The sequence below is a fragment of the Fulmarus glacialis genome, unplaced genomic scaffold (genome assembly GCF_000690835.1).
Source record: "Fulmarus glacialis isolate BGI_N327 unplaced genomic scaffold, ASM69083v1 scaffold6779, whole genome shotgun sequence".
Lineage (NCBI taxonomy): Eukaryota > Metazoa > Chordata > Aves > Procellariiformes > Procellariidae > Fulmarus > Fulmarus glacialis.
In genome coordinates, this window is record NW_009235142.1 from 22,778 (window position 1) to 85,836 (window position 63,059).

Here is a 63,059-nt window from a genome sequence, read left to right on the forward strand (position 1 = left end):
ATAAGGAAACTGGATCCACACCTGTTCTTTTTAAAACCAAAGTAGTCCTTTCAAGGTGTTTGATGCTTGTTCACTGGTGTCCCAAAAGTAAGTTATTAAAAGGATTTTGAGAGCTTGATTCTTCATACTGCTGTCGCAAAAATCATGCGGGTAGCCCGTGTGAAGTTGCAGGAGTTCTGATAAGTAGGAAATAAAACTGGGAAGGGTGTTTGGCCCATATATTCTATTGAAACTTTAATCATATTAAAGGCTTACCACAAATAAATGTACTATACTGACTGAAACAGTCATCACCATCCTTGTGTTTTCCCAGTATTACTGCAACACTTAGATAATGCATTTTGAAACTGAAATGAGATCCATTTATTAATTTAAAGCTGTATCTTTGGAGGAGCTGGGAGGAATGGTGAAGTTGGAGAGGACTTAAGTAATTGCATTTTGGTATGAAGAGCTTTACTTTAGTACTTAAAAGGGGAAGAGCCACAAAAAAAGCTTCCTTAAACCTCTGAATGTTTATTGTGCCATATCAAACTGAATAAAGATATTTTTCATTGATGTAACTATTTGTTTTACTTAAAGGTCCAAGGAGGATGCTCAGTTTTATTCTTCTCACAAACATGCTGTAGCAAGGTCTACTCATTACCAAATGGGACTGAGCACTCTTAAGGATCAGAAATAGCTTCCACAAAACAGCAACTAGTGTATCAGAGCATTGGGTTCCTGTAGAGGGCAGCCCTACACCAGAAGATACCTAGATTTTGGAAGATAGCTGTCATGGTTTAACCCCAGCCAGCAACTAAACACCACGCAGCTGCTCACTCACACCCCCCCTCCGGTAGGATGAGGGAGAGAATCGGGAAGGCACAAGTAGGAAAACTCGCGGGTTGAGATAAAAACAGTTTAATAATTGAAATAAAACAAAGTAGAACAGTAATAATAACAATGATAACAACAACAATAATAGAATATACAAAGCAGGCGATGCACAAGGCAACTGCTCACCACCCGCTGACCAATGCCCCACCCATCCCGAGCCGCAAGAGCCCCCCCTTCCTGGACCACGCTTCCTAATTATATACTGAGCATGATGTCACATAGTATGGAATACCCCATTGGCCAGCTGGGTCAGATCTGCACCTGGCAGATCATGGGAAGCAGAAAAGGCCCTGGTGCAAGCAGCACCACTTGGCAACAACCAGAATATCAATGGGCCATCAACGTTCCTCTCATACCAAACCCAAAACACAGCACACCCCCCAGCTACTGGGAAAAAAGTTAACTCTGTCCCAGCCGGAACCAGGACAGTAGCGTACTGCTATTACTTCTTTTCTGTATATACTCCGTAGAAGCAGTTACTTATGTTTTCTTGATTGGACAATGGCCCAGCTTCAGGAGAAATATAAACTCCTGAGAGTCTCATGATTATGGCCTTTTGCTAGCTTAGACCTGAACGCGAAAAAGTCTAGCATGTAGGTTTCCTCCTACTCCATAGTTGCATTACCATACTACTGTGCAAAGTGTTGCTGCATCCTTCTTCCATACTCAAAGTCATGGTATGGTCTCATGACTGCACAACAGATTTTCAGCTCTGATTTCTGGTTTCATGCTGATAGAGCAGTACTTTGAACTCTCAGGAGAAAGACAGAATTTAAAATTTTTCAGTAGTTTCTGTTGGCAGTGATAGGGATTTCCTCACTGAGATTGCTAGTTGTTGTGAATACTGTGCACAAACATCTGTCTCTTTTGTGCTCAATGTAATAGGGAACACAGATGCCCAAACCAACAACGTGAATTCTTCTCTGGAGCTAGGTGCTTATGTCCTTACGGTGTTCAGTGCGGAGATGCCTGTGTCTGTTGTTTCCGGTTTTGGTTCAAGGTGTTCAAGTAGGATCTTGTGGCTTGTGCATCCAGTATTTGATATTCTCAGGTTGTTCATCGTCAAGCTATTGAATATCCCTGAGTTGCATCGTGTCCAGCAATGAATGACCTAACCAGTCAAGAACAAGATTTTCTTCCCTGGAAAAATACAAATAAACAAATACCACAAACACTGAGTTGCAGACTGCAACAACAAATGTTCCTGCACCTATGATTTGTCTTGCAGTTGCAGCACAACATCTCCTCTTCTTACAAGGCTTCAGCTCATCTCTACACCAGTTGTTCAGTGGAGGTCTCTGCTGTAGGCTATAGATCTTGCCTTCAGGGCTGCAGGGAACCTTCAAGAAAAAGAGATGTTGCACGGAGAAGTGAGCATACGAGAGAAAGGTTACTGAGAACACAGGCTTAGGACACAAACAGACTGTAAGGGCAATGTGTGGTATGTGCATTTGTACCTTGGCAGATGTCATCACTTATCTCTCTCATGCATGCAGTTACCTTCCTTGTCTGTTTAGTACAATAACTGCCTGTGACATGTTGTGTCTGACAGTAGCTTCTCTGTGGAGCCTGTGAGATGTGGTTTGCGCAGCACCTTTGCTCTCAGGCACTCTGTTGCACCCTGCTCTCTTCTCGCAGACCTCGGGAAAGCAGATTACTTGCCCTGTACTCCACTCCTGAATTTAAAGCACATTAATTCAGCGTAACCTCCATTTTGTTTCCAGGAGGCACCCACTTTGTACCAGGGTGTGTAGCTCCTTTGGTACTTGTACTCAACCAGATAATAACCTTATTTGATTTGAGGAACATGTTTGGATGGAATCACGTCTAATTGAACTTAGCAATAGAATTCCTATCGACATTACTAAGTTAGAATATCATTTGTTATCATTGAGTGTCTGTGATGAGATTGCATTCGTAGTGGTATATGAAAACTGATGGAATTAGGTTCAGATTAGTTGATTTACTTTTCTAGTTGATTTTTGTCAAGCCCTTTTCATCTGTACTAGTCTACACAGGTAGGAAGATCCATACAGCTTTTTTCAACTTAATTAATTTGAAAGGAGAGTGGCCATGACAGGATATGAAAAGCTTTCTGTGACAGAGTACGTGACATTTCATACAGCAAATACACTTGGCCCTTATTTGGACATTATCACTAAACAGCAGTTACAAAGCCATTTTTATGATACCATAATTCTTCACCATTCATTCACAATAGGAAACGGCTGAAGGAGCACACCATCCTGTGTCGATGTAATTTGCTTTCTAACATGGTGACTTCTCAACTTAGCATGTAGACAGATGGGTGTTCTTCAAACAGCTGAGCCAGCAGAAGATCTTACAGCCTATCAGCCTGCCTGACTTTCTCCCTGCTGATGGGTATTGCCTTCCTATGAGAGCCAGCTAAATCACTCATTTGATATTTTACCTGTTTAAATCTTGTTAATTCCTTTGTTAATTGAGCCAGCTGGAAGAGGACATTTGTCTGTAACCTTACAGAACCCGTAGTATGCTAGTGATGAAATTAAATTGGGCACAGACCTATAGTGGTGGACCAGAAGCCAGTATAACTTGATGAAGAGTTAGGGATAGTGGCTCTGCTTTTGTCAGGTGGATTTGTGGAACCTAGTCTAGCATGTATAAGTCTAAGGATAAGAGAACTAAAAGTTTTGGCCCTAAACTTATTAGGAAGAGGCAGGAAGACTAATGTCAGTTTTGAACAGAGCTGAGATGAAATCTCACTGACCCTATAACGTGATCAGTAACGTACTAGATTGGGCTGTGTGGGCACTATCATCAGAGAGGAAAAAATGCTTACAGTATCACTTTGCATTCAGTTGGGATCAGTATTAGAATAGTAAAATGTAGCAGGTGATTTCAGACTTCTAATTAAACACCAGGGATTGCATTCCCTCTGTTGCAAAAGGCGAAATCTAAAATTTGTGATATGAAAATTCTCCAGTTATGCCTTTTTTGCAACCCTTGTTGCAAAGCACCTATGGAGCATCAACATTTTCAAGCTTTTATTAAATGATTAATCTATATAGGATTTGTGGAATCCAAAGCAGAAACATTGTTAAATAATGCATGCTGAAGAATACATAATCTCATATTTATTCCACAGAGGCTTTTGGTTTTGTTTTGGGATTCATGAATTCTCATGGGTCTTCTCAAAATTAGCAGCTGTGAGTACTGTAATAGCTCAATAATGTCATCTGTCTGGCATCAGGAGCCCTCTTTTGTAGTACCTAAGTGTCTTTTGATAGTGACGTTGTCCGGTAACGTTGTAAAGCTCTCTGGCTTCACTAAATAGTAAATGACTGAGTATCAGCAGTTTGTAAAGCCTTTTAATACTGCTGAAAGAACAGATAATGACAGTGTACAGTGCTAGAACAAAACAACAAAGACTGGATATACAAATGTTGATGGCCACTTAGTTTCTAAAATAATTATATTTCATGTGGTTTTGGCTTTTACAACTTTGGAGTATAAATCCTTTTTGTTGAATTTCTCTAAAGCGTTATTCAGGAAATATATTTCTGCAAGAAAACTGTCAAATATTTAGCCACAGAAAGCAAAAACATTTCTTTGAAACCTGTCATCCACTCGTCTGTCTGTATATTCATTAGTTTTTGAAATGCCACCAAAGCAGCCATGAATTAAAAAGGGAAAAGTTGTTTTGAAAGAGGATATATCCTACTCATGTTAAAATTTATACTAGAGTTTTGTAAGTAAATTACTGACCTAATCTAGTGGCAAAATGACAGAAGAAATTAAGTATTCTGCCTAGCAAAATACAATAAAAATTGCATCTGTGGATTATTCACAAAATGCTTTTATCCCTGCCTTGTTTTGTAATTCCTCTAAAGCAAGTCATGACAGCCTTGAAAAAGGATGAAAAGGATGGACAGGCTCTCTGGGAACAGTAGAAAGTCCCTTTTGTGTCTGCCTGCTGCAGCACTTGATCTCAGTCGTGGCAAAAGGAAAGGCTCTACCTACTCTCACTACCAGAGGAGTGCATTCACCTCTGTTGAAAAAGTATACTTTCTTTCATCGAGAAAGGTTAATGTCTTTTTCATTGCATTCTGTATTCAATAAGATTGTGTTTAAATTATGAATTTCTGAGTAGAGCATCTTTAAAACAACTAGTATAGTAGAAAACTTCCTGTGAAAGTTCTTGTGCCTATCGACATCCTTCTACGATTGTTAGTAACGCAGTCAGTTCTTCTTCCGTGTTTAAAGTACCTGACTACTTTCAGAGTACAAAACAAATGGTTATTTATTGCCATCAGATAAAGCTTCTTGATGCTGATAGACTTAGCTACTGCTGTTGGTTGTGAGAAAGCTCAACAGAGCTAAATGCCCTTTCCACTCAAAAACATCTTTCCACTCAGAAAACTCCGAACAAATAAAGGATTCCTACAGATTTGAAAAAAGGATAGTTTGCAGATGTGTGCTCACTCACACAGGTAAGAATGAAATCCTCTGAAGACAACAACATGCTGAAAGGGAGCGAGAAGCTTCGACACAGCCTAAAAAGTGTCAGCGCGTGGCCTGGGCAGACGCGGAGGCAGTGAGCTGCTTGGTCAGGGTGCTGCCTGAAAAGGCTGTGAAGCTTTGAGCACAAAAACAGCATCTGATTTATTTTTGAAAGAATGTCACATTAGACTCTCATAGATGAATAGAATGCGTTTTTAAAATCTCCTTTTTGGAATAAGCTACACACCGAGATGCCCCTTGGCCAGCATTCATGTCAAAAGCGACATTTCTCATATTTTACTGTATTGACAGTACTTTGAGAATTTTCTTCCTAAAAGTATACCAACGGTTGAAATGAAATTAGTAGGCAGAACCTCTTGCAAATCATTATTCTCCTATGAGCTTTTCTTTAACATGGCACACAGTTTAACTGATTAATTAGCAATTTAAATTTAAAATTCTGATATAGGTCGGCGAGTTTTGGTGGAGAATCTTGGGTTAATTCTCCCTCTGTGTCACATTCCAGAGTATTATATTAACCTAACCAATGTTCTGTCAAGTATCTGTCTTTGCACCCCTTTTCCATAAATACCTTATATATGACTTTTCAGTTTCTTTTTTAATAGCTGCTTTGACTTTTATATAACTTAATGATTTCTATATCATTTGCAAGCTGGTGTGCAAACGGAAAAGCTCTGTTGTACCAGACATGAATTTGAGATGCAAGTGAGCACAGGAACTGCACAGTCAGAGTGCTTTAGAGTACTCAGCAAAGCAACAGGTTCTGATTAAGTTGAGAAAAGTTCTAATCTGTCACAGGGCAGACTAAATACTGTTTTCATATGTGTATGTGTGTGTATGTATATATATACACACACATATATATTGCTGATTATATAACTGTATAATTTAAGTAATTATATGACTTAGATATACAATTGATTTTCCTATCTTTAGAAATAAAAGCCTTCAAATACAGAATTTACACTATTTATAAAATGCATCCTGGTAAATATATGTGAAGGATGGTACTATGTTAGAACGATTTTGCAGGAGACTGCATACATTGATGTATGGTAGTTGCCTACACTTTTTGGAACTATTTTATTCCCAATAAACCAAATAAATATTATTTGAATAAATTAGTGTAAAAGGTTGGTGGATATAAAACTCAGTCAGGGAAATCCAATAGAAGTTTGACATTCCTTTTTACATGGCTTATGGAGTTTGCAGAATATAGCACTTCTCTTCAGAATTAGAAATTCACGTATCTAACAGACTACACTGGGAACAATGCTGCAACTCATTAGGAAGAAATACAAGGACATGTTTTGAATCATAAAGATAGTAATGGAAATGTGCAATGAAATTTATGAATGCATCTGTCATCTTGTGAAATGTGTCTGAGAGGTGGTGAAAGAAGAGTCAATATGGGCTTTACAGGCTGCTGTGCTATTGTGATACAGACGTATCACAGGAAAGCGTACAAGGGCAAAAGATCCAGTTCTGTTCTCTTCTTCCCCACATGCGTCAGGAGTAATTCCACTGAGGTTAGTGCAGTTCTATGCATGTGAAGTGATGTAAATAAAGTAGAACTCGGTTCAAGTTAGCATTCTTGTTAGTTAGTTAGCCAGATCGTTACATCTGGAATCATTTTTCTAAGAGGTAGAAATTTTAGAGCAGGATTTTTAATGGTAGGAGGACTACAGGATTGTTTGCTTATTGCATCCTGCAGTTGAATGTATTTAAACCTGAAAGTGTTACCATCTAGAAGGAAATGGGATATGTCCAAAGAGCTTCCGTTTATGAAGGAAAGGGGGAAACTGTCCCAAAGCCTTTGAATGTTAAGGCCACGTCTCCATTGCTGTTGATGAAAGAAGGCAAGAGGCATTCAAAGACGAGATGAGGTTTAAGATGAAGTAGATCAACTCTGAATTATTACTTACATGATCTGAAGCTATCAAAGCCTATTCTGGACCTACTAAATGTCCAGTAGGTAGGGAGAAGTTTAGCATCCCTGCCGACTGTTAAGTTAATCTATTGGTAGCCTGCTGCTTACAGTCTATCCCTGTGTCATGTTTTATCCAACATCTTGTCCTGAACATGTGAAAAAACGTTAAAGACCGTTTGTGCTCTGTGTGTATTTTAAAGTTGCTGAACATGAGACAAGGATTCCAATAAGTTACCTCAAAATAAAATGCATCTCTTGTTTTTCCAGAACTATAAGCATTAAATGATTGAATGGTATAAGATTCTGTTAAAGTCAGCAAATGGGATGCTAAAGTGAAAAGCAGTTTAAAAAGAAAGTATAGATGTGAATCATGGGGACATGAAGAAACTGGGTCCTAGCTGAAGGCCATGCAAAAGAATGGTCATATTGAGTAAGTGATTAATCTGAATGAAAGAACTAAATATAAATGAAATTTGAAGACTGTTTCAGCAGCAGGACAGAATTCCTTGGGAAATGCGGTAAGTCTACAATTCTGAGAAGTTAATTCTTTCCCATAGCAAAGTAGGTGAAGAGAAAGCCTATTTGGGAGGCTGTCTTTGAATAAAGTGTATTTTAACCTTTATGGACTTCACAGAGATTTGAAAAATCATGAAAGATGTTGTTGACTTTGCATTCATTGAGTCAAATGGAGTAAGTCAGAGATATGAGGATCTTTCTTTGATTTTTTTTTATAATTATTTTTAGAAGAAAAACAACCATGCATAAATACATGTTTTCAAATGTTTGACTCTGCTCTGAAGTCATTTTCCTTGGCTTTGCAGAATATTCCTCGCCAGTGCTTCAGTAGGGAGGAACAGAGTCAACTTTGAGTGATGGGAATATTTCAGTATGGCATTGACCCAGCTCAGATCCATGAAGACTTAGGCTGGGCGTATAGTTTCACATGATGCTTCACTTTGTTTAATTTCAGGCTGTCATCCAAAAGAGGTAGTTCCCTTTGGGAAATCTCTGTCATGTCAGAATCTAATCTTTTCTTGCATAGGTTTGTTTTCTCTTGGATTGATGAACTGATGGGGATACTACAATTCCTAAATGCAAGGAGAGAGGGCAGGAACTTGCAGTGAGGACAGAAGAAGAGCTCAGGACCTCTCTATATCTTCTTGACAGCTGCTTGTCATTAGATCAGAGCAAGCCTAGTGTGAAAATCCACCCTAAATGAAGTACCAACTTTTTCACTCAAGTGAAAAGCAATGTGGGAGAGAACTGTAAGGACTGCTCTGGCAAAAAAGGGAGTATGGCCAGTGAATGGATAGACCTAATTCCACCCCCTCACCCCCCTCTCGCCCACGTGCTATTTTAATTTGTGGAAATTAGTTAACTGCATAATTATGTGACTCTACCCAGCAAACCAAAGAATAAAAGTGGTATTCTAGTATCCACGAACCTCCTTTTCAATACCTGCAGTTGTTTAGTATATATGGAAGGTTAGGTACTGAAATGTACCTTCTAATACAGTACTTTGAAGATCAAGAGACTATGGTGATTGCTGGCAAAAAAGAGGAAACTACTTTTCTAACCTGGCCCTTAATCCTTTTATAGTAGCAAAGGCAACTGTACGGCTAACTTCATTTTTACTCAGCAGTCAAGTTAGTTCAGGTTTAATTGTATTTGTTTTCTCAACTCAGATTTCACTGGGTGCTTTTTTGGTGCAGGTGGCTTGACCCAAATACATTAGAGGTGGTTCATTTTGTTTAGAACAACATTTTAACTATCCTTCTGTCCTTCCTAAATCTTTGAGTCTTTTCTTCGTCTTTCTGTTTTCTCCATGACATTCAATATCTCTGCTAAACCAGTGCAGTGACTTAGGTAAACTTTCTCTGATTAAACATGTGAGAAAGCATATGTGAAGTTCAGAGCGTCTCACTCATGCCAACTGTTGGCTTTATGTCTGGAAATTCTGGTTTTTGATATTAAACAAAAGGTATATCACACTTTTCCCAGCATATACTGATGTGAACACATCTTGCAATGTTAAAAGTAGCCAAGATTGTCAGCCGTTGTGGAAGAAAGGAATGTGGTTTAATTAAGGAGAAAATTTATTATCTTACTTGGCAACTACCCAGCAGCAAGCATTATATGTTGAAATGCATGTAATTTGTTGGACCCGGCCTAATGCTGGGAACCCACTATCAAGATTAAAGAAGAGTGAGAAGAGGTCTTACTTCATCTTTACCTCCTCCATGGTTTTGTGGAGGGTGCTTCCAGGCGACTCCTTTTTACAGCGACCAGCTCCTGTTACAGAATGAGTTATGAAGTTAAAAACGAGACATGAGTGTGGATTTGGAGATCCCTATGATGCACTGGTGAAAACCTCTAACATTTTAAAATAAATAATAAGGGGTGCAACAGGTCGATTGCCTTTGTGTTCCACTCTTGGTTCAAATGTAAAAAAAAAAACCCACCACCTTAAGGTGTGAATCTTAAAGGAGACACAAACTTTCCCTTTTCTGCTATTCAGGGTTATAAGAAAATTATTCCTATGCCCTACTGACAAGCCCTAAAGTTGATGCCTGCTTTATGCTTTTGCTTCTGGAAGAGGAAGCTTGCAAGGGTTCCCTTGGTCATTGTTGTCTGGTGACTCTGCACAGGCAACCAACGTGACATAACCCCTTTCATGAACTTGATCCAATTCCATCTAAAATACAATGCAAAAAGTTTGCTCCAAGATCTCAAATGACAAAAAAATAAAACCAAACACACAAAACCTAAAAAAACACAACAAAAAAAACCCATCCTTGAGACTTTTAATATCTGTCTCGATATGAAAAACGTTGTTTTCATGCACTTAGAGATGAAAGTTGATTTGCTACTTTAAATTTTACTCTGACAGGGAGTGAATCTATTACTTGCAGTTCACATGTTGTCTGGACAAATTGAACCTAACTTAATTGTGGAATATAGTTATGAATTTAACTTGTAGTCTAGGCTAGAAAATGGTGAACTACCTACCAAATCTTTGCAGTGAAACAGCTTGAGTCAAGTTCCTGCTAAGGAAGGAAGGAATCGGGGCTGGGAGAGGGCTGCCCTAATTTTGCCGCCTGGTATTATCAGCCAATCTCAGCTATTGTAACTGCCCTCTGTGAGAGGATATTTTATTATTTATTTAGTGTTTTATTGTTCTGATGGTAAGAAAAGCCGTATCTCAAAGCCTCTACCTCGGTATGAGGTAGATTGTTCTTACTCAAAGTCTGATTTTTTTTTTCATTGATGGACTTTATTTCCCATCACCCTCCTTCGTCATAGATGGCTACTTTCTCAGCAGTATGGAGAACAGCTCTTCCACCAGTCTGGTGGTGCCCGGCTAGCTTACAGCTTTTAGGAAGGAAGAAGAGCCAACATCTGTCTGTCTTCAAGAAGGAAGGATGCTTAGGAGAGATCAGGGTGGGGGAGGGAGAGATGCAGTACATTCACAACTGGTTGTCTAAGGTCCTGCCTTGATTTCTTGCTCCTTTTTGTAAGGAGGCACTCTAATTTTGTAGTGTACGCACACAGTGGCAACCCTCATAAGCATCGTGAAGCTACATGCTGGGTAGAGTTGCCCTTTCCTTTTGCTCTGTCTGTGTGCCCGGTAAAGTGTTTCCCAGGAGCCCTACTTTAGGCTTCAACTTCTTCCCATAGACCATATGGAAAATTTGGTAAGATGTCCCTGTTTCCACAAGTCTTGCTTTCCAGAAGTACTGCTTTGAGATACATTATTCTTCTGAGCAAATCTGAATTGGGAATTGAAGCTGTGGAACCATAGGGAATAATGCCTGAAGGGAAGTTAAAGGTGAGACTAAAAACCAGGCTGGTTTCAGAGATGTAAGAACAGGAGATCAAAAATTAGTTTCTTCCCAATGGTGCAGTCGTTTCTACATGTCCTTACAGACCCAATTAAAATAACATTTGATTAAAATGAATACAACAAAGCACAGTTTTAAGTGGTACTAAGTCTCTGGATAAATTGAAAAACCAGCAAAATTTAATTTTATATTAAAGATTAAAGCGGACTTTCTGGTCTTAGTTATATTATGGTTTCTCTGGTGTATAAGCAGTAAGGCAATTTAATGTAAAATTAAAAATGCTTGGACAACAGCATCTTTCTCAATTCAAATTAGCATGGCTGAGAAAATTATTTTATCCTTTAATGTTGATTTATAGCAATTTTGCATTCTTTACATGTTGAAATCTGGAACAGTATTATGCTAATACGGCTGTATCACCTGCAGGTGTTGCTTGAGAGTCGAGTGAGCAGTCCTTTGTATTTTCTTTCAAGAATCAATATTTCAAGATGTGCAAAGGAGAGGTGTCTGACTGACAAGCTGCCTTGATACACTGTTATTCTAACTATGAATGGATTGACTGAAAATTGCCTCAAAGAGTAAGATAATTTATAAAAACTCTAAAACATAGCCAAGTGTTTGAAGTAATCAAAGCTAATTAGGAATATTTTTTATTTTCACTTTTTAAATGTCTTGCTTTCCTTTTTATAGTTTCTTGAAGTTTTTCCTTCTGAAATATTCATGTTTTGTACTGCATTTGCATGAAAAATACGCGTTAGATGGTATAACTGCAAAAATTAGAACTGGCAGAATTTACTGAAATAATTTCTAATAATTGTGCTGTGAGAAATTACTGTTGAGTGTACCCATATTATTGGAGAGAAATTTGTTTTTCACTTTTTGTGCATGTCTAGAAATTTAGCAAATAACCTAGCTTAAGGAAAAAAAAAGGTAGTTTGGAAATAAAATGGATGCATAATTATAAAACAGTGTCTTTTCATGAGAATAAGAATTCAGTTGCGGGGTGAAATTATGCTGCCTTGTTTCTGTGCCTAGATGTATTGTCATAAAAAGCAGATGTTTCTTTGGATGCCTCATTGTGTGATACAAATAATATATATGTATGTATGTTAATAAGCTATTTTTATTTTTGAATGCTTAAATGTAGTCATTCTCTAGTGTGGATAAAATAATACGCTTATCAGTCTGCTAGTACCAACATACAGTCTGGATTACAAGTTTTGTAGAAAAGTGTTTTTGCAGTACTATCAGCAGAATTTCAGAAAGTTTTTTTGTAGTTATTTTGGGATTTTGTAATATGTTTTCCTCTTGCAATGCTATTTTTTCCTTTACCTTAAAGAATCTTTCTTTAATTCAATATTTATTATTAGTTTTGTGGGAGGATATCATATGTGCTTAGACTAGTATTCATATAATGAGAAAACGGACTATTTGAAAGAGTACATTGAATGGAAAAAAAATTTTTCCTCATCCATTGGCGCAACTGTGCAGAACTGCACTGAGCTTAATTTAAACAGCAAAAAAAATTACTATTCTTGCAGTGTGTCCTGTTTGCATTTGATCTTGATTTAAAGGATAAATTAGTTGTAACAAGCCAAAGAAAACAGTGGTAAACATGGCAGTATGAAAGAAATTTTTTTTATCTCCTCAGTGGTAATGTGAATGTGAAATTCAAATGAATCTGTGAACAATGTAAATTTTTACATCAAAGTGTAATGTTTACTTACATAATAGATACGAAGTACTGGGTAAGATTTTTTGTTTCATTAATGAATAGTGTACACATACAAAAAAATGCAGGGAAAGCTATTTCCCAGCTAGGGAACAAACTGGATTAACTTCTTGATGAATAAATGAGCTTTTTTTACCCTAAAGGTTTGAATTAATGGTTTGTATAAAATAAGCTCACTCAGGCTCTAGTTATTGGCTTTGTCCTATTGCTGCTTGCTTAAATTACACCTAAAATTATGTTATTTTAGTGGTGTTAAGTGCCTTCTCTGATTCTTTTAAATGGAAAATTGAAAATATTCTTAACTGTAAAATATATTTCAAATGAAAGTGCAACAGCATGGAGATGTAGGTTAGCACATCTCATTTAGAAGGTTTCAGTTTGATAATGGTTTAAAACTCTATTAGAAGTGCAAGATTTATTGTGAGAATTAAGCTGCAGGGTTTTATTTTTGATACATTAAAATAAAAAATTCATTCAATTAAAAAGCCATATTAATCCTTTAACATCATAATAGCAGAGAAATTTTCCACGTTTACATAACCGTGAAACGCATAAAAATAAGCCCTTCATTTATATTTTTTTATTACTTTTTTTTTGGTCTTTGATAATGCAGATACAAGGAAATGGCTGGGGAACAGAGGTTTAACAGAATCAGCTGCAATAAAGATTATAAAACAAATCTTAAGAGTTTTAATCAAGCCAAGTTCAGATGAAGCCAGTGGCAGATTTGGTTCAGTAACACCAGCAAAATGAGGGATTAATCCTAAAAATATGTATTTTAGTCATCATATCTGTTATTTGAAGTTGTCCCACTAAAATAACGTAACGACATTGGGTCTATCCATTTGTGTATTTAGACAGATGAGGTCTAACAGTCAATGGCAGTAAAACTGGCTAAAATCACATAGTTTGTTTAAAAAAAGAAGGAAAACATAGTAATAAGTGGAATGAACGTGGTAGTTTTGGGTAACAGTCGACTCCAGGGGGAAGTAATAACAGGTGAAATGCTGGTTCGTGCAAAATGTCATCTTTGGTTCCGGCGGTTTTATCCAGGGCACTTTTCCTGCCCTGAGCTAAACACCTTCACTTCTACGTCTGGCTGGCTGTAGAATTGACTAGTGTAAAAGCTGTATGAGGAGGAGGAACCCCATTGTTTGTACTTCAGAGGCAGAGGTCGGGGTGGTGACAGAGTCGCAGGGGTCTGTGCTGTGATCTGTCTGTATGCTTCAGCTTTTCTGGAGTTTGCCTTACGATGGATCCGTAGCAGATCCAGGATGTGTCTGAAGCCTTCAGGCCTTAGTGCTTTTAAATATTTCCTAATTACAGCAACATTGTTTTTTCACCTTTCCCTTGTTTCTTCCTGTAAAAAACCTGTAATGCTCTTGTAACCCTTGTTTAAAGGTGAAATCTGTGCTGAAATAATCCATCACTGTGAATTCACTGTAGAAGGGGGCAGAGCTGTAGCAAATACTCATGTGCAAACCACTGGGCTGTTACAGGGTCTGGTTTTTGCCCCACCATCTTCCAGACTGTGGCATTCAACACTGCTGGAAAATTATTTTTCTGTTTTGATGTTGATATCATGTTGAATGCTTTCAATTTCTCTATGTATATAAAATTTTAACATGTAATTCCAACCTTAATACCTTTAAATATGTACACACTTTCTTTCCTTCTTGCCTTTCCCCTCCAACTAACCAAACCCAAAAGGTACTATTTATCTGGTGTCTTCTCAATCCCATCGCAGTGTTTCGCTTCAACAGTTGCCTGCCCCACTCCTTCACCCTCGTCTCCCCTCAACTCCAAGCTCAGAGAAGCGCCTGCCCCGTCCTCTCTCTGGGTCAATCTGCCACCTAATGGAGGACTGATATTATTGTTAATATTTGTAGGCAGAAGGCAGCGCATCCAGACTGCTCTGTGCCCTACTCATTGACAATGGAAGAAACCCTGCAGAATTTACCTGCGTTGTGGTGGTGAGCTCCCTGCGTGAGCTCTTGAGGGCAGACACCAAGTCTCCTTTGCTTTGTCAAGTGCCAACCGAATAAGTCAGCTCTTAACGATGGTGACAGGCAGTTCACAGCGCGGTGTTGCACAGACGCAGTGCTCGTCCTGTCAGGCCTAGTGCTGTTGTATGCTCCCACTTAAAGCTTCCACAATGTCCACAAGAGCCTATATATTCAGGGAGCTGGAAGCTCTGCAATTTAATATTAAAAAAAAAAAAAAAGAAGAAAAAAGAGAAAAAAAATTAAAAAAAGAAAAGCAAAGGCAGCAGGAAAAAAAGGAAACTTGAATGCCAACCTTCCCTGCTTTACTTTATCTGTAGCGTTGAGGTGGCCAGCTGCAGCAGGCAGGTTTTATGAAGGTGACGAAGCTAGTTAGCACTTTACGTGGTGTTATGAATTATTTGAGAGTGAGGGGGGAACTAGAGGTGCTCATACAGAGAAGTGATAAAGTCAGAAAATCTTAGAATCGGCAGGTTCTTTCTGACCGTTGTTAGGGCAGTAGTTATCCCTGCACGTACGATCCTCAGTAGCATACCTGAGCATGGTGACCTGGTTATGAAATGTAGCACAACACTGGTGATATCTGCAAACAGATTTTAAGGAGTTGGTTTGTTTGCTGAAGTCTCACATCATTCTGTTGGGAACAGTGGCAGCATGAATTAGTGTTGTTTAAAGCAGGGACAGACCTGATTTGCACAGCTACAATCATCGTGAACATTATCGGTGCTTTCAGAGAGGAAGGCAGGGATATTTCTAAAACATAGAAGTGTTTGTATTTGAGCTCTCGGTTCATTTCAGTTTTTAATGGTGGGCAGAGATTCCAAGCTAAGAGATGTAATTGTAACTCCTTCAACAGAATTAATTAAAATTAAACCAGCAAACATGCTAAATTTTGCCTGTTAAATAGATGTTACACATAGGTGGCCAGTCCCCAACCCCCATCTCCAAAAAATCTACCCAAGGCAGCTAGCTGGAGTTTGTACAGTTTGTTCCCTCAGCACTGTTTACCCTCCTTTGTTCGTGTACTTGTTAGGGTTTTATATCTGACAGAATGCCTTAGTCCTCAGTTTCTGGCACTGTCCCTATTCTGAGTGACCTCCTCCCTAGCATAACTATTCTGGCATTTCATGCTAATATTAGTGGTTTCTGCTCTACTTCCCAAAGGGAGGAGTTTCCCTGTCTTTGAATCAAATTCTGCTCTTTTACACAGTATGCTTTTTGCAAGAGTATCTCCAGGATTGCAGGAATACTTCTGGACAGATAGTGCTTTTGGGGTTAGCTGTAGGGATGCAAAGAAGGTAATTAACCAGAGTAATACAGAATGTATTACTTTCTCCTAAGCGAGCTCTCTGAAGCCCCTGCTCCGAATTCTGGTGGGTTAAAAAAAAAAACAAAAATAAGAAAAAAAAGGGAAAAAATCCCTTTCATCATATCTCCTGGGTAAAGAAATTAACATTTCAGGGAGCATTTCAGCTGAACATCCTTTTACGTATTTACAAGGAACTAACTGTAGTCATTGAATTGGTAGTCTTCACCCAGGATGATGGTGCATTTTCCTTCTGCCCACTCCGCAGTTTTCCTTCTGGTTCTGTTTGCACAGTATGGTATGGCTGTCATAGCAGTCTGATGATTCATAGATCATGAGCATGGTTTTGCTCTATTGTGAAACGTTTCAGAGGGAAAGAGATGGGCTACTAAAAAACCTTTGTCTTGTTGAAGTTCAGTCTGAATTAGATCTTCTGAAAGTGGACTTAATGAGCGACTAGATCATTTGCATGCTTCTAAAAATGTCAAAGCATAGCCTGAAGAGCTATCCTAACGATACCATCATGTGGGTACCTGTTTTTAACATCTAGGTGCTGTAAAAATGTGTTTTCTTCATTTGTTTTCTCTCACTCACTCTGAATGATTTCTAACTCACTGAGAAATTTAATAATCAAGCTGAATTCTTTACTCTCCTTGATTACTATAGTGATTCGCTTCAAGCCAAACTATATTTCTCTAAACCTATGCAAGTTATGTTTTTACTCCCTCCTGTGTAAACCCAAAGCCTTCAGCAGATTTGCAAAGTTGCACTCAATTGAAGCACTTCAACGGAGTCTTTGAAAGACAGCAAAGTATGCATACATGCATAAGAGATGAAGCATATTTGTTCAGGCTGTAATGACTCTAAAGGACTACTGAAATAAATGGTACTGAACCATTATTTTTATGCTCCATTCCATCTTCTGTTGTATGGGAGGAGGTAAAAAAGGTGAAAAAGGCTGAATCCAGTCAAGAATTTAGGACACCAGAAAGCATCCAAGCAAGATTGAGATGTCTGAGTTTAAATTTGCAATCCAAAAATGCTGTGCAGCTGCTGATTTAACTCTGGAGGCATCTAAACTTGCCAGGCTTACTAGGCTTACCTCCCTGTTTGAGGGCTATCCACAGCTTTGCTCTGCCATGTATGTAATCGCCCCAGCCAAAGCAGCTTATAATTTAATTTGAGCAGGATCTAGAAAGTAAGTGCTCCTCTGTTTAAATCCTCAGAAGGGCCAAATCCAGTATAGGTCCTCAGGGAATATGTAAGACAACTGTAAAAGGACGGATCAGCCCTGCTCCAGTCTTTTAAAAATCAACTCTAAGTGGCTGCTCTAAAGAGAAGATTGGAGTCTGTGGGTCATGACTGAGCTTATGGGCTTACCTGCAGCCCTTAATTAGACATTTGATCTCCATGCTTAGTTGTTTTTTTTACCCTGCATTTTTGGGCACTCCTAGGACGTGGCACTTGTACTTCTAGAGCAGGCAGCTGAAATAAGACTTTGCTGGGTGGAATTTTTAAGGACGTATATCCTTGCCTTTTTAGCTGTATCCCAGTGCTCATAGTGATTTACCAATGAGCTGCAGTTAGCAGGTATAAAATTTTATACTGTTCAGGGAAGAACAACAGTAAAGATTCACAAAAGGAAAAGGGAGAAATATTTGGAGAGAAGAAAATTCAAAAAAGAAAAAACCAGAAACAAGTAGTAAAGATTCACAAAAGGAAAAGGGAAAAATATTTGGAGAGAAGAAAATTCAAAAAAGAAAAAACCAGAAACAAGTAAACAAGACAAGATCCAGATTGACTATGCCTTATCAATGTGGAAAAGATCAAAGCTGACCTGGAACCCAGGGGTTTCCTCCTGTCTCCCATTCAATGGGCGAGTGGCTGCTGGAGGGAGGATGTCTTACAGAATTACCAGAACAGACATATCCTCATTTATACCCCTACCTTCCCTAATAAAACACTGCTAAAGGACTCATCTGGTGTTCACTGTGCTTTGGTAGACCCTGAGCATTCATGCCCTTGTAGGACCCTGCTTAGTCCTGGCTGGGCCAGAGGAGTTAACCTCGTGCACGGCTGCATCAGCTGGGTGTGTGTCAGATGACCTGGTACAAGTGCAGTTCAGTAGCGATGCAAAATGGGTGGATAATGAAGCTGTTCTACATTGCTAGTTCAGCAGTTGATACTGAAGTTACCCTAGAAGTGACTCGATCTCATTGTGCTGGGGCTGTGCAGATGCGCAGTCAGTACTGATACTTGCATGAAAGAGCTTCTATTCTCATGGCAGATGTGTTGGCCATTGCCATGGAGGAGACAAGCAGACAAATATTTGGTTTATTTTTATAGGACCAAGTCTTAAGAACAGAAACAGGATTAGCACTGTTTTGTGAGCTACTTCACAATCATTTTCTTCTCTTGCTGTTGATTTATTATTGCAAGTAACATGATAAATTGGAAGAAAAAGTATGATGTATCATGTTAGGATGGAGAGCTTTTTTAGTCATCGTAACCATTAATAGGTATGATATAATATGTGTTGAAGATACATATTTTTAGTCAGCAGGTCTAGGTGCGATGGGTCTACCTGTGAGTTCTAGAGGAGCTGGTGGGGGAGATTTCTGGTTCACAGGTTTTCATTTTTAATACATTCCTTAAGACTGGAAGGAAGCTGGTGTTCTGCCCAGATTCAGAGTAGACAAGCAGATTGAGCAGGGTAAATATAGCCTGATATAAATCACAGTGAACATATGGAAAAAGCTGATTGGGGATTCAGTTGATAGGGAATTAAAGGCCATGAGTAAAATTAATTCTACTCAACATAGTTTTATGGAAAGTAGGGCTTGTAAAACAAATGATTGACAAAAACTTGATTTTAATCTTTTAATATTTGATAAAATTACAAATTTGATAAGATGATGCTGTCGATGTAATAGGCTTTGAAAAGCATTTGACTTATTGCCATGTGAAACCAACCGATTAATAAAAACATAAATTGAAATATATAATGAAACAGACCAGACTTTAATGAATAACAAACCAGCTAGCAGGTCTTAATATAGGATTGTCAGTAAAGGAGTGTCAAGGACTAAGTGGTTTTCCCATAGTGGAAAACAGAGGATGAGAGTAGAGAGACTGGAAATTGTGTCTGGGTGGTGGGAAGGAAGGAGACCAGTGTGAACGCTGAAGTAATGCCAAAAAAGAGTAATGCTCTGTGTAGGGGGAGTACAAGAGTGTGACCAGGCTGATGATTTTTTGCTGTATATAGAACTGCTAAAACGTTTAGAGTGCAGCATACAGCTTTGCTGTCTGCCTTTGTCAAAAAAGCTTAAAAATGGCTAAAGTACATATAACCATATAACACTAATAAGTACCCGCAGTATCTGAACTAATGTTGAGGAGTTCTTTGCTGAATTCAGGCGTTCTGTCTGCATAGTTTATTCTTGATCCAGTCTTCTTTACGTGGATGTCCCCATAGCACATACGATGTAGCCAAAGACAAAGCAATGGGCTTAAGCTTTGTGAACAGGAGGTCAGAGAAGACGATTTAGTATTCCCTGATAACTTTAAATAATGTAATTGAGTAGAAATGCATAATCAGTTGATGCATCAAAACTCTGTGGAACAATATTACATTTAGAAAATACTTTCTTTAACTTTGCCCTAGGCTGAATTTCAGTAAATACTCTCCCTTACACCTCTTACTTCCTATTAAAGAAATATTGCAGCTGCACTTACAAGGAAATCAAAGATGCTGTGTGCTTATGTTGAAGATAGCTAGAGGAAAAACATGTTCCCTCTGTCAACTGGACCCTTAATTGATTAAACTTTGAAATGTCCATTGAGAGCGTGTCTGTCTGTATTAATATCTCAATTAGAAATTAGTAATACTCAGTACTAGTATAGTATAGTAAAATATACCATACTGTGTGTGTTCTGCAATCATGTATACTGTTCAATTGTTAACACTCTCTCTGCAGATTTTGAGCCAACCGTAATTCTCCCAGACGATGCGTGGACATGATTCAGGGAGTAGCACAGTGCATAGGTAGTATGGAGACTGCCTTCAGAGGGAAAGGATGTAAGCCATGATGTGTCAGTCTCTTCTCCCAATTAGCAAGTGATAGGACGAGAGGAAATGGCCTCAAGTTGCGCCAAGGGAGGTTTAGACTGGACATCAGGAAAAATTTCTTTACTGAAAGAGTGGTCAGGCCTTGGAACAGGCTGCCCAGGGAAGTGGTTGAGTCACCATCCCTGGAGGTATTTAAAAGACGTGTAGACATGGCACTTAGGGACATGGTTAGTGGTGGACTTGGCAGTGTTAGGTTTATGGTTGGACTTGATGATCTTAGAGGTCTTTTCCAACCTAAATGATTCATTTGCTCTTAAACTCTTAAAATCAAGGAGAAGGTCGCTGTCCCATTTCATTTATAGTGTGAAAAGGAATCTTGGATTCTGCCTCCCAAATGATCCCTTCCGTATGCATACTGTTTTTCCTAGCTCCTTCAGTGTTTTCAAAGTATCTGTTTTTGTTGTTTATGACCAAAAGTGTCCAGACATGAGTCACAGTGAAGAGATCACTGGCACCAAACTGTGTTTTGTGATCCTGCCAGATATTCTACAATAGGCTCACTGGTGCTTTCATTCTTCCAGTCGTGTCCTTCTGTAGCTCATCTCTAAAAAGTAGTAATATCTTTTTTTTAAAAAAGTGGGGGAAAAAAAAAAGTGGATGTCTCTCACTTGATCCTGGTTCTTTCGTCATACATAAAAGCCCTCCCTTTGAAATCTGATATTATGCTTTGTGATAAAATAATATTATACTTTGCTTATGCAGTCATATTTACCTTGACTCCTGTTTGCTACACCATAGCTTCAACCTTTAGTCCATGTTTTTACTCACAATCGGCATCTCAGCAAGAAGCACAGAAGACAACAAGTGTTGTTTTGTTATGTACATAAGAGGTATGTAGGTGTAGAGAATCTTATTTTGTACAAATCAGTGAATGTACTCCTGAATCAGCTGTCAAAATATATGTGTTTTCCTATGAAAAGGGTAGGACAAAATGTCTGAGTTACGAGAGATCTTAAATAAATTATCTGGAGGAAAAGGCAATCTGCTGTATAAATATTTCAAGTTTTGAAATTGAAGCCTTTACATTGATCTGCGCTTAGAGGCCTGGCCTTATTTTGTAGCAGATAAGTATTATGTCAAAGCAATGTTTAGTTCTACTCAGCAGCTGTTATATTCATACTAAATTATGTCAGATTTAATCCTGAATATATTCAACAAGAGCACCCAGTTGTGCTGACAAACCTAACATCATTTTCAGTTAAATATGTTCTATCACAAACCATTTGGGCACTTGCCTCTCTGAAGAATGACAAAGTCAGTGTGAAGCTCAGCTTTATAATTCCCGCGGCTTGTTGAATTCCCATATTATATCCAAACATCCCAGCAGTAGACTCAATAGGTATCCTACTGGAACGTTGCAGTAGCAGAGGTAGACAATGTGAGGCATTTTCTCAAGGGTATTACTTTCACAATCATTTTAATTGCACATACCTGATTCACCATTGCTTGCGTATTCATTTGTACTTGTTCAAAGGGAATGCAATTTAATTTTAAAATACTCTCAAATCACTGCAATACTCATTTTACACGATGAAAGAACAAGACAATAAAGTGGATAATCAAGTTCTCAGAGTTTCGTAAGGAGAAATGAAATTTTGCTTGGAGAAGAAACAAAGTCAAGGTTCACTTGTAGAATGCTTCAAAGATCATCCTGTAAATCCAGGGTCAAACACATTGTACAGAGGGGGCACCTTGTTAATTGCAGTGATGCTGTAATGAGGAGATGACATAAAGATCAGGAGAACAGTGTGGGAGAACCTAGTTTAACTGGAGAAGAGCAGACAGCTGTAGTCGATGGAACAAAATCAGCTCTTCTGGAGAGCACTTCATCGCAGGAAACATGCTGGAGTGCTCTCAGGCTCTCTCAAGAGAAGCCTTTCTCCTTCCCCTTACTCACTGCAGCGGGAGCATAGGAAACTATATGTGCCAAAAAGTGGGATGGAAGAAACAGTTCTGCCCTTCCCCAGCTAAACCCCCAGCGCTTTAGGGTGATCATTTAAAATGTAGGAAAATTCAGTTTATTTTTCTAGGAAAGTTTGAGTACTTGTCATGCTTCCCTGCTGTATGCCTTAACCACTTTCTGGGCATTTTGGAGTTAGGCTTGCCACCTTGTCTGCTTCTGCAGCTCCAGTTTGTATAAATAAATACGCAAAGGCTAGAACTCAGGTATTCCCTCTTCTGATGAGTTTTGTAATCTTTCTAATACGCCGTGACAAACACTTAATTGTTCCGTTATGCTGTCCAGTACTGTAGATAGTTTTGAATGTGAATAAGCAATTTGCCCTCTCACGTGGTGCCCCAGTCAGCAGTTCCCAAGAACTCCAAGGAGCAGTACGTCTCTAGGAGTTCAATCTGCTGGGATATTTTGATTTTGAAACAAACATTTGTGTTACAGATAGTGACAGTAAAAATCAGGGAGTTTGATGTGCTAGGTTAGGATGAGAGGTTGAGCTCTACACCTCAGTTCTGGTTTCCGATTCCAGTCTCTGCTCGGAAGACTATACAAAGAGAAAGACCATTTACAGCAGCAATTAAGAGACATCATTTCTTCTGTAACCTGAAGATTGAGGGAAATTCTTAGCATACTTCAGGAAGCCGAATATCTCTTTATTTAACATTTGTAAGGCAGCTGCTTCTTTGCAGCTTTAACTCCTTGTGGACTTGATAGCATTGTGTTTCACATCTGTAGGCATAGCTGAGGAAGTGCTCTCTTCAAGCTAAATTAATGCCGATCACGGTGAACTTTCTGATCGATCTGGCATCTGGGAAGTACTTTCTCAGCTGATGTCCATTTACTGAGAATGCACCATTTGGATTTCTAAGGCTGTATTCATATAGCTCTTTGTAGGTCACCGGTGATGATGATGGCGTTTGCAGGCAGCTAGTTTTCACTCCTTCAACATTCTTCTAAGTTAGAGCTTGGTCCTGAATGCAGTAAAAATAAGGAGTAAGCCAGAATCATTCTGCCGTGGTTAATATGATCTCTCATGCTTGATTGAGGGGGAAAACCCAGTACATTTCAAAGAACAGATTTCTCTTAGGTTTCATTTCTGCCACCTCTTCACACAGAAAGGAGGAGAAGTGAGTCTGATAGTGCGCTGCCAGTTAATTAGACTTGGGGTGTTCAGGCTAGAAATGGCAAAGTATTTTGATGTTACATATTTTGGGTGGTATCAGAAGTCCTGGAATAGGAGCCTAGGTTCGTATATAGTACATAAGGAACTGTTGTTACAGTACATAAGGAACTGAGGTGTAGCACCTCAGCGTGGCAATCCATGAAGTCTTCTGCATTCAGTCTACAGCTGTCTATGAGAGAGAGTTCCAAAGCAGGGAGAAGCTAAGACACCTAACTCAAAGCTGTAGGAAGATCCCACAGTTTACTTAGCAAATTTGTGGCCAGACATGTTTTCTTTGGGGTAGATGCCTAAAATAACTATTTCCAGAATTGTGCAGGATGTTTGAAAGAGGGACTAGGTTGCCATTCAGAGCTTTAATCTCCTAAATCTACTTCAGAGGACTATTATCTTTAGTATATACTGGTTTTTAACTAGCTGGACTGATGCTTTATCCTTCTCAGGAAAAGCATTTGTATTTCCGTTCAAAAAGGTCATAGGAGTTGTTCACTAGCTTCCTTAGGAAAGTGTTACGATCTAGGTGTCCTAAGAACTTCTGGATCTTTGCTTGGATTTCATTAGAGCACATGGTGTAACTATTATCCCTGGATATAATATGTAGACTTCTGTTATTACATAATACTCTTAAGATGTGATCATTCAATTCTCCATAGTATCTGCATATTGTTATTCTCTTATTTTTATTTACTAGGTTTCTTGTCTATATTTACATAACTATTCCAAGCTACCTAGTCTGATGAAGTTGAACTTCATTCCTCAGTGTGATTTACTCAATACAGCCTAAAATCATGATGAAGAAGAAGAGCATATCTGCAAGCAAAGCTTCCTTGGTCCTCTTTCTGTGCCAAATGATTTCTGCATTGGATGTACCTCTTGACTGTAAGTATTAACCTGCTAAATAAGTGCAGAATAGTGGAAGATTAGTTAAATAATTTCTGTATAGGAAGATGAAGGTAACTCCAACATGGAGCTAAACATGGAGTGTGTTTGCTCACTTCAGTCAGGACATTGTGTTTATGAATATTTACACTAATTTACTGAAGATTTTAAAAAACTGTGCAGATTAAAATGACTTACATTGTTCACTTGAGAAAGGTTAACATAGGATTCTCACGAATACTCATACTTCGGTGTGCCTTTATTGAACATTTTATTTGATGAAAATGAAGAAGGGCAGAGAAGCCCAGTTAAATGCTAATTATTTGTGAAATTAAGATCGTATTGACAATTTGTTGAAAACCCCAGGACAATTCCTAGTTGCTGTAAACAATTACCCTTGTCTTCATATAAAAGGTTTCCAGGAGCTGATATGAGATGTAGTAAAAGATTCAAATACCTAAAACTCAGACACTGGGATTTTTCAGTACTCTTCTGATGCAGAAGAGTAAGTCTGGCTCTTAGATTTCCGAAGGAGTGCCTGAAACCAGTTAAATACCTAACTTTAAGTTAAAAGCATGTGTACTGAGCAGGGAACTCTAGCATTAATCAGTGAGGAAACATCTAGAAGAGGGGAAATCCCAAGATCTGAAATTCTTGTCTAATATAAGACTCTGTTAGTGGGGAACCTTGAAGGTAGCTCTCCATGCTGAAAAGGAAGCAATGGTAGCTGCTGTGTTTTGTAGCCCTAATAGCTAATTTTATGAATTTATTCATGCTTCAGGTTGTTATTTTCTTCTTAAGATAAGCATGACCACATTTTCAGAATTCAGTGAACCATCTTGCACTCACATATTCATTTGTTAAACTAATTACCAGAGAAGAGAACATTGGGGCTTAAATTGATGGATTAATACATTAGTAAATTTGCCTATGCTTCTAATCCGCATGGCTTTCCTTACCCCCATGTTTTTGATACCTTCCTACCTTCCATAAATGCATGTTTTTCTTTAATAATCATTGACATGAATTGCAACTGCTTTGATGTTTTTATCCCCATGCATATTTACAAGCCTCTCAATCCAATGACCTGTATTTCTGTAACAAGATCAATATATCTGAATCACATCAGATTTCTTGTGCTGTGAATGCCTTTAGAGCAAAAAACCGTGGCTTAAAGAGGGCTTTAAAAGTTTGATGAATGAATGTCTTATTTTCTAAACTTAATTTTTCTCCCTAAATATTTTTGCGGGCTAGAAATAGTGTTTTCTCCCTAAATATTTTTGCAGGCTAGAAATAGTGTTTTAAACCCATCCTGTAGTTTAGAAACTAATGTAAATTGTGCACCACTCTAATATCTTTTGTATAGAGCAACAGTTCAGGTTAAATTAACTAGAAATGCATCAATAGACAAAAATTAGTAGCCCTTTTAGATGTATCACATTAACTCTGTATTAACTTGTTCCCTACTACATAATGTTTAATAACTTTGTTAGGTCTGATAAAGTCACATACTTGGATTTTTATCCAAAAATCATATTAACCAAAATTACATCTGTAATGATGTTATTGCTTTCATAAATAATGGTTAGAATGGGCTTTGGGAGAGCACCACAAGGGAAGGACTTAGATTTTCTGTAGGTCTTCCCTACATACCCACCACATACCCTGGTGGTGAGAACATACTTGATTAGTTGAACCTTTAAGTTTCATCCAGGTTAGCAGTTCCTATGCTCGTCAGGGCGTCAGGGTCTCAAGTACGGGCACAACTGACAATGTAGCTGACCAAAAGCAGTGACTTACTCTAAAAACATTCTTGATGAGGAGACATGTATGCAAAATATTTGAAGGAAGCAATAAAGATGTGACAACTAAGATGATTTTTTTGTTTAGTTATTTTTCAAACCAAAAGGGATTGCAAGTCTGTTGAGTAGAATTAGGTGCTTTCGTCTTTATTAGAGTAACTTTAGCCTGAAGCATTCTCTTAGCTCTTCCATATGATCATATGGGTGGATTGATTTTGACTGCAGCATGAGGGCAATGCACTGCATTAATTCTGATTTACTGTCTCCTCAGTATCAGTGTTTTGTGTCCTTGCAAGGCCAAAATCACATACCATGGTTGCCCTTAAAAAGTCAACACTTCAGAAAAGTTTCTCATACCATGAGCTTTGAGATAAGTGTAGTAATATCTGACACAAGGGAAATTGTGGCTGGAATTCCAGGCATCAGCTGCATGGGTTACAGTGCTAAATGTTTTAAATGTTTTCTTTTTAATGGTGACCAATGTACGTGTCAGAGATACTTATCTTCCCTCTCAAAATGCTAATTTTCTTTTAACTAACAAATGTTTCTCTTTAATCTCCATTTGTCTATTCAACTGCTGATTCTGATGGGGGAATAAAAGCAAAACTTCTAGAAGAATGTAAGTTCCTGTCCACAAAAACTAGGCTGTGTGCTGCTGAAAATTAATACTGATTGTGTTGTGAACTGAATTTGCAGTCCAAAAATATGTGATTCTGACATCTTGTTGATAATTTGGTTTGCTGTAGCTAGATGTTTTGTGCATGCAGTGTTCAGAAAATACTACTGTACGTAGATCAGTGTTCTGATATTTTGAACAAATTAATTGTGTGATTTTTGATTGTGTGCCATCTGAACATTAAAATCCTTACTCAATATAAGCATGAGCAATGTTTTACTACTACTTTCAGGAGTAAATATATTTGATAAGAAATAAATTCATTGGAATATATGTACTTATATATTATTTTACATGTCCGAATTGCAGATACTTTTATATCCTTAAAAAACAGTGGATACAGTTATTTAAGTAGAGCTAATCTTTTATGGGATCTCCTAACTCAGCTCTAGTGTCATGGTTAATTTAATAAGTTTTAAGTGCAGTGCATAGCACAGGAGTGGAGACTTCAGGTCTTCAGTGTGCATCAGATGGAATATCCTGTGTGTTGGGCAGTGTTCATATCATGTCCCTTTTCAGAGTGTGCTTGCTTTTCCCAAGTAAGCATCTGATGTGTACTGACCCCGAGAACTGCTTCTGAGAGGGAAAAGGACTGTCTTCAAAGTGCCTCTCTAAAGAAAGACACAAAAAGTCATTATCCTGTAAAAATGTCGCCTTCCTCTTTTAAGCACTCCTCTCTGCAGTGAGGAAGAGGAGCAAAACCCAGCTCTGCATGGCCTGTTCTGTTCTGCTTAGCTGCTATATCTCATTATGATTTCGTGATCTGATTTTTTTTCCTGGCTATTTTTTGTGGGTAGGGCTTTACAGTTGGCTATCTCTTTCTGTGCAAGAGTACTTAATGTATAATGGTAGGGAAGACTTAAAATAAAAATCCAAGTTTTACAATTTTAACTGGCTAGAGTGAGGCATGAGAACACAGCTAACTCTAATGATTGAAATATTTTGCTAAAGTGGCTAGAAATGACCCCAAAGTACTAGCAAAGTGTATTGCTGGACAAACAATTTACGACATTTAGACAGGGATGTTCACAGACATGTTATTAAACTGGTTCCTTTAGGTGGCCCTAAACTATAAACAGATGAACTATGTTGAAGAAGACACCTTTCTCACTATCTTAATATCATAAACAGGATTTTTTGAATGCAAAAATGGGCATAGATAATGGTAACAGATTATAAACTACTTTAAATAGGTAGGCACCAACTACTTAAATTCTGTTTTGTGCTGCTCATTCTAGAGTACTTGATAAATGATAAATGTTAAATGTCTGTTTCTCCTGGGGCAATTCACAAGATTGACTATATTTTTGTTGGGTTTTTTAAGGATAATTAGTACTAGACTTTTCCTACATGTTTCCTCTATTTGGAAACTAGTTACTATTTTTGTCATTTTTTACAGTCTTTTACTTCTAACACATTTTTTACTCCTGAAAAGTAGCTCCTAAAAGCATGCTTTGTAGATTAATTCAATATGTTGAGCACATCAATGTGTGAAAACACATAGAGAATTTGGAAATACATAAAATGTTTAGAAATACAAAGTGTCCTTCGGTTTTGTGAAAATCTGTTGAAATCTGATGTATAGATATGATATCCATGAAACTTTTTGGTCAAGACCTTCATCTGCTGTAAATCGGCATAGCTCAGTTGGAAGTTAGTGTAGCTACACTAATTTACAAGAGTAAGAGGGTTTCAGCCTGCTAATACAAAGGATACTTTAATCCCACTCTTCTGTCGATGATTTGGTTGCTAATTGCAGTTCTGCTTTCTCTGCTTACAAAACTGTCTCACTATACTTTGAAAATATTGTTAAATTCCTCTCTGTTTCTTATATTCCATAATGAAGTGTCGCAACCTCCTACGATAACTCAGCAATCTCCAAAAGATTACATTGTTGACCCCCGAGAGAATATTGTAATACAGTGTGAAGCAAAAGGAAAGCCACCTCCTAGGTTAGTAGCATTTTGTTTTGCTTTTGTTGACCTAACAACATAGGAAAACTAGGAGAAAATAACGTTAACTTTTGTAAACTAACAAGTATATGCATATGTGTGTGCTTGCACAGGCAGAAACATGCACGCACTCCTACCTTTGTAATTTAAATAGCTACCAGATAGTGGCATAAATTTGACTCGTCTCATCCTTGACGTTTAAACTTTTCTATAGTCAACAAGTAACTGTAGGGTTTTTTTTCCTCCTTAAAGTTCTAGCAATAGAATAATACTCAATTATTACAGGAGCAGATAGTTAAATGCCCATGGAAAGCACTAAGAGGCACACCACACTATGAACTGGATCACATTCCAGATTTAGGCATCGTGTCTAAGAAGAATGGGTATTGAATAAATTCAAAATAACACTAATAAATTCAAATTTAATCTTTTGTAAATCATTCCGTTTTATGAGGCTCCTCTTGAAATACATAAGCATTTTGTCAGGAGTTATGTAATGTGTATCAGTTTTAAAGATCAGTAGCCTTGATTTACAAAGTGTATTTAATAGCCCTAAGTTTTGGATTTGGCAGAAATGGTAACCCTGTGTATGGATCAGATTCCCGATCATCTTCCATTTTAAGGCCCTGTTTCAGTATCTTGAAATATTTGAAAACTACTCATTTCAAGATACTGAGTACCCACACTGGAAACAGCAGTAGTTGTGATGCATTCTGGCATTGCTAGTAACTGCTTCTGGTTTCAGAGACTATAAAGAGAAATGTGCATCTCTCTGTTCTCAGTAGTGTTATCTACAACTTACTTGCAAGGTCACTCTATAATTGCTCATTCAGACACACACAGAGCTCATTAAATGTACTTCCTCTGAATAACCAGGGTTTCTTCTACGTTATTCCTTCTGGTTGCCTTGGGATCATGGTCATTATCATCCTGGGCATCAGAATGGAGAAGATGGAGATTATCTGCGATACTGTCACCCCTTCTAGTGGGCTGTTAATGGTAGGACTGCCATAAAGCTGCTGTGTTTACCAGCATTTTAATTTAGCAGGCTCAATGCCATTCTCAAGGTTTGGGGTGTTGACCTGGAGGATCGGATGATTATTGTGGGCTTTGGGACAACTGTACTGCTTCTGCAGATGTTTCTCTTGAAGGCCTTTTTTGGGTTGGATTTATCTGAGAGACTAAGAGCACTGTCCGTGAGCCTGACATATCGGAGTCATGTGCCAGGTCTCTCTGCTGTACAGCCTCACCTTTCGCATCAAACCTTGTCTCACTTTGTTTCCCTGCTAACAGTGGAAGTGACAGGATTTAAATGCAGAATTTTCTAATGAGTTTTATAAGCTTGTGCTTAGGTTTGCTTTTTTTTAAAGATATTATGTCCAAATAATTTATTTCAATAATTGGTCTGGTCCATCAGTCTTGATGACCTGCAAATGCATATTGGAACTTGAGCTGCTTCAAAGCTCTGAAGTTGAAGATGAACTTTCTCAGCCCGGAGTGTGAATTTTTTGTTAAGACAGGGTAACTTCTTATTGGTGAGAGCAGCTGGCATTAAGGTTTGTGGATGTGCTGCTACCTATAGCTTGAGCAGCAAAGATTCTGACTTTCATGTATCTTAAAGTCAGTGTTTTGTACCACATTTGTCACCTGTCATTTGAAGCTACATCACAGTTCCCTGTATCCTTCAGTGTTATTGGTAGCAGAGGATTACAGGAACCCCACGTTCTGCAGCTTCACGCGCAAGGTCATAAGGAACAGGTTCACTGTTGGTTCACTGTGCACACTCATCCTCCCAAAAACACTGCAGTGTGGTGAAGTGCTGCTGGTCAGGTCCAAGTCTTCTGCTCTCCCCCATCACAAAGTGCAAATAGTGTGTCCAATCTTGCCCTCCTACTGCAGAAGGTCAGCGCACAATTTGAGTCACTTAAAATTTGAGCTTCTCTACTACCGTTTATGTTTATACTTTTAGGAAGCATTCTAAACAGTAAGTATGTGTAGTGTTTGTGTTTAAGATTATGAATCTGAAATGTAACAAGTGGGAAAACTGTGGTTCACAACATTTGAACCTGTGAGTGCTCAGCACTTCACAGGTGTCGGTCTAGCTCTCTGTAATTATACTTTTGGCCATTAACAAAGCATAAGTAAGAAATTGGTGTTTACAGTAGTATAAGTCGCAGACTGTGAATCTCTGCTTTTTTACTTTTTTTTGTAAGTTCTAATAGTCTTCATTTTTAGTGACTACTTTTCAAAACATCTTTTGCTTTGAGTAACAGCAGTGTGAATTTACTGGATTAATTATGGGCTATCAGACTGCAAAATTTCATTTAAAGAATCGTGGTTGTTTGCATTAGAGTAGTGAAAAGAAATCAAACTCACCACACAGTCTTTAATTCACTTGCATAACTTTAAAATGGCCAAAGCAATTAAAAGAAATGGTCTCCTGCTGGGACCTGAGATGACACATTTCAGCCCAGAGCAAGTTTTTGAAGGCAGGTTTATAAACCCTTTCAACAATAGGTTTTATAATGGAAATGCTAATGCAGCTTTAGCAATATCAGTTCTCACAGATGTTACTGTATCATCTTCAGTAGAAAGAAAATCAGTTCTTTTCCATATACAATTAACTTCAGAATATTTTAATGTAATTTTTTTTTAAATATTGACTTTGAAATGGCTCCTGTTAACAAGTTCAGCCAAGCCTTTTATCTTAAAGTAATTGCCAGATTTCTTATATTAAAAAGTACTCTATTACTTTATTAGTTAATTTAGTTTGGGAAGAAGTCTTACTTATCTGCTAAAGAAAAAATACCATGTATTATTGAAAATTACTTTTTTCTTCTTTTCTCCATACAATCTACAAAAGGCAACTGAATAAGAAACTTTTCTTTTTGTTCTTATTATTTTAGCTTCTCCTGGACACGCAATGGAACTCATTTTGATATAGATAAAGATGCACAGATAACAATGAAACCAAATTCAGGGACCCTTGTCATAAATATTATGAATGGTGGGAAGGCAGAAGCATACGAAGGAGTATACCAATGTACAGCAAGGAATGAACGAGGAGCAGCCATTTCCAACAATATTGTTATAAGGCCTTCTAGTAAGTGAAGCTCTTAATGCTCATAAAATGTGAAACACTTTGGTTTGTTTATTTTCTTATGAATGTTTCGCTTTTGTTTTTCCTGTCTTAAAAATTTAGTCATTATTGTGATCATGTTAGAAGGTATTGTATAGTTTCTGATATTCAGATTTAATAATGTATTGCATGTTCTCTCCAACGTTCCTTAGAAAATTTAATAACCAAAATGCTTTCCTGATTTTTTTGGTACGTCTGGATGACCTATCATGTTTAAAATTGGGTTGTATATATGACGCTACATTTAGAATAAAATGTTTAAATCCTTAATGCACATCATTGATGAGGACAATTTTTATTCTCTTTCTGATGCATGTATTCCATAGTTTTTATAATAGCTTTAATACAGAAAAGATTGGGACCAAAAAGAAGATAAAGCTAAAGAATTTTGATTAATGGTAGACTGTTTCTACAGCTTTTTAGGTGATTTTTATCTCAGATCAGTTTTTCAAGCTTCTCAGCTTAAAATGTGCTGTTCTCACATGGTTTAATAAAACTGTGTGTGTATAATACTGTTTCAGGAAGGTCTACCTTTTTTCCTAATTTAGTGAATCACTTTTTTTTTTTGTAGTTAAAACTTTCCAAGATACTGTTATAGAATGTTTGGTGAGCAGCCAAAATAATTTGAATCAGTTGATTACACTTTCAGCAAATCATTGCTGTAAAAAATGATTTAAAGAAAACCTATTTTTCTCCCAAGAAAACATAAAAAAGAACAAAAATTAAATCTTTAGTAAATATGATAGGGCTTAACATTCTAAAGCATGTAGTTCTGTTTTTCTGGAATATTATGTGCATTTCTTCCTTAAATTCTGGAATTTTTGTCAATCCATAGTTTGTATGTGTGTTAAAATTACTTTCTATAGGATCCCCTTTGTGGACGAAAGAAAAACTAGAACCAAATCAGGTTCGAGAAGGTGATTCACTAGTATTACACTGCAGACCTCCTGTTGGCTTACCACCACCTATAATATTTTGGATGGATAATGGTGAGTTTGTTTTTTATGCAGAATTAGTTTTACTTTTTACATAGTTGGTCATTGCTTACCAAGACCACAGATGTTGGAGTTTACCTCTAAGTTAAAATTCAGAGAATTTCCATTTCCGTAGAAACGAAGAAAAAGCAGACATGCAGCCCAAAAGCATGAAGCCAAAAGCAGCTGGAGATCTTAATGTGAGTTGTAGACTAACACACTGGGGAAGAGTGGGAAGACAAGGGAGCTTGAGAGGAAACTTAGAAAGGTCTATATATTTACAAACCCACAGACAGCGTAATCGAACAAATCTGGAGTCTGCAGATCATAATAATGGAGTATGTATTATAACTGAGATAAATGTGTTCTTGTTTTCCCGTAGCTTTCCAAAGGCTGCCTCAAAGTGAAAGAGTTTCCCAAGGTCTAAATGGAGACCTTTATTTTTCTAATGTACAACCAGAAGATACCCGGGAGGACTATATCTGCTATGCAAGATTTAATCATACACAAACTATACAGCAGAAACAACCCATTTCTGTAAAAGTCTTTTCAAGTAGGTATTGCATTACCTAATTACATACTTACATAGTATTTATCCAGAATTCTCAAGTTATTTGCCAAAGTTAAGTAGTGTTATGCTAGGGAATTTTGTCATTTTAATTCTGAATAAGAAATTACGTTACTGTATAAACTTAAAATGTAATCTCCAGTGTTTCTGACATATAATTCATTTTAAAAGCTGTCATTTTTTCCATTTATCAGGCTTTGTCTTCTGAAAAAATGTTTTGTAAGATTTGAAATACTGAAAAAATACAGAGTAAAAAATAATAGTTCTCAAATGGTTTTCATGTCCAAGAATATCAAGTTATTATGATTATTGTAACTATTGAAACAAATTAATCAATCATTTGATTAACTCACCGCGGCCATATCATCACCTTTTGATTCCCAGTACTTTGATTTATCCCTCTTGTATGCATTCTTCATGATATTCTGTTTATTTCAGTGGATTCATTGAATGACACTATAGCTGCTAATTTGAGTGACACTGATATTTATGGTGGTGAGTTACACTGGTCCCCACTGATACTCCCTGTTTCACAGTAGCATTTAGTTAACTAACTTCACCTCCGTGGCTACTTAACCTTTTGCTCCCTTTTCAGTTTCTAATAAAGGTTTCTATTAGTGCTGGTGATAATACATGCTTTAGAAAGGGACTGCACAGTGTTATCCTCTCAAATATTTAATGTTTCAATGTTATTGTAACATATGGCTCATAAAAAATACAAACTCCTATAATAAATGAGTCCTTTCACACTGGAGCAGATTTTAAAAATTGTCTATTTGATTGCTTCTATACTGTGTTGCTTTTTTACATTTTTCCTCTAATTTAACTATTAGTTTGATATGTTCATTATCACTAGGACTACTCAATATCACATGCTGCATAAAAAATAACAACAATTAAGCATTTAACAGATGCACTTCACATTTAATAATTTACTGAATGTACCATTCATTTTTAACATATTTCATGAATGTAAAGTCTAAACATTTTAATACTATCCGTATAAATAACTTTGTAGGGGAAAGATGAGTTTTGTTTGTCTGGTGTTTAAGCTGATCTTTACATTAATCTATGTTGAATGGTCTTTTGTATATTGTGAATTAAATCCTCCCGAACAGGCATATGGATGTTTAGCGAGGCTGACTTTGGAGCAACATTGAGACCGTAACACTTGAGATTCTAGACTCTCCACTTGATAGCGTGTGAGATAGATAGAAAAGACATGATATTTCTTTTATTTTTGTCTTTTTCCTTGTCAAATGAGGCTTTGTACATATTAAACCATAACTTATGGGAATCTAAAATAAAATGGGCACAGAATATTTTAATTCACTGCGTAAAAATAAGATGTCATTCAGGAACAAACAAGAAATACGTATCTGAACACAGAATGATATATTAGCTGCATTTAGTGAGGAAAACACCATTCGGTTGGCTCACAACTCAGAAATACAGGAGGTAATTCTTCTGAATTTTCGTAGTCTTGCAAAAGGAGTCGGCGGTCCTTAGCAGTGCCAAAACTCAGTAGATTAGTTATTGCCTGTGACTATCAGCTGCATTGTTCATTCTAGACTGGCCCTTCCTCCCAACTTTAAGTTGTTCGTGTACTAGTTTTTAAGGAATTCATAGCACATACTGTGTTAAAATTAAGTGTTCTACTTATGTTAATCTACCAGTAAATCCCGTACTCCGATAAACAAGAGTTTATTACGTTTCTGCTCACATTTTAAAAAAATACAATAATTTACTGTAATGATTCAGACTGCTACTGCACTTTAGAGCAATTTAATCCTATATTTTAAAATTGCTATAAAAGAACATTAAAGTATTTACAGAAAGCACTCAATTATTACGGAAAGCCCTCTTATTCTGACTTCCATGAAGGCGCATGAAATACCATAATACTTCATAAGCCAACAGAGCATAATGTCAGAAATGAGTCCTATATTTTTAGCTGTCTGTTTACTGTGGTTATTTCTTGTGCGTTAATCAATGGTTCTTTATTACCAGACTGGGGAACAGCTTGAATTAAAGTTAAATATGTAGTAAGAGGAGAATACAAGGCTCAGCTTCTGAAAAGACGCCTCACGTTGTCTAGAAAATACTGAACAAAGCATATTGCAAAGTGGAGTGTACCTTTTATTCCCTTGGTTTATATTTCTCAATACAACAACCTTGCTTTATTTCTGTTTTGATGGAAGCACAGAAATTTTTGGTAGCTTTCAGTCTTGCACTGTGACTCACATTAGTGACCTCTTACTCCCTGTAATAGTTCTGCTGAACTCTGCTTAGGATTAAGGCTCAGCATCCATCCATCAGGCTGCATAGTTGCCTATGTAAAAACTATGTATCAAGTGCTCCTGTCCTTAATAATAACATTTTTCATGTATACGTTCAAAATTATAGCATTTAACATGTTGAGATACAATGTTATGTCTGTCAAAAACCTAACTTGTTGAACTGTGTAGTTGTGTAACACAATGATTTTTAATTAAATGGCCAATGTGCAGCAAAATCTCTGTCCACAATGTGAGAATGGATGTATGCATTTGATCAATATTAAAATAAATAAATATTAAAATAAAATTTAGAAATTAATTTTTTTTTTTCTTGTTCCAGCCAAGCCAGTTACAGAGAGGCAACCAATTCTTCTAACACCGACAGGTAGCACAAGTACCAAAGTGGAACTCAGAGGAAATGTGCTTTTGTTGGAGTGCATTGCAGCAGGATTGTGAGTTACTTTTTAGACAGTGTTTTTCTAAATAAAAATACAGAGACAGAGGGAAACATTTCAGAGATGCTTAAAATGTTACCACTGTATAAGCTTAGGTATTTCAAAGAAACAGAAATGTGAAACGGAAAGAGCTCTTTTAAGGAAGTCCACCATTTACTTGGGCATCAGTAGATTTTAAAACTGACTATGAACATAAATATTATGGCCTCTGCCTTCTCATATCCCCAAACCCTGTGCACAGGATTCAGGTTGTACCGTTGTTTTTTTAAAGGACACAAGCAAGAAATGCCATAGGGTAGCCTTGGACACACATCTGCAGAATTGCACTCAGGAATCAAGCCTCTGTTTTTTTCCTAAATTTACAATTAGTCTCTCAAATTACATAAAAACAGATAAGAATCTGCTGGTCTAATCTGAAAAAGCTGCTCACATATGCTTATAATTACTTAGTAGATCAGCTAGGTGCGATTTGTTAGAACATACCTTCAGCTCCTTACATCCAATTTCTCATTGTAATTGAGTTTAATTGGTACTTGTTTCTTTGAGGTAATGCAAGTTTGCTTCTGCTGGCTATTGTGCAAGTAGAAAATGACTAAAAAGCAATTTAAGTTCATGAACTAGTTTGATATTAAATCAATTTTGTTCGCAGGATGAAATCACAGAATCATAGAATCATTTAGGTTGGATGGATTGGTTAGTGCAGAAGTGGAAAATTTTTAGTATCTATTTCAGGAACTGTAAATGTGTTGACAGCGCACAAAAGCATATAATGCAGAGTGCTCTGAGGTAGCCATGAGGAAAGCCAGTAACTGCAAATAATGCAGCACAGCATCATGCATATGCATTCACTTGCATAAGCTCCATAGGGCACGCTCGTGCACAGCTTGACACAGCTTGATACAAACATCAGTGCAGTGTTTCTGTCTTAGCTGTGGTCTGCTCAGGTGTCTTTGCATCAGCACCACTAGCAAAACCACACCTATGAGTGGGAGTAGCAGCAGCTCGGGTAATTCTTCATCTGCAATATAGTTACATGCTTTTTGACAACCCTGCAATAAAAGTATTCAGTGATCCAAACTCCAGTAAAACGGCTGGATAAAAACGGGGGGGGGGAAATAGAATATTATACATTATATGGCTTTGTGTCTTTAGCCGTCATGTAATTTTTTAAAAAAATAATTCAATGAGGGAAGCTTACATAGTTGTCCACAAAGGGCCAGATTCAGATTTTGTTTAAAACAACTATTCCTAATTACTGATACTATAATTAAAAGTCAACTTTGCTAGGTGTCTCTATTATAAAATATTAGACTGCTAAGGGAATATTTGCCTTGAGTCATTACTATTTGAGACAGGACATTCTACTCAGTAAGCAACACCCTGTAATTTCTTGTAGTATTAAAAGTATATCTCCATGTGTTTGGACAACTTTCAACTTCAGTGGACAACATGGGGCATAGCCAAGATTTAGACATGGTGCAGTGACAAGTAGCTATACTTGACTCAGCACTGACTTTTTTCCTTGATTTCTCGTAGGAAATATTTCTGTCTCCTTACAGCTCTGCTGTAAAATTTATGATGTTCATGAAGCATTAGGATATTGCTCAAATGAAGGACAATTATAAACTCGTCATTATCTAGAAGCTACCTTTTAAAGCACCATGAGCATCAATTTAATAGTATAACTGCAACAAGATTTGAAATACACTTGTATTCGTTTCTTAACCATCAGGGGTTTTAGATTAATCAGCAGACAAATGTATTCTGTAATTATTAAGCCTACGAACAGATGGCCATTGACAGTGTTAGTGAGGCTTGTCATTTCCTAGAGACAAATGCTGGCATATTTTGCACATTTGCTGGACATGCCCCAAAATTTGGGTAAAGGCTCTTAAAATAATTATTTTTAAAATATATGTTCAAAAAATTAATGTATTGGACTCTTATCTTCCTTTTCTCCAGTCCCTAAATTTGATCTGTGCTTTTGCTTCTCCAGACCCACACCGGTAATCCGCTGGTTTAAAGAGGGTGGGGAATTGCCAGCCAACAGAACATTTTTTGAAAACTTCAAGAAAACTCTCAAGATTATAGATGTTTCTGAAGCTGACTCTGGGAACTACAAATGTATAGCAAGAAATATATTAGGTTCTGCTCAACATGTCATTTCAGTGACTGTGAAAGGTAATACTGAAATAATGCTTAATGTAATATTGTCAGTGTCCGGAATGCAAGATTGAAGTAAGCGTTCTAGGATAAAATATAACTGAAAGGATGAATGATAATGGTAAAAAAAACCCTGAGGAAATGATCTTTAAACTGACTGAATTCTACCACTGGAAGGACTTTACTATCTCTAATCTCTTTTTCTTTTTTTTTAATACATTATTTTATAAAGCAACAGGCTAAATTGAGACCTTGCTGTAACAATAGTAAAATAATTTCTTAGCTTTTACCAGTGCTACATTTATTTTAGATCTTTTGATTAGCTGTCATTAGAGTGCTTCTTTCCCTGTTTTTATATCTTCCTCCCCATCTCCTTCTCATTTTCTCCATCTTTTGTGCTCCTCATTCTTATAGCCCAGATTCTTTCTCTGCTCTATTTTATTATTTGTCTTACGGTCTTATATTCTTCTTCCTTTTTCTCTCTTATTTGACATTTCTGGTTTTCTATCTTCTTCATGTTTTTACCCAAGATGATGTCTTACTAGTTCTAAAAACTCTTACAGTATGTTTGTCCAAGTAGGAATTATAAGTATGTTTTGAATACCATGAAACAAAAAAACTGGAATGACAGCTAATTAGTCTTTGAAATAATCAACTGTAGTGCTTACTTTGCATGCTAAATAGCCATTTATTTTATTGTAGACCAGCATCATTTTATGATCACATTCAACCTCCTTTTTAAGAGCAGAAGTTTAATTTTCTGTTTGCATCTGTCCATCAATCTAAAATCTGAAATTTAATCGCAAGATGTGATAACATATGCTATTTGTGGTTACTTACTGTAAAAGAGATGGAGACATAGATTAATATCTTTTGGTAAGGACAGTGTTCCATCTGTTTTGATCTCTCTGTGTTTTCAGCTCAGGTAAACATCTGGCCCCACTGCAATCACCCATTGAATTCAGCAAGACCAAGGATTTTGCCATTTCTAAATATCACCCTTGACATGAAATATTTTTATGTAATCAAACCTAAATTAATTTCTAACAGCCTAACTACTGTAAGCATGGATATCTCTGAAATTAATCAAAAGACCACTCTAGTCTCTGCAGATGCCATACTCAGATAAATTTTGCTTTCTTTAGGAAAGGCAAATTAGATTCAAAGCAGGCAACCCTGAATGAAACAAAGACCCTCTTATTGCTTATCTCAGAATTTTAATGCAGCAGGTAGCCAATAGCTCAGTTTAGCCAAAGTATAATCTACCAGTTAATCATTGAATATCACTTTTTTGTTTTTGTTTTTTTAAACTTAACAGTGTAAGTGTAAGTCTATATCTATACATACCTTGTTTGAATTATCTTCTGGTTACCATGACTGTGCCTTATGATTTTCTGTACATAATTTTGGAAACCAGTTGCTGTGTTTCTCTTCCTAACCCCAGCTGCCCCATACTGGATAACAGCACCCAGAAACTTGGTCTTGTCTCCTGGAGAAGATGGGACATTGATCTGCAGAGCTAACGGCAACCCAAAGCCTAATATAAGCTGGTTAGCAAATGGCGTTCCCATAGCAAGTAAGATTCTTAATTACCTTACAGGAGGATGAGTAAGAGAAGATGAGGAATATCAGGGTGGTTTTTTCAAATATAAATGAAGAGCGTGTATTTGAGTAGTTTTTACCTGACACGTAATACTAAATTATAAATGAGGTGATAAAAATACTGTGGTTCATAAAAGTGGAACAACAAAATGTGCCTCTAACGTGCTTGAGAGCACTAAAATTTGTGACTGTCCTCGTGGTTATTCTGTCTGGTGTTCTGCTGGTAGTATCCTTGTGGCGATGGGGCCGTAGTAACAAAGCTGCACCATGCCCCTTTTCCAGGGATATTGCTGGGTGTAATTTTTACCATTGTGTTGCCATGGCAGTCGTGTTTGCTAGATCTCTCCTTTGCCCCCCTACTGCAACGCTAGTTTTGTCTAGGAATCGTAAAGGTGACATAAAAAGTCAAGTCCTCACATCTGTGGACGTACATAGCACTTTTGCAGGATTTGCAGCTTAGAGTATGTTTGAGCCTTCCAGGCTTCAGCACGAAAAAGCAGCAGCAGCAAAACTGACTGAATGCGTCAGCAAGTGCTTGGCAAACAGCTTGTGCCAAGTAGGTGTCAAAGAAAAGGAACCCCTAAGGCAGTGAAACAGCTGTTTCTGTGTGCATGGGTAAGAAAAACAACCCTGAATTGGTGATTGAGTCACTTAATTGTTGCAGTGTTATGACTGGCAATGCTGTATGACAGACACCACGTAGCTGCTATATATAGCACAACTTTACTTGGGGAGAACTTGCTGGAGGACACTGCAGTGTGTTGGCAGTTGGGTTTGCACTCAGCATAGGCTGTACCGTAAAATCACACTTGGTTCTTCTACCTTTATCCTTCCTCTTTCACAAAACGATCTTATAAAAACAGACAATCTACCCTGTTGACTCATGAGAGATAATGCGCTCTAAAATATTGGTCTGTGCTGACCTATTGAAACTATGACAGTGTAACTTTCAGGAGTTTCAGATGTTTAAGTCTGTTTATGAAGTAAATGTCACGGAGTTTGGGACATGGAGGAGGATTCTCTACAGTGAGAATCTGGGAAATAGCAACAGGTAAACGAGAACCCTCATTAGAAATATCCAAAATATTTGGGATATGAGAGAGTAAACTGAGCTGGAGGGAAAAATACGCAACTTTGGGGCAAAAAGTAAGGGTATATATTGAAACAGATAGAAATATTTAGTAAAGAACCTGTTTCAGGAATCCTAATTAAATGTAAGTTGAGATCTCTAGCCTGAGATTGAAAATGCGAAGTTTCCATTGGTTAAATAAGTTATGTAAGCTGACATTAACCGCCTCATCAAACAATGGTATTACAGGAAAACGGGAAAATATCAATGTAATTTTGTATTGTATATATTGTACGTAAATATATCATAATGCACGCCTTATAATCAAAGTTTGGTACCCTGTCCTGCTCTTTCCTTTCTGGGTTTTTGGTGGTCTCATCTTCCTTACTATTTTCTATATAGTTACCATTATCTTTTTTTGGATTGTTTTGAGGAGATTTTTATCCTGCTGTCCTGATAGTTTAACTCTTCTTTTCAGGCCTCCTGACTAGTAAAATCTTTTTCACCTGGCTATGAGATTTGCCTTTGCCTCGCACTGCTTCCTTGTCAAAGCTGTGGGACACGCTGTTCAAATGACAGACAAGTACATTTTCCAGAAAAGCAATGATGTGTTCTGCATTCTTGCAGGATAGCAGTAAAACGTTAAGAAACAGAGAGTTTTCAGAAGCAGCTGCAGGGTGCCACCAAATTAATTTCCCAAATACAAGGGCAGCATATATTGACTCGCTGGCCTTGAGGAGTCAGTACACAGAGTTGTATTGAAGGGAACTCAGTTAAAATTAAGAGACTTTAATTAAATTAGCCACTCAACTTCAGTAGGAAAAAAAAAAAGAAAAGAACTCAGGAAATAAATAACTGGGTAGCTCAGCCTTATGTTAAATGTCACTTTCATTGCTGAGAAAAGCTGAAGTTTTATCCACCTTAAATATTTAAGTGCAAATTGATTGGATGCTCCAGTACACTGAGTCTGTCAGGGCATCTAAGAAAGAGAAGCATCGCGATCACAGAAAGTGCAGTTCTTAAGATTCTTGTGATTTTATATTATTCTGAGTTATCAAAAGCTGGTCTGGAAACTACCAAGTACAGTGTGCCTTTTTGTTCACTTGTTACTAACTTACAGAATTGAGCCCCTCTTCTTCCAACTGAATGATTAGTAAAGCACTGTAAAAGGAAACTAAAGCAGCTGTTTCAGCTTCAGGGCAGTGCTGAGAGAGCTACACCCACGGCAGGATTTCAAAGAAAAAGAGCTACATTTGAATTTCAAAGCCCTGCTGTCATCATATATCCCACAATGTGCCTCCTGTGGCCCAGTAATCTGTTTGCAATACTTTAATTTTCTATTGGAAAGCACAACTGGGAGATGCTTAATTCTTCCGGTTTTGTTTTTCCATAATAGAGTCAGACAAGGAAGGGGGAATGTTGAAAAAAGAACCATTCGTCCGTATCTCAGTCAAAGGGTGAGGCTTAAATACCAATAGGGAAAAAGGAAGAATAAAAAAAAAATGTAGTATCTTAAGCACCTATGAAAAAAAAATTGCAGGGGTGTAAATTTTGTTCCAGCTTATATTAATCAGAGTCAAAAGATATTTTTAAAGGAAGATTTTGGGTTTCTTTGAAGTATTTTAATTAATTTTCTTCAACAATGACACTTAAAAGAAAAACTCCAGCATGTCTGAAAAGAAAGCTGCTTCAGACATGCTGGAGTGATAAGGACCTAACCTCTGAATGTTTACTCACAGGAGTAATTTGAACTCACATGCACAGTCCCGTTGAGGTCAATTAGAATTACTTTGGCAAGCAGCAATTGAAAGTTCAGGCCATGACTCTGCCTTGCCTCGTGCTTCAATTAACACTCAAGATCTGCATTATTTATACCGCTGCATAATCCGTTGTGTTTTACTGCTTAGATATTCAGCTTGGTTTTACAAAAGGGAAACCATGCATAAAGTATCTCAACTTTTAAGAAAGTAACAACCCAGATTAATTGGGAAGGGAAAGCACTTTCATAATTGGACTTCAGAAAGGCATTGCAAATACTGCACAAAAGACTAATTTATTGGTTCAGTGGTTTATAGTTCATGATGAGCTATTAAATATTAAATACACACACTTAGGTTTATACAAAGTAGTGCACTGAAAGGCACTGTTTATCTTCTTTCAACATGTTCTTCACTTGTTTATATCACATTTCACATTGAATCTTAGGTTTTAGTTAGTATCCATTAGTAATCGCATTGAATTTAAGGGAGAAATATTAGCCCTTAGATTTCCTTCGTGAAAGGCCTTGGTAATCCCTGGCTCAGAGATTCATCATCCATCGTGTTCTCTGTGAGTACACACACAAGCTGTTCACCACAGCCGTGGGAGGGTGGGGAGAAATCTGCTGGACTCTGATGCCCCGAGGAGTTCAGTCTTAGAGAGGAGAGGACTGCCAGGACAGACATTTATCCACTGCTTCTGCTGTCATTGCGTTGGAATTGTGCGTCTGGCTTAGGAACTGCAGCAGATAAGAAAACCTTTGATAATCAGGTTTTTTTATTATGCATAAGATAGTCAAAGGGCAGTCGTGACTAGTGCAGGTAATAATACTGTCAGAATCAGAAACTTGGAAACAAGGATTTCAGTGATCACAGGAAAGTATTTTGCTGAGGAGGAAGAGATGTTGGTAAAAAAAGGAAAAGGGCATCTTCTTCCATGTCCCATCTCTTCAAGAATTAAGTCTTTGTCAGTTCACTGTAAGGGGTAGAGTAAGGCAAAACTGGATTACTTAAGTTTCTTGTCCTTCTTGCTTAGGTTCAGTCTTGGTTTGACCCTGTAGGTTCTCAAATGTCTGATGCACTATACTGCCCACCCTTGCTATTTCACTACCAGTTTTGTGCTCAACTCCAAAAGCATAGCTTCCCGCTCCCCCCCACCCCCGCCCCGCCAAAAGAAGAAAAAAGGATTCTAGTCACATAACATTCTCTAAATACATAATATGGTATTTAGGCAATATGATGAGAAATGTGAGAGAACAGGTCTGTCTTGCATAATAGCCCTGATTTGGGCTTTCAAATGTTAGGAGGAAAGTCAGCTACAGCCAGAGGAATGTTAACTGGATGCTCATTCGTAGACTGTATGGTTTATGATCTACAGAAAACCAGGAGGTCCCTCCGTAAGAGGGGACCATATCTTCTTATCAAGCCACTTCAATGACTACACACTGGATGTTCCTCCTAGTTTTCTTGGCTGGTTGATTGATAACATTAAGTCCCGGTTCTGTCACATTCTCCTGTTGTCGTAGCTAATCTATTTGAAAACAGATGTCCAAAATGATACAAATAATTCTTAAAAAATCCCATTTCAGTCATTCAACTGTAGATAGTTTTAACCGCAGAAAGACTTTTCTAGTTTTGAAAAAGGTTACTATATTCATAAATTACTTACGAATGTGAGTTTTTGGAAGAACAAGCAGGTCAAGAAGAATGATAGGACATTTCTAGCAAAAGTTACTATAATACAAATGATCCTGTGATCCTGTCAGAACTTGAAAAGCATACCTGAGCATCACTATACAAGGACTGTATGTTTCTACATTTATATCAGAAAAAAAGCACCTAACCTTCTGTCTTTGCTTTCTTCATATACTTCCATAATAACAGGTCTTCAAAGCTATCTTTGAAGTTAGAGTTGTTGAAAATCATGGCTTAAGAGCCATTACTGATCTCATGCTCCCATTTACATTCACTATTATTTGTGTATAAACTTAAGGACAGAATTATAGTAATAGTAGAACTACAACAACAAATGTTCAGTATAGAAATTTAAATCAAATAATTGTCTCAGCTTCTCTGAGAAACTAATGTTCTGCTACTGATGCAAAATGATAGCTCAGCTTTACTAAAGAAATGAGCGACTAAGCACTGTAACACTTAAACAACAGACTTTGTGTTACTACATTCGTTTTCCAACAATCCTATATAGTCACTGTGAATGCATAGCAGGACTGATTACTTTTGATTCATAATTTTGATTTGCTAAAGAAGATGCAGGCATCTAAAGACAGTAGTGAATATTTCTGCTCTTTTCTAAAGAGAAATTATTCTCTGCTTTCACTGTGTTTTTCTGTGACATTTTACTGATCTAGGTAAAATTAGGTCTTACACATGGCAAAGATGTATGTGTTCTCATTGATACAGGGAAAAGCAGTCAAGTTATTTTATCCCTTTCTTTTACAGCTTGTTTTCAGCCAGAGGGAGTCTCTAGTACAACATCTGAGGATGACATCAGCATTTTCACTATAGAATAGAAACAGTTAGTACTCGCATATCCTACAAACTATGATTGTAATCCACAACATGCTTCTGGAAAAAAATATATACTGTCTTAGGTTACATCATACTTCTCAGGCAACAAAAAGCACCCTAGTTCAGTGCCCTCTGGGACCTGGAGTCTAAGTTAGCAGAGCTGAGAACTTCCGATGTCAGCTGGATCTCATACTCACTTTGTTGTATTTCAGAATGTGGTAACAATATAAGGAACTCTGATTTCAGGAATGATGATTTTCACATTATCAGATTTTTTAAACAAAAGCAAATTACAAAATCACAATCAAAGGTATATACCTCCTTCCCAGTGAATTATTTTCAATCTACATTTTTTGTTAGGTTATTTTAAAACCACAGTATCACAGCATAGTTGAGCGTGAAAGGAACATCTAGTCCAACCTGCCTGCTTGAAGCAGGGTGTTATCTGCATCTGGTTGATCAGGACTGCGTCCAGACAGATTTTTATTATCTCCAAGGACAGAGACTCCATCAACTCCTTGGGCATCCTGTTTCAGGGTCTGACCACCCTCACCATAGAAACTTTCTTTTTATGTTTAAGTTAAAAAAACCCACAACTCCAAGCAATGGATTTTTTTTCCCAATTTTACACAGAGCTTAAAGATCTGAGCTGAAGAATTTAGAGTCGGTAGACCAATCTCATGTCTTAATAATTTTCTGCCCAAATACGTATCTTTCATACAGATCAGGCTGAAGTTTGTATCGTGTATTTGGGCTGATAACATTATATACCGCATCATCAGTTGACAGTTGTTCTGTTCTTCATGGTGTTTAGCTTCCTAAATTTGCATAAATGCATATTGACTAGCAAGTAAAATTGATCAGAAAAATGAAACACTTCAACAGAAAAGGGTAAAACATCTCAACAAAATCTGGATTTTTTCCTTCCAGTTTTAAGCATAATAGTGTGTTTTAACTACTTCTGTTCAGAGAGCACGTTTCATTCTGTCTTTTTTTCCAGGAAAAAATAATGGTGCCATAGTGGTTATTTAAACATACTAACAAAAGTAATTGCTTGGGCTGTCTGAAGTTTATGAAACAGATGGAGGTATGCATTCATATGAACAGAAGATATTCAGGGTGCTGGTGACTAACTGTGACAAAAGTATCTGATGGAGGCTATACCTTCTCTGTACAGGAATATGCTGTACATGGCTATAGAGTCAAGAAGCTGTCTTATTATACAAAGTGATGGAAAAATTAGGTGAAACCAGGCAATCAGGTCTTTGTCCAGAAAGGACATAAACACGTTCATAAGCTGACACACGATGTTATTGGGAGTAAATGTTGGCTGTTACAGGGCACGTGTTCAACTGTCTATTACAGCAGCAGAACTCCTATAGCGAATCATCATTCATTACCCCAATTGTACAAGCCCATTTTAAGTATTACGTAATTCTTTGCTATTTTGCCTGTCAGTGCCGAATTCAGATTTGTCAAACATGTCAAAAGCATTTTCTCCTTTTTGTGCAGCTATCCTGTAATGTGACCAGAATCCTTGTAAAGGCAAACAAACAGTGCTTGAGTGGCCCTCCATCGCTCTCTTTCCCCAGAAAAATAAAAAAAAAATTGCATGGAAAGGGCTGAAGTACTGCATGCCTTCTTTGCCTCAGTCTTTACTAGTAAGGCTGGCCTTCGGGAATCCCAGGTCCAGAGACCAGGGGGAAAGGCTGGAATGAGATGTACCCTCGGTGGAAGAGGATCAGATCAAGGAATAACTAAAGGAAACTGGACATACGTAAGTCTGTGGGCCCTGATGGGATGCACCCACAAGTGCTGAGGGAGCTGTCAGATGTCATTGCAAGGCCACTCTTGATAATCTTTGATTGATCATGGTAACTGGGAGAAGTGCCTGAAGACTGAAGGAAAGCAAATGTTACTCGTATCTTCAAAAAGAGCAAGAAGGAGAAACCCAGGGAACTACAAGCTGGTCAGCCTCACCTTGATCCCTGGGAAGGTGATGGAGCAGCTAATTCTGGAAACCATTTCCAGGCACATTAAGGACAAGAAAACCATCAGGAGTAGTTAGCATGGCTTCACCAAGGGGAAATCATGCCTGACCAACTTGATACATTTCTATGATGAAATGACTGGCCTAGTAGATAGGGGAAGAGTAGTGGATATTGTCTACCTGGACTTCAGTGAGGCATTTGACACTGTCTCCGGTAAGAATCTCATAGACAAGCTGTTGATGCATGGGCTGGATAAGCAAACAGCGAGGTGGATAAAAAAATGGCTGAATGGCCAGGCCCAGAGAATGGTGGTCAGTGGCACAAAGTCTAGTTGGAGGCCAGTAACTAGCAGTGTACCCCAGGGGTCGGTGCTGTTTAACATCTTCATTAATGATCTGGATGATGGGGCAGAGTGTACCTTCATGATGACACAAAACTGGGAGGAGTGGCTGATACATCAGAGGGTCATGCTACCATCCAGAGGGATCTTGACAGGCTGGAGAAATGGGCTGACAAGAACGTCGTGAAGTTCAACAAGAAAGGCAAAGTCCTGCACCTCGGGAGGAACAACCCCATGCACCAGTACATGCTCGGGACCACCCAGCTGGAAAGTAGCGAAGCAGAAAAGGACTTGGACGTTCTGGTGGACACCAAGTTGACCATGAGCCAGCAATGTGCCGTTGTGGCAAAGAGGCTAATGTTATTCTGGGCTACATTAGACAAAAGTATTGCCGGCAGATCGAGGGAAGTGATCCTTCCCCTATCTGGACACAGTCCTGGGCAACTGGCTCTAAGTGACACTGCTTGAGTAGGGGGTTGGCCCAGATGACCTCCAAAGGTCCATTCCAGCCTCAACCATTCTGTGTGTGTGAGTGCAGCAGTACGTGCTTAAGATCATTAAAGCAGCTGGATGATACAGCATCTAACTTTTAGGGCCTGGCCCTGCAAAACACAGTGTAGTACATGGGCAAAGACGTGTAGGTTCTGTTGGTGTTGTGTGGGAGGATGAGGTATGTCAGAAGACAGACTGTTGAATGGACGCCAGTCTCAACAGGGAGCTTTCTAAAATCGGTGCCCTTCAGCATGCAAGTGGCTAGACCAGTCAAAAGGAAGCACTGACTAACCTGACACTTCCCTCTGTTTTTTTTCCTCTTGGGATCCACAGCTTGAAGCCCTTTTCTGAGAACAGGCACCTACCTACTTTCCTTCAAATAAGTGAAGAGGGATATCTGTTTTTTTCCTTAAATACGGCAGTGGGAAGGGAAGATGCTACCCTTCTTTTTATATGATAATTTAATGGTTAGATCATTCTTTTAAGATCCAGTTCCTTCTTCAGTCACAGAGGATTGAACTAATGGCTTCTATCTCTCTGAAGGGTATACCTGTCAGCCTGTAAGGTATTAAGTATGGGAGTGTGTGTGAGGTGGGGAGTCTGTGCACCCATTGAAGCTCTGTCTGTGTGCAGAAAACGCTGCAGGATTCAGAGGGCACGAGCGGAGGGAAGCCCAGAGCCCCGGAGCAGGAATTAGCCCTGATTGGAACGGCCGTGGGCTGATCTCCTACCTCCTGGGAGGGCGGTTGTGCGTATTTTCCATTTAACAGTGATTTGTATGCAGAAACAGACCACTTCTCGCAGCTGACTGGCCTGCCTGCTGGGCTACTCACCTGCTCCGTCTATTTTCAGCCCATGAATCTTTTAATGAAAATGGCATTTACATAGAATAGGAAGCAATGCAGAACATGGAACACAATAGGAAGTAAAGAAAAGAGGAGAAAAATAAGTGCCAGCAATCCAGAAGCCCAGAGAATAAGCATTTAAAATTCCAGTAGTACCTTCTTCTTCCTTTCTGAAATTTTTGAATTTGTGATATTGATTTGAACTCAGATTGGTGGAAGATAGGAGTTAAAAATGGAGTCGAAAACTGTTCTTGAGGCATCTGTTTGGAAATTGATGTAATTGCTTTACATGCAAAATGGCCTTAGAGTTCTCCCAAGATGGAAGTACCCTTAAGCAGGAGCACAGAACCGTGGTCCCCTTCATCTGTCCCCTTTCATTCTTCTCTCTTAGAGAATTCAGTAACAGATACTTCAGTAGGTTTGAGAAAATATGGAAGGAATTTCTCCTTTTTCTTTACGGATGAGTACTGAGATACTGTCTGAAGCAAAAGGCTTTGCCACTTAAATAAAAAAGGATGTTAATTTGGTTAATTCATCTTTTCTATGAATCCAAAGAAATGAGAAATGATTTTGTATGAAAATGTCTTCCACAAATATACTTATTTTCTCAAGTTCCAATAATATATTAGGGTGTCAATTTTGATGATGCAACCAAACTATGATACATTTATTTATGTATATATGCATTTATTTTTAATATTAATACATAAATAATGTCACCATTAAGTTTCAATATTAATAATACATTGCTGTGTTGATTTAATATTTACTTAAAATATTAAACTACAGTTTGTGCCTTTTTATGCAGTGCAGTGTTACAAGCTAAGTTTTTTCTCTGTTATACTTCTCTAACTCCATCCAGTTGTATCATAACTGACAGCTATTATTCTTCAGTAGTATATCAGAATTTTATTTTCAGTTATATTCTCGATTCTTCTGGGATGCAAGAGCATTTTGACAGCTCAGGCTACTACAGAACAGTTGAGGAAATGGCACTGTATAATTCTTATAAAAGGGAAAGACTGCCACCTACTGAATTACTGTCTTGTGGAGACTCTTGATTTTGTGTGAAAGAATTACTTAACGTTTCACTCTGAGATAGTTTTCAACTGAGTAAGGCTATTTTTATATTTGGATAATTATTTATGGTATAACAACTGATTTGAAAAGCTGGCACCCTTAAGTCACAGAGGACTGTAAAGTTCCAATGTCATTCTAACATAATTTTCTTTTGACACTCAGAAATACTTCCTTATTTTTTCTAGGTATTGTCTGTATTTGCCTGAATCTTGTCATATCAGTATTTTTCCTCTGTAATGCATGCAAAATATGATCTCAGCTTCACTTCTTTGAAAAACACCCTCAAAAAATGGAAACTCTACCATCCTGAGTTAAATATTTGTAGAATTAGAAGAACTTCCTTAATCATATTGAAATTCACATCTTAACCAGTGAACAGTCACCCAGGAAAATAGAAGAAAAGGCATATTGGTCTTTCAAATTGTTTCTTCTTTTAAGAAGTATGAAACGTATCATCCAACAGCAGTTTAGGAAAAACAAATTTTTTTTTCTTTACACCAACAGTTGCCCCAGAAGATCCTAGCAGAAAGGTAGATGGTGATACCATTATTTTCTCACATGTGCAAGAAAGGTCAAGTGCTGTCTATCAGTGCAATGCTTCTAATGAATATGGATACTTGCTAGCAAACGCATTTGTGAATGTTCTGGGTAAGAAAGAGATTTTCTATTTTTCAGTTTTCTTGCATATTCAGTTGTCTCCTGCTACTGCACGGATTGCATGCTCAAGCCTTGCTTGAGGACTTCAGTGGGAATGGACGTATTTCCTGAGCCCTATAAAAGGCAAGGGTATACATACCTTGTTTTTTGTAGGATATTCCTGAATTTCACTTTCACTATTCCTAAGTAAGAAGGATAGTCGTGAAAGCTGGAGAAAACTTGCAAGAAATTTTATCTCTTTTGTTTGTTTGTTTATGTAAATCAAGCAAATGGGAGCATGACAAATAAGGCAGGTATTAATATTCCTTAAGTTAGTACACTTTCATTGATTGCGGGTGTTTTGGATTAGTTAAATAGATGATCTCTAAATTGCTCTTGCAAGGGGACATGATTATGCATTTGTCTTGAAGGCCTCCCAAGAATGTGTTTCTAGTTACGAGACATTGTGGCCTCTCTAATTCTTCTCGCTGAATTTAACAAAGCTAGTAGCAAAATTCTAGGCAGAATGGCCTCTAAAGACTCTCTTGCAGGAGCTGGTAGATCTTTTGATTGAGGGACACTGTCTTTTAAATGAAAGAACTCACTTTGGTTCCATGGTTCCTTTAAAAAATGTAGGTGTTTCACAAAAAATACGTATTAGCTTCTTTCTGCCTTCAGGTTTGTTCAGAATTAGGTAGTTCAGTCTGTTCCCAGGACTTTCTCTTCTTGAAGTATATTCTGATTTAAATTTTCCAAATTAAATCATTGCCTTTGCTGGCCATCCCTATTACTTGTAAACAGGAAAGAAGCATTTTTTTTTCACAAGATAATTCTCCTACATTAACGTTTCCTCAGGCTGCTGGCAGTAGAACATATTTGGACCTAGACTGAGACCAGAAATCACTTCAGAGAGGGATGTTAGCATACAATTCTTTAGGCCATTCTTGATGTCTTAGTATTTTGTATTTGCATCTTTGTATCTATATCCAGATATCTTTGTCTTTTCAGCTGAGCCACCAAGAATTCTAACTCCTGCTAATAAACTCTATCAAGTTATCGCAGATAGTCCCGCATTGCTAGACTGTGCTTATTTTGGTTCACCTAAGCCTGAAATTGAATGGTAAGCTATAGCTGTTGTGCTTAAGTTATGTAAAAAGAGCCAGTTATATCTATGGAAACAAACATTTAAAGCTTTAAAACTATTTTACACTATTTACAATTTTAAAATAGTGTATTTTTAAATATATGCTAATTACAATACACTAATACAATATTACATACACTTAACGTAGCAACAGTTAAGTTATTCCTACAGAGTTAAGTTTAAATTTCATTATGTGATTCTGTCTGTATTTTCTAATGTGGCAGTCCCAAGTTTGCATTTTCTGATAATAAAATACAACAGAATTTAACTATGATGTTGGATAATGATATTACTTTTTATATAAAGGTTTAAGGGAGTGAAAGGTAGCATCTTACGTGGAAATGAATACGTTTTCCATGATAATGGAACGTTGGAAATTCCAGTGGCTCAAAAGGATAGTGCTGGTACATACACCTGTGTAGCAAGGAATGAATTAGGAAAGATACAAAATGAGGTGCAATTGGAAGTTAAAGGTAAGAAATGAGTCACTCTTTCATCACAGGTTAGTATAGAATTTCAGACTTTCTAAATATCTAATAGTAATTTTAAATTTCAGATCCAACAATGATAATTAAACAGCCAGAATACAAAGTGATTCAGAGATATGGCCACGTTTCATTTGAGTGTATAATAAAGCATGATTCTACCTTATTACCAACAGTTATATGGCTGAAGGACAATGATGAACTGCCAGATGATGAAAGGTAGGGACAAAATAATTTTCCTTTATTTTTGATTTTCTAGTTTCTTTTGTCTGCACCTTTTCTTGATATTTGAAAGGAATATGTTGACTTATTGACATTTGCCAAAAATGACTGATAAATATCATCACTATTCCATATTTGGTGACTAAAGGACTTACTGAGTGTGATGAAAATATGAAGATAGAATTCAAAATAAAATGAGATGTAAAAATTTTTAATTGTGCACATTGACCATGTATATCAGTTGTAAGGAGAAGATAATTGGCATAGGAAGCCAAAGGGATAATGGAAGACTGTTTTGCTCTAGATCACAGATAGTTAAAAGTTGTTTTAGTATATTTGGAAATAAAAGCACATTAGGATAGACAGTTACTGTGGGAAGATGGTCAAGAGCAATGTAGAAAAGGCTGACATAGTCCCACAGCTTACGTTGCTGTCTAGGTATTTGCTGAAATACACAAGTATATGGGATTTGATAATGTCTTATGCAAGTTTCTTATAACAGTACCAGTTATTGAAAAATCAGTGGCTGAATCTATTGTATTTACAGGTTTCTAGTTGGTAAAGACAACTTGACCATTATGAATGTAACTGATAAAGATGATGGAACATACACTTGCATAGTTAATACTACTCTGGACAGTGTTTCAGCAAGTGCTGTGCTTACTGTTGTTGGTAAGAATACTCTCAAACTTTATGATAGCAGAACTGTGTTTAATTACTGTTAAGTATGAAAACAGCATTAGATCTAAAATGAAAAGCACAAACAGTTTTGGTTTCTAGGACAGGACAAAGGAAATGTCACCTATTTGTAAATGTGTTTCAGTTTTTTAAAAATACAGTCTCACCCTAAAGTTTGCCTTTGAATTAGCTACTTACAAAAGGGTCCAGTAGCTACAGGACACATTCAGTTTCATGCTGTATAGGTTTTTATTTGGATCACATCTGAGCTAACACAGTAGATTACACATTGCAGAGTATTTGAACATAACCATGTTATCTCAGGAATCTCTTGCGCAGCTAAATTATGTTTCAGAAAGACTGAGCGTGCTTGGTTGTATGACTTTTCAAGGATTTTCTTTTTAAATTCTCTCTGTTAAGTTTCTATGATTGCAAATTGTTGTAAAATATGTTACTTTGCCCCTTCTCCCAGTTTGTAAGAAAATTTTAAGTAAATATCCTGAATGATTCTTACCTGAGTTCAAGCTGAGATTCAAAGTCAAGTATGCTTGTCTTTTAAAATTGTGCTGTGATCTTATGCCTATCCAGGAATGATATATGCCAAATGTCTAGTACTTATTTTAAAAGACTGCTTTTTATAAGATTGCTTACTTTATTTGTTTTCTTGATTTATCCTTATTAAAAAAATGGATAAAATATTCAGGAATACTTTTATAACTTTTCAGTGAAAAATTATCAATGTATTATTTAAAATCAACCATTTACTCTAAATAAGTTAACTTTTCTTTGTCTCTAATAATTATAGTCTTTAACTACCTACAGTGTTCTGTTTCTTTGGCTACTAACTGATTAAATCCTTTATATTAATGTTCTTTTCAGCTGCTCCCCCAACTCCAGCTATCATTTACGGTAAACTAATACGAAGTTCTCTTTCTACATCATCTGCCAGATATATTTCTCATTTGCCTATTGCAAAGTGCAACATCTTTCCTTTTTTTCCCTTTTTCCTGTGTTTGTGTGTGTGTGTGTGTGGTTTCATCCCATTTTACCAAATGCTTCATTACTGGAGTACTGGACTTTGGAATTTTACAGTGCAGGCTGCTTTGTATTTTAGGGAATAAATGATTTTCAGAGATGATTTTTCTTAATTAAGGTTGGTTACAGTGTGATAACGTTTTTCTCATAGCAAACACTGTAATGCAAATTAGTTATATAATAAGTGAAAGATCTAAAAGGTAAATCCAACTGTTCGTTGAAAGCTAATTCACTATCAAAGAATTTGCACCAACCAAATTATGTTATGTTTTTACATTGCTTTTGATGACAGCTTTGAAGGCCTGTTGTACTTTATTTCATAGTTTGTCTTCATTTTACGTCACTCATAAAATGGATAGGACCATATTGACCAGGATTTTAAAATTAAAGCTGAAATTCCCCCAAAAATCTGTCAGTCAGGTACAGTCTTAAATTTGACAGTATACAGCCTTTAATTTGGTAGCTTTTTTTCTGAATTTGGGTTTTAAAATGCAATATAATATGCCTAAAACACTTTTAAGTATGAGCGTCTTAAGCACTTTTGTGTAAATCCTATCACATTCAGTGAAAATGCTTATGTATTCTTAAATGAACCTACTCATTAGTCTTGATTTTTGTGTAACAAATCATATAATTAATTATTTTCAGCAATTTGGAATGGACAATTACATCTTTATGCATTGTAAGGATGTATATTAACAGCTTGCATGGTATTGCAGGATCTTTTAAAAGTACAGCAAAAAATAAATGACTTAGTAACTTGCAATTAGTTTCTATTTGAACTATACTTGTTTTGAATTCACATGCAAAATATTTGTAGTGATTATAGAAAAGCTTCTTTGATATGAATGCTTTTTTATTTTCCAGGTTTTATTAAATATTTCTAGTTACAATAGATAAACACCCATAATCATTCAAAGATAAATTAAACAGGCATTTCATAATTCCTTGCATCTCATTACATTGTTATATCACAGTGCAATCAGACGTAGATAAAATCAAATACGGCTTCTTGTTAATGTATAGAAGTTTCCAGATACATCAGTTCTCCATTTTATCTCTGTTTTGTAACAATTGCATGTTGATGTCATTAAGTCATGCTTACAAAAGTGAGTAGACCTGCCCTGCTGTATTTGTGGAATTCTTTTGATTGGAATGTAAGGATTTTTTCAAAGATGAAACTACATACTCTGGTGTGATTATTTACTTGTGTTCATTTGATTTACAGCTCGACCAAATCCACCCTTTGACTTGGAATTGACAGGTCAGCTAGAAAGAAGTGTTGAACTCTCATGGATACCAGGAGACGAAAATAACAGTCCCATTACAAGTACGTTTGTTTGTATCTATTGCATTACGTTAACAGCGTTACGTTAACTGTTCTCAGATTCCAAAGAGTTGTGAGATAAATTTTGTATGCAGCATGGAAGAATGGTAAATTCATTCACTAAGTTGCCATTTATTTACATAACAAAAATTCACTGAATGTCCTCTACTGTACAGCCAAGCAGAAAGACTTATTTACTGCCTTAAAGAGCTGGGCTTTTGATCCAAAAACCTGTGCTAGTTAACATAGGAGTTGATACTGATATGAGCTCTGTCGGACAAGGTCCAGTCTTATGAATATATAGAGAGTAGACTTGTTCATTAGTTGTGTGCTTCTGAAGGAGAGAGCTACTAACATCTTGCATTAACTCTTTCGTAATTCCCATGAATTTGAAATAGCATCAGTACCAATATCTTTAGGGATTATCCATCACTACTGATACAGAAGCTTATTCTTTATGAAAATGTAAGGCAGATAGTTTTTCTGTTTTTTTCTAGTCCAGACAGTTGAAGGAATAAAGCACGTCCATAAGACAGAGAAAACAAACATCTACAAACTTTTGAGACAGGAAATTGATCTTAAATGCTGTTATCCCTCCCAGTAGAACATGATGAAAGATACTCTTGCTTATATTGAGCAGAGAGGATGGAGGGGGAATTTAGGAGGAAGGAAGAAGGGTGTTACTGTTTGTTTTCAAAAAAAGTAATAGGATCAGAAAGATTTGTCAGGGCAACTTTTTCATTATGTGCAACTTAATGTAATTATTTAATTATTTATGCAGTGTATATTTAGTTAATAACTGCCACAAGTTACCAAGACCGGTGTATAAGTTATGTTTGGAATGAATGAGTTAGGCTGACTTACTGACTGTTGCTCTGCAGGGTTTGATACTGGTCAGTATCAACACTGAACACAAACCATAAGGATCAGGCATCTGGAAAGGAAGTTTTGTAAAAACAGAATTTCACAAATTTCAGAACATATCAAAGATTTTGATTGTATTTTAATGAAACACCAAGGGATTTTGCTGAAGTTTTAAACTTTCAGACTTGTCTAATGTGTATCAACTAGTAATATACTTTTTAAAATATAATATATAGAAGTTTAATGTAAATAGTTGAATTGTATTTAAGTTATAGCTTATTCATATACTCTTGTATCAGTATTTTCATTTTTTCTAGACCATAAGACACAAGTCTTGCCTTTCTATAGGAATGAGATCACACTGTTTCAAAAGATATAATACTAGGTGGTGTTGGCTCATGTCAGAGTTTTTCTGTAAGCGAGATATTGCATGCACTCTGATACCGGAAATTGAACTCTTCTGACTAAATAATTATGATACAATTTGTATTGCTGCGTGGTCCCCTGAGAGCCTGCAAAATAAAGCATTTGCTTCGTGACTAAGCTTATTATGCTGCTGCTGCTGCTATCACTTCAAAGTGCAGATCAAGACTCAAGGATAACACTTCATTATGAGTGATTCCTTTACATAAGTAATATGATTGACATGCTAGGATCTCTCTGAAAGCTCAAATAGAATTTTTTTCCTTGAGGTCTCCTGTTAATTGTTCTATTAGAGTTACAGGCAGAATGCTAGTTACTGGGGAAGCAAAAAGCAGTAGTGAAAACTTGTGGGTACTTTTTTTTTTTTTAAAGCATGTAATATTCTCACCTTTTCAACAAAGACTTTGGTCCAGAAAACATCCCATCCCAAGACCTTTATCTCTGAGCACACACCACCAGCTATAACTCAGAAAATAATTTGGGGCCAGTTCTCCCTCTTTCTTACTACTCAGGTCAGGATGAAATCTGCAAGCCTTAAGTCCAGAAGGCTATGATTAGTACTACTTATCTACTTTACTTCTTGAACATCTTGGCTTCTCAAACTGTTGTGGATTATTTCTCTGTGGTACTCTATATATTCTTCTAAAAGCAATTTCTAGATGCCCCTCAGAATTTCTTTAGTAGTGCAAACACAATGTATTCTGAGTCATATTCTGGCTTCTTGTCCCCACCTACACATAAGATAAGGCAAAATTTTTGTTACACAACATGCAAACATTTGATGCTCATGTAAATTTTGTATATGTAAACTTAAGGTTCCATGGAATATACTCAGACTATGCATTCTTCTCCCATTTATTTATTGTATCCTAACAATTCCTCTTAAGTGTTTCAAAATTTATATCTCATACCTAAGAGCAGGAAGTTTTTTTGGCTGTTTCACAGCTGAAAAAAAATGTCCTTTTGTCTTTGATAATGAATATGATTTTGGTTTTGGAGTTCTACAAACGTATTTATCTCTGAGGTTATCTGTTCTGTAGGGTCTTAACAGTAATCGACGTAATGATTGAGAGAACTCTCAAGAAATTTAGCTTCTGAACATACATTCCTTGACTTAATTTGAAGATACTGAAAAGTGCTCTCGAAAACCTTCCTCAAGCACTGGTTCTTAACTTTAAAGAAGTTTTAGTTCTTCACTAAGCCAGTCTCATTGGGGAAAATGGAATACTCGGAGAGTTTTAATATTGTATAGGTACTACTTATGTCAGCTTGGTACAACTAAGACCAATGTAGTTGTCAGCCAAATACTACTTTTACTTCAAAATTCCAATCTTGTCCCACTTGCATGCTGTGATAGTTCAAGGGTTCCTGTTACACTAAAATCCACTACCTGGGAGCGAGCTCTTGTAGTAACGTGTTACCTGACAGGTAGCTGCATTAGTGAGAATACCAAATAATAAAAGTAAGAATGTCTCTATTATATTTCTACCTAGGCAGTACTTTTGAGATCCACATTATATATTTTTGTTCTGCTTTATGTACTTTATGAAATTTAAAAATTTCCATGATTTTTAAAAACATTGCTTGGATCACTCCCTTCTGATTAGCTCATTCAGAAATGCCTACACTGATCTAGGAAGGTGTTGCAGGTTTCGACATAAAGTTGGATTCAATTTCTGTTTACAGACTTTGTGATTGAATATGAAGATGGGCTGCATGAACCAGGGGTATGGCATTACCAGACGGAAGTTCCTGGAACTCAGACAACAGTACAGTTGAAGTTGTCTCCATACGTCAACTACTCATTCCGTGTGATAGCTGTCAATGAGATTGGCAGAAGTCAGCCGAGTGAACCATCTGAGCAGTACCTGACAAAATCTGCAAGTAAATAACTATTCCTGCTTACCAGTGATTGATTTACACTATGAATGGTGTTGAATTTGCTTGGAATACAAACAGCAGTCATTCTTGTTCACGTGTAAATATTTTATTTTTAGACCCTGATGAAAATCCTTCTAATGTACATGGGGTAGGCTCAGAACCTGATAATTTGGTAATAACATGGGAGGTAAGTTTGTTTTTTGGAGGTTTCATTAGTTTGTTTTCAGGTTTGTGAGTAGCATTTTTTTAGAGAAATAATAGTGATCTAACTGTGAACACACAATGAGAATACCCAATGCGTTGCTTGCTAAAAACATTCTTGAAAAAGAGTAAAATCCAGACATTTCCCCATCTTAATTCTCAGGGAAAAGCTGCATGCATTATGGAAAAAAAAAAAAAATTAAGGTGCCATATTTTCCTTGAGTGATTTCTCAAGATAAGCCATTAATTTGGTAATACAGGATGTTCTGCTGCCAATTTAGGAAAAATTAAATATGTAAATGGTGGTTTATCTCAAATAGAGTCTTACATTTAGAAAGAATTCTAATGCGAATCCTAATTCTACCCTCAACTTTTGTGATAAACCAAATTATTGTGCACTCTTCCACTAAAAAACTTCTGTGGAAAAGTTTTCTCTATCATGCCCTTACCATCATGATAGGAGCTCAAGGAGAGCCATGTAAAACCAATTTCCCATCCCAGGCAAGAAACATTGCCTAGGGAACACTGTTTATAGGGAGTTGATGTAAGTATGTTTTTCTCTCTTCCACTACTTAAAAAATATTTGAAAACAAAATATGTATACAGAAATGACAATGTATGGTTGCCTGAGAATTAGCAGGATCACCATTCAATGTGATTTTTCTAATGAATGAGAAGCAACTAACTGACCTCCTGTAAAAGCTAAATTGCATAGCTTTGAAATTTCAGCAGTGCTGCTCTGTCACAGAACACAGTGGTAAATCTTCAGTAAAATTCTAAGGAAGAATCAGTATATTTCCTTTGTGACTTTGGATTTTTCAGGTGCTTCAGAATATTTTAAAAAATATTTATTTATTTTCGTTTCAGTCTTTAAAAGGTTTTCAGTCTAATGGACCAGGGCTCCAGTACAAAGTCAGCTGGCGTCAGAAAGATGTTGATGATGAATGGACATCTGTTGTAGTTGCAAATGTATCTAAATATATTGTGTCTGGTACACCAACTTTTGTTCCCTACGAAATAAAAGTACAAGCTTTAAATGACCTGGGATATGCACCAGAGCCATCAGAGGTGATTGGACATTCAGGGGAAGACTGTAAGTTTCGTAGTTTGACTCAATTATACTAAAAGCAACTAAATGTGTAACTTAAATGGGTATTTAAAATACTAAAATATTAAAATATTGAAAAAGGGGGATAGTAGTTATTTTTTTAATTAAAATGAAGTAATTTGGAGATAATAAGGCTTCATAATACTCTGTAGTATTAATCCTGAGGTCAGCTTTTTAACATAGGAACATTTTAACCTACTCCTTGAGTGCAATGCAAAGATTCATTCTGAAAAAGTACGTTCGTGTGGTGTCTCATTCTAACTAGGTACTTGTTGCATCCTTCCCACACAGTGCCAATGGTTGCTCCAGGCAATGTGCAGGTTCATGTTATTAACAGCACATTAGCAAAGGTGCATTGGGACCCAGTTCCACTAAAAACTCTCCGAGGACACCTTCAAGGGTACAAAGTAAGTACAGTCAAAAGGTTTCTGTTCCTTGTTTGTTAAAATCTATCACTCTTCATATATTAGACTGTATCCATATTGAAGTAACTGCCATGTAAGAGGACTCTCACTTTTCAGTGAGCTCACAAGTTTTGCTGACAAGAACAGCAGCATTGATATAATTCATTTAAAGTTCAGCAATGTTCCAACCTTATAGCACTAGCCTCCTGTGACATTGTCCTTGAAGAAAAACGGGATGTGTTTGCAATTAGGTTTGCACACATTATATAGATTTTAAAAATGATAATAGTTTTACAGATGTTATTCCAAAAGGATATTTAAGAGAATGGGGAGAAACAGTTTTTGTAGGAGTCTCTTCTAGGTCTAATGCTAAGATTACTCATCTTCTGCCATAATATAATTAATCACATCATTAATTCTGAGTAACTGGCCACTTGCTAGCTTATGCACTGTCTTTTTGGGGACCAGAAAAAGCTCAGTTTAAAAGCTCATTTTAAGGAGATAGGAAATGGCAGAAGATTTAAAGTGTACATATAATAGAAGGAAGCTTAGTGTAAGATAAAGTGCTGGCTTTGATGAAAACTGAGAAGGCCGTGTTGGAGACAAAAGACAGCAATTAATAGAGAATGGGAGACAGAAGGAGTTCAAGGTTAGAAACTGGGGGAACTGATGTCCCTGGAGGACCAGGGAAAGTCTGGTGGCAAAAGTTGCTTCAGAGGTTGCACTAGAAGCCCATCAGAAGAACCTCAAGAGTGGAAACTGCAGAAGCATGGTAGACTGGTTGTGGAGGGAAGAGTGGAATGAGAGGATACACCAACTTCCTGACTGCAACAATAGAAGAAAATAAAAAATAATTACGTCTTTGCTCCTCTGCAAATATACTAATAAATAATGTTCTAACAAAACAGACTAGTTACACAGCCTGAACTAGGTTACTTCGTAAGACAGACTAATTTAAACTACTTCTGTTTAAATGAAAGGAGGAAAAAGAAATATTTGAAAAATTAAAAGAATAAAGAATATTTGGAGGAGAATAAATGTTCATCATACTTATAAAATGGAGGACTAGCATTCAAGAGCATTGAAACCAAACTTCAGTGCATTACAGGTGGTTACCACATGAATGTGAGTTCCTGGTATGTAGATGTCACTTACCTGGCACAAAATACCACCGTCCTGAGAGACTTAAGCTAGTTCTGTATGAGCTAGCGTAAGTGTTTGTAGTTAGTGTGGTGCTTTGCCCTAGATAATAAACTCAGCTGAGAAACAGGACTTACTAGTCTGTTAGATGTTTATCTGTTACATGACAGTCTCATATCAACCTGGTATTTCACACACTAATGGGCAATCAAAAGAAAATGTCCATTATGTGAGGATTAAAGAGTTAGAATTTAGTGAAGTTAATGCTTGTTATTAATCCAGTTACAGCAATGCTAATGCTCATAATCCAAATCATCAAATTTCTGTTAAAGATCATTAATAATACAAAAAAATCTGTAGACACAAACATCTGCCCATACATCAGGTGTTAAGTTCTCACACGTCAAAGGCATGGTTGCAGTGAGTTGTCATCATCCCAAGTTTAGACTGAGATTTCTTTTTCCTCAGAGTTGGGGTCTCTGAGGATTATTTTCTGTCCTGTATTTGCTAATGGGTTGCACACTTTCCTCTCCAGTTGGAATAAGGGGTTAGTCACGCCATGATTACTTCTGTTTAGTGTATTAGTCCTTCTGTATACAGTATGATTTTTTTCTGTGGGGAGGAGAACCACACAATTACAAAAAGCTAAGCAAAACCGAAGCTAAAATAAGTTAGTCAATAATCATAAATAAAACAAGCTCAAGACCACAGGATTGACAACAGACCTGACCACTGAGTAGTTTTGCTGTTATGGCGAGGACAAATGAGACAATGGTATATCCTTGAATAAATTGCAGATGCGGCAAAAGTTTCTAATTATTTTTTGCAGATACAGCTAAATCAAGCTAAAATAGGCTAAAAACGAGACAAGGCATGACAAGTCCTGAGTCCTAGTGGATAGTTATTGTTACAAAGCTTTCTTTGAATTCAAGCTGAAAACTTCTCATGGATGTCAAGTACGCTTTAAGTGTCTGAGTTATTGACGTAGCTTACAAAGCACATGACTATCTCTTTTTAAACACATCAGCAAAACCCTACTAGAAAACTTAGGCTTTCCTAATTAATAAAATTATTTCAGACGGTAGCCCAATACGCAGTGTTGCATTAGGGACACATTTCTTAATAAAGAGAGGGGTATTTCTCTAAAGAGTCAAGTCATGAAGACAAATAGATGAACAAAGCAGGAAGACATCTAACTAGCAGCGGTCTACAGCACATCACTCATATTTTGCTCTTGTGTTAATCTGGGTATTACTCAATATACTGTGGTACTATAAAGCATTTCAAACCTAAGAAGAAATTTTAAAAAGAACTCTTTTCACTGTTACTGCTGCCATTTTTTTCCTGTTATTCTTGCGAATTCAGTGGTTATTCAATACAGTATGTGAAAAATGTGATGCAGTTTCTTTTACTGTCATATTCTTCTTCCAAATCACTGCTTATCATAGAATCATAGAATCATTA

At 37.1% G+C, this 63,059-nt stretch overlaps 1 protein-coding gene across 1 annotated transcript; it reads left to right on the forward strand.

Moving 5' to 3' along the window:
* Positions 1 to 24,219: 24,219 nt before the first annotated feature.
* NRCAM (neuronal cell adhesion molecule) lies at positions 24,220 to 60,458 on the forward strand (the record flags this gene model as incomplete). Its single annotated transcript, XM_009585901.1, has 20 exons — positions 24,220 to 24,334; positions 26,738 to 26,755; positions 28,659 to 28,764; positions 31,671 to 31,867; positions 32,770 to 32,892; positions 33,260 to 33,430; positions 36,065 to 36,176; positions 38,176 to 38,360; positions 39,787 to 39,918; positions 50,552 to 50,695; positions 51,692 to 51,803; positions 52,134 to 52,300; positions 52,384 to 52,531; positions 53,082 to 53,206; positions 54,092 to 54,121; positions 55,476 to 55,577; positions 58,548 to 58,745; positions 58,859 to 58,929; positions 59,811 to 60,036; positions 60,343 to 60,458. Coding segments are annotated over exons 1-20 (2,574 nt in total), but the record flags the coding sequence as incomplete, so codon positions are not given.
* Positions 60,459 to 63,059: the final 2,601 nt, after the last annotated feature.